The 70,664-nt window shown below is 52.8% G+C and overlaps 1 protein-coding gene and 1 long non-coding RNA gene across 5 annotated transcripts; both read left to right on the top strand.

The window, feature by feature from the left end:
- The first annotated feature begins 8,628 nt into the window (after positions 1-8,628).
- On the top strand, positions 8,629-11,129 carry LOC136316736 (uncharacterized). Of its 4 annotated transcripts, none has more exons than XR_010727802.1 (4): positions 8,629-9,229; positions 9,903-10,037; positions 10,193-10,289; positions 10,905-11,129. It is a non-coding gene; the product is annotated as an uncharacterized lncRNA (long non-coding RNA). The 4 variants fall into 4 exon arrangements; XR_010727800.1 differs by having other exon boundaries at positions 9,720-10,037; XR_010727801.1 differs by having other exon boundaries at positions 9,700-10,037; positions 10,198-10,289.
- Positions 11,130-20,242: 9,113 nt separating this feature from the next.
- Positions 20,243-64,188, top strand: CD99 (CD99 molecule (Xg blood group)). The gene is made up of 11 exons (XM_066250581.1): positions 20,243-20,270; positions 21,095-21,421; positions 37,880-37,912; positions 39,541-39,582; positions 41,145-41,189; positions 41,813-41,872; positions 46,352-46,396; positions 47,946-48,008; positions 48,510-48,623; positions 59,301-59,357; positions 60,906-64,188. The coding sequence occupies exons 1-11, from the start codon at positions 20,243-20,245 to the stop codon at positions 60,929-60,931; spliced, it is 840 nt and encodes a 279-aa protein (XP_066106678.1). The 3' UTR covers positions 60,932-64,188.
- Positions 64,189-70,664: the final 6,476 nt, after the last annotated feature.

The following is a 70,664-nucleotide window of genomic DNA, read 5'->3' as shown; positions in this document are numbered from 1 at the left end:
ACTTATTGGATAGGAAGAGATTTCAATACAACAAAGCTCATCTTATCACTGAAAGTGTTTGTAACATGAGGACAGCTGGCTGGGACCTAAGAGAACAGCATTGAAAACTAACGGTTAATACAGTTACATTAGCAAAAAAAAAATCTTGCCAATTAAGAAACTCCAAAATTTTCATCCCCATTAAAGCAAGAAAGAAATAGGAAAATTGGCTATATCAACTTTTCCAGGATGTCACAGAAGTGTTGATGAGTTATATATTCAAGAAAAAAAAAAAAAAAAAAAGGACTAATCTCAGTATGAACAATGAAGTCTGGCATTTTATTTTAACTTTCTGTGCTTCTACAACACTTTCTCCAGCTCTGTGTTAGACTTGGAAATCAGTAGCCTGTAAACCTGGTGAAATCCACCATCCTGTCAGCAGGTTTCATCTCCAGAGAATTGATAATCGTTGTCTGATGGTTCTTGGGAAAGTTTGGAACATTCTTCTTGCAAGGATGTCTTTATTTGACAGTAGCTGAATTTACGGTTCGGACTCGCCCGGAATCGAAAGACACATCAGATGAATGTAGTACGAACAGAGGGCTGAAACTCTTAGGCGGGATAGGCCCCCGAGAAACTGCGCCTCTGTGTATTTATTGAGCTCCCAAAGCCACAGCTCAGCAGATAAAGCTAGAACGTGACAGAAGGCTTCCCCCCCCCCATACGTACCATCCGCAACCCTGCACGGCTACTGTTTCCCTCACGATCAAGGACACGAGGGGACTCAGAGTCCCAGAACTTATCAATCACAAAAGGACATCTGGTTCCTTGAAGGCGTTCTTTCCAAGAATGCTGCCTACTTGCATTCCAGCGACCTCAGGCCAGTGTCTCCTGTTGTGGTGACCACACTCCAAGTAACCCCTGCTCTGAAGTTACCTACCTGTTCATTTCCCCTTTCAGTCCCCAAGGGTCCCTGCACCACGAATGGAGAAAGAAAAGGACACAGACCCAGACTGTTCAGGTTTTCCGGGATGTGGGCGTGTGGGGGGGCGTGTCACCCCCCCCAGAGGTGACAGGGGCCAGAATGAGCCCAGTGGGACCCCAACGCTGGAAGAGTCGTCCCCCCCTCCCCGGAGGAGGAGGAGGCAGAAACCACCTCACCGTGGAGGCGTGAGAATGCGGCGTGAGTTGCTGACCACCCAGTCCGACAATCTCCAAGTTTCCACCTCGTGGTCTGGGTTTCGGGGTTACCCCCCAAAATATGACAGGAGCAAGAAAAAAGCAGCTTGGCCGTCGGTGCGCCGCGGAATGCGTTCGCTCCTCATGTAATAACCCAAAGAACGCCTGACCTGCGGTGGCGCAGCGGATAAAGCGTCGACCTGGAAATGCTGAGGTCGCCGGTTCGAAACCCTGGGCTTGCCTGGTCAAGGCACATATGGGAGTTGATGCTTCCAGCTCCTCCCCCCTGTGTCTCTCTCTCCCTCTCTCTTTGTCTCTCTCTCTTTCCCTCTCTCTCTCCTCTCTAAAGTGAATAAATAAAATTTAAAAAAATTAGTAAAAAAAACCCCAAAGAAACAGCAATAAAAACTTAGATTTTTGTCTTCCTCACCCTCAGAGACGCAGAACCACAGTTGAGCGGAACTTTTAAGACTCCAGTGCGTCAGTAGGGTAGTTAGACTTTGATTTTCTTTGTTTTTCTGGGGGTTTTTTTTGTTGTTGTTGTTTGTTTTTTTAAAAAGGAAGGAATGTAAGAATTGTTAATGGGGAGGTAGAGAAATCCCGCCCCTCCCTCATGGCCGGTGGGACAGAAAAATGGTGAAGCCACCGAGGGAAAGGGTGAGTCCTCAGAGCGGTTCACAGAAACCGTGACTCCGAGATCCAGAAATTCCTCGCCTAGGAATACAGCCCCGAAGGGATTGGAAAGGGTTTTCAAACAAAAACTCGCACATGCATGTTCAGAGAAACGCTATCCAGAATAGCCAGAAGGTGGGCTATTGATTCCAGAGAGAGAGAGAGAGACAGAGAGAGAGAGAGAAACATCGAGTTTTCTTTCCTTTTTTTTTTTTTTTTTTTGTATTTTTCTGAAGTTGGAAACGGGGAGGCAGTCAGACAGACTCCCGCATGCGCCCGACTGGGATCCACCCGGCACGCCCACCAGGGGGCGATGCTCTGCCCATCTGGGGCGTCGCTCTGTTGCAACCAGAGCCACTCTAGCGCCTGAGGCTGAGGCCATAGAGCCATCCTCAGTGCCCAGGCCAACTCTGCTCCAATGGAGCCTTGGCTGCGGGAGGGGAAGAGAGAGACAGAGAGGAAGGAGAGGGGGAGGGGTGGAGAAGCAGATGGGAGCTTCTCCTGTGTGCCCTGGCCGGGAATCGAACCCAGGACTTCTGCACGCCAGGCCGACGCTCTACCACTGAGCCAACCGGCCAGGGTGAGTTGTTCTTTTATGTGTCTTGACCGGGGATCGAACCGGAAACCTCTGAGTATCCGGACGATGCTCCCATCCACTGAGCCAAGCAGCCAGGGCAAAATCTCTTTGACGTGTGAACAGAGAAACAGCACGGGGCCCGTGTGTGCACACAGCAGAATAGTACGCAGCCATGAACAGGAGGGAGGCTCGGACTCAGTTTACAATGTGGGCGGAGCTTGACCACACAATGTTCAGGGGAAAGGATCCAGACCCACACCAAGCCACACCCAGCGTGTGATTCATTCACGTAAAACCCGTGCAGAATGCGGAAGTCCGCAGAGACAGAAAGGGGGTTTGTGGTGGTCAGGGGGCCGGGGGGAGGGAGGACTGAGTCCTCAGGGGGTCGGGTCTCCATTCTAGGGAGACGAGAATATTTTGGGAGCTGATAGACGTTGCACAGCATGCTGAATGTGCTCCACGTCTCCAAACAGAACACCTGAAATGGTGGAATTTTGTGCCCTGTGCGCCTTAGCGTAGTAAAGGGACAGATTATGATGCGTAGAAATGTCCACTTATGAGTACAGCGCTTGGGGGACCCAGCCTTTTCAACCACCCTTGCGTGGACATGTAGATAGATATATAGATAGATATAAATGTGATATATATATATATATATATATATATATATATATATATATATATATATAAAAGGGGTCTACCGGAAAGTTCTGTCCCTTTTTGGAATAAAACAAAATACAAATTTTTCTTACCGTCAATAAGCTTGATTGAATAATATAATTGCCATTATTATTCATGATTTCTTGCCAGCGTGAGGACAATTTGTAGATCCCATTTTTGAAAAATGTTTTCTCTTTGGATGCGAAAAACTGAACCAGTGCTTGTTTGATATCTTCTTCATTTTTGGAATTTTTTGCCCTTCAAAAAATTTTGTGAGGACAAAAAACAAGTGATACGTCGGTATTATTCCTTCACCAAACACTTTTCAAGAAGTTTCTACATGCTTCTGTAGCATTTCTTCCCTGTTGAAATTCGTAAAAATGACAGTGGCGTCGATGAACTTTATCAGTAGCCGTGGGTACACTGTCGCTTCACACATAAGACTAACGTGAATTAACTTTGTTTTAGTTAATTTGCTACATCAGTATGTATCCATTAAGTGATACAAATAGAGAGGCACACATGCGCCAAATAAACATGTGTTCAGGTGTCGAAACTTGTGATAGAAACGGAGAGAACTTTCCAGTAGAGTTTCTCTCTCTCTCTCTCTCTCTCGCTCTCTCTCTCTCTCTCTATATATATATATATATATATATAAAATTATATATGTCTGTGTTTTATTCTTCCGTCAGTTTCTGGGAGGCACGAATGGGCTATTTCACCCGAGAGGGACAGTCACCAAGAACATTTCCAGACCCTACATCCAAAGCCGACCTGGGAACCATCCCGCAGGGGACGGACCCGGTTCAGCCGGAGTTGAAGCACCGATGAAAACACGTAGAAAACGGAATTGCTTTCTGAGGGAATTTTTATTTCATCCTGAAAACGGGTCGGGTTCTGTCTGCCTGTGGGGCTCAGAGTTCTTCACAAAGGCTGCCTGAAGCATCTGTGGAGATTTCTCCTCTCTTGTTTGTTTTGAATTTTGTTTATTTGGGTCTTTTGTATTTTTTTTTTCCCTCCCTGCATCTAGTCAGGAAGGGGTTTGTCCTTTGCAGGAATCTTTTCAAAGACCTGGCTCTTTGCTGTGTTAATTTTTTCCGTAGTACAGTTTTCTTATCTTTTTTTTTTTTTTTGTCATCTGTCATTCAATCCCAGGTCTCATTTTTATAGTTTCCTTTTGTTCTGTTGTTTTTGTACTGTGACTTGTGGTCACAGACAGAGTGCAAGGTAGTTTACTTGGCATTTTTGTTGTCCTGTTTCGCTTTATTTCCCCCCCCCCTTTTTCAGATCCGACGGTGTTTATTCAATAAGGTAGTGAAGATCTTTTTCAATAAAAGCGTGGTGCGATATTGGTGTGCAAATTCTAGCCCATCTTCCTAGTTTGTGTTAAAACAGGGGTCGGGAACCTATGGCTTGCGAGCCAGATGTGGCTCTTTGGATGGCTGCCTCTGGCTCGCAGACAAATCTCTAATAAAGAAAATAATAACGTTAAAAATAGAAAACATTCTCATGGATTACAATCCATTCATTTCCTACCGCTCATGTTCATGGTTGCGGGTGGCTGGAGCCAATCCCAGCTGTCCTCCGGGACAACACCAGATTTTTTTTTTTTTTTTTTTTTTTTGTATTTTTCTGAAGCTGGAAACGGGGAGAGACAGTCAGACAGACTCTCGCATGTGCCCGACCGGGATCCACCTGGCACGCCCACCAGGGGGCGGCACTCTGCCTACCAGGGGGCGATGCTCTGCCCCTCCGGGGAGTCGCTCTGTCGCGACCAGAGCCACTCTAGCGCCTGGGGCAGAGGCCAAGGAGCCATCCCCAGTGCCCGGGCCATCTTTGCTCCAATGGAGCCTTGGCTGCGGGAGGGGAAGAGAGAGACAGAGAGGAAGGAGAGGGGGAGGGATGGAGAAGCAGATGGGCGCCTCTCCTGTGTGCCCTGGCCGGGAATCGAACCCGGGACTTCTGCACGCCAGGCTGACGCTCTACCACTGAGCCAACCGGCCAGGGCCGACAATACCAGATTTTTATCGGATAATGCATCACGTCCACGGGTCGTTGTATGGCTCTCACGGAATTACATTTTAAAATCTGTGGCATTCATGGCTCTCTCAGCCCAAAAGCTTCCCGACCCCTGGGTTAAAAGATAGCCTTTATTTTCCAGCTGTGGCCGGTGGCTCAGCTGGTTACAGTGTCATCCCAAAGCACAGAGGTGGCCGGTTCGATCCCCGTCAGGGCACCTACAGGAGCAGATATTCCTGTCTCTTTTCTCTCTCCTTTCTTCTCTCTCTAAAATCAATAAGATGAACATTAAAAAAAAATAACAACAAGGGGAGATGTAACTTGGGTGGTGAACACACAGCACATTATACAGATGATGTGTTATAGAATTGCATGCCTGACATTGTAACTAACCAGTGTCACCTCGATAAAATCTAATGAAAGAAATGAATGATACTGTGGGTCAAATAAGTTTGTAAAATACGATACATGTTTGCTCGCTTATAGTTTGCATTGGGTGTGGGGGACAGGCTGTAAGCAGGCAGGGTCCTTATAGCCTGAGAGGGTTAGTTTTAAGACTAAGCTTTTCCCCACACCCTTGACTGATTGCATGATGTGGGGTGGTGCACTCTCATGAGGAATCCCCTTATGCCTCAGATCAGTGACTTTGTATCACAGACTTCCTTGTTTGTATATGGGATTCTTTAATAGAATCTTTTGTAGAATCTTTTTGATTTCTACACTATAAAGTGGGGCAGACCAGGATCTTGCTCTCTCTCGGTTCCTGAGATTAGCATTAGAGGAGAGAGCAGAAAAAGGCCACGTGGAGGAGAAGAGAAGCAGCCAAGATGGTGGAGTGCTGAGTGACAAGCCAGTTTGTGCAGAATTTGTGCAGAGAGAAGGAAGGAGATGGGGAACAGAGGTGAATAAGGCTGGTGAGGTTAGAAACCTTTGATTCTAAGAAACTCGGATAAGTCAGTGGCTTTGGGAGCCCTGAATGGAAAGGGAAGTGTTTTCCCACTGTGTGTATTTCTCCCCAACGGGTGCGAGCTAGGATTAAAGATGATGGCCCACCAGCTCTTGGCTCCATTGTTTCATTGCCCTCTGTCCGAATCCAATGCAAACCTGCATGTGAATGGCCACGATGGCGGCTCCCGGCCTTACAGATAATGATTGTGCAAAAAACAAACTATTGCTACCTGAGCTAAATAAAACTTTCAGTTCTTCATTTTTTTATGTATTTTTTTTTTTTTGTTCTGTTTGTTTCTAGAAGCCTGCAAGGGCGGCAGCTCATTGTTCCCGGCAAGTAGTTAGGCAGCTGTGCCCGCCCACGCAGCGCCCCCCCCCCAGAAGGTCATCGCCCAGCAACAGGCTGCAGGGGGTAGTGACCACCAGTGTGTAGAGAGCTAGGGTGGCCATAGGGGGAGGCAGACAGCAGGGAGCAGCATCCTGGGGTGCTTTGTACCCTCCTCCGCAGAGGGGGGTGAAGCCCACAAGCCAAGCCCCCTGCCCCAGAGCAGAGGGGGCCACCTTTCAGCCTTCCCTACCCATCAAGGCATTATAATTGAACACCGTGTGTGCAGAAAAAACAAACAAACCAAAAACCAAAACACATGTTGAGAGCTGGGAGCGTCTCCCCCTCCCCCGGCCACCCTCCCCCCCCAATCACTGACTGATTTTACGATTCGAGAAAAGGAAGTGAGAATCGAAACTGGGAAGGGCGGGGCTGCGGAGCATGCGGGCGGGGTCCACCCTCTGATTCATCTCTTCCGCCCTGGGGGGTGGGGAGCGGAGCGGGGGGGGGGGGTACATGGGTGGCTTTCCTGAGTTTGGAAGCAAGAGGGGTTTGTCTGGAGCGGTGGGGGGGTGACCCGCCCCACACGCACATGCACACACACGTGCTCATGCACACACACGTGCACACGCACACACACGTGCTCACGCACACACCACAGCTCCCCGCCATGCAGAGGGGGGGTGTCTAAAGCAGGTGCTGACATGCTGAGGTCTGGCCTGCAGAGAGGGGGCCCTGTGGGCTCAGGATGAGCCCTTAGGGGGTTCTGATGAGTCACAGGTCCCCCTGCGAGTTCTCCGAAAGGCCTGCAGCTGCCCCGGCTGGTACGGGCCACACCCCCAGAGTACCAGTTCGTCTCACGGCCCCTCCGGAAGGCCACCCTTGGGAGAGACTGGAAGGTGTCCCGTCCTGGGTGGTCTCTGACTCCTACACACATACACACACACACCCAGGGATCTCTGCTAGGCCTCCTCTGCGTGGTGTCCAGGCCCAGAAAGGGGACAGATGGAATCACACCCTCCCTGCCCACTGGGGTGGGTCCCTTCTCTTCCCAAAGCCTTTTCTCGTTCACTCCCAGATGTGGGATGGTTTCTGAGGGACCCGTCGTGGGCCTGTGGTATGGTCTCATTCCTCCCCCACCCCCCACCCCCTGTCCCTCTTATTGGGTGACCCTGGTGCTAATGTCACCAGCCAGAAGGGGTTCAGACTCAGGCGAGCCCCGCTCCCCACTCAGGAATGCCCAGCCCTTGCGGGTGGAGACCTTTAGCACAAACCCCCCGAGAGGATTCTGAGGAATGACGGGCAGAAGGCCCCGGGCTGCGGACCTGTGAGGTCTTTGATGGGGTTTCCCCCAGAACTTAGCTGAGGGCTGGGTTTCCATCCACATTTCCTGGTGGCCCGATAAGTGATAAACCCTCTGCAACACTGTGCATGTAGGTTAGGGTTAGGGTTAGGGGTTAGGGGTTAGGGTTAGGGGTTAGGGGTTAGGGTTAGGGGTTAGGGGTTAGGGTTAGGGTTAGGGGTTAGGGTTAGGGTTAGGGTTAGGGTTAGGGGTTAGGGTTAGGGGTTAGGGGTTAGGGGTTAGGGTTAGGGGTTAGGGGTTAGGGGTTAGGGGTTAGGGTTAGGGTTAGGGTTAGGGTTAGGGTTAGGGTTCGATTCTTGGTCAAGGTTAGAGCTTAGGTGTTTTGGTGTGGTTTAGAATTACCTTATGGTTAGCTTCCGGGTCTTGGTTAGGGTTAGAGCTTAGGGTTTAGGGTAAGGTTTTGGGTTTGTGGTGGAGTTATGGTTGGCTTAGGTTTAGGGTTGTTATTAGGGTTCGGGATTGTTTTAGGGTTAGGGTTATATTAGAGTTAGGGTCTAGGTCTGGGGCAAGTTTAGAGCTTAGGGGTTAGGGTCAGCATCAGGGTGAGGGGAATTTTGTTGAAATAAAATTGATTGAATCAGTAGAAGCTTTATTTGAGATGAAGTCTACAGTGTCAAAATAGGTTTGTCTCAGGGCCACCATCCTGATTTTGATATCGTCTTGCAACAATGATGGTTAAGTGTTCCCGGGAAGGGACTCTGTGTGCAGAGGTTTTGGGACCCGAGCCCCGTAGAACTTTGACTGGTCTTGTATTTTCTGTGACTCTCTAATTATCATATTTTTCATTCTGCAATACGCACCCAACCATAAGACGCACCTAGGGTTTTAAGGAGGAAAATAAGAAAAAAAAATATTCTGAACCAAATGGTGTGTTAAAATATTTAATAAAATACCATCTTTTTTGCTTTATAAAATGCTCGGGCATTTCTCCCTGCACTTTTTTTTGGGGTGGGGGCGTGGGGGTGCGTCTTATGGAGCATAAGATACAGTATCTCAAAACTTAAAAAGCAAAAAGAATCCATCAACGGTCACCATTGGTAACTCTTTCTGGTTGACTGCAGATCTAAATTCTCTTTGGAATCTTGAAGTTCAATGTTTACGAGCTCAGAGTGTGCCCCGTGTCCACCCTGGGGGGTGGACTTAACAAGATTCTCTGTGGGGCGGGCACTTTTATCACGCCGGGTCCTGGTCTTTGAAGTCAGGGCTGATCATTTACTGGAGTCCTTGGTGAGGCTGTTAAAAAGTTAAGGGTGTGTAAACACAGATACACACACACACACACACACACACACACACTCACTCAGACACAGGGACAGAATAGCCAATTACTGAATTACCGGCAGAGAGAACGCAGCAGTGGAATGTCCAGGTGTTGGTCCCTGACCCCGGAAGGGGAGGTCTTTCTTCCCCAAAGCGCTTCTCCCGGAATTAAACGTTTCCTTATTTTGACAATAGGAAACTGAATAATCTTCCCCAGGGCCCGGAGAGAGCGTGACACACATCGTAGGTAGGTGCTGTGTGGTTCAACGCCCTCCACGCTGACCGGGCACTGAGCCTGGCAGGGGACGACGGCCAGTCCCATGAGTTGTCTCACGTGTAACTGGAAGCCCGTGAACGCAACAATGTAACTAACGAGCAAAAGAGAGACGGACTCTGAGCAGAGACGGGTGTTGGGAGGGACAGTTGGGGGCGGGGTGGGGGTGGGGGTGGAAGGACTGACCAAAAAAGTAAATTAGGGAAAGGAAAGAGAAAAAAAAATGCTGGTGGGGAGAGAGAGGGAGGTGGAGGAAGGTCAAGGGGTCAGGGTCATCCCAGTGAATTCAGTTAAAAGGAAACATAGTAATAAAAGAGTCTTAAAGGGTTTGAGCATCTCAGGAGGACATTGGGCTGATATTCCAAGCAGCTGGGTATTGGGTGCTGGTCTGTTGGGACCAGCTGGAGGCCGCTGGTGTTTTTTTTTTTTACACCCATCGTGAGGTTGGGACGCTGTTTGTGAGAGAAAGCAACCCCAACGTGATCCGAAGTCGTGGAAGAATTCCCGGAACTGTGGCTCGGGGGCGCCCACCTCCCCGTGCGGGGTGACGTCAGAAGTTTTTTGGCTCCCACGTGGCCAGCTAGGGGAATTCAAGTCCAATCCGGGGCAGAAACCACAGACCAATCTGCTTGACCTTGACCTCCAGCCGGTTGGACTGGGATTCTCGGACGCTTCCCCTTCTGTCAAACCCGAAGGCACGGCGGAGTCCGTAAGGGCTTGACCTCGAGTCCCAGTCCCAAGGTGCCTTAGGACAAGGTGGAGGACGCTGTACATTTCCCAGGTAGGTCACCCGTGGGGGTCCGGGCGGGACACACATGACGTCTGACCTGCTTAGATTCGTGCGACGCTGTCTGCCTGCTCTCTCTCTCGGTGGGGGGGGGGGGGGCAGGGACGACTCCACAACTTGGTGTCTTAATAAAAATGCCAATCGAGAAGCACAGGTGGGCAGTCGGAGGTCAGTCACGCGATGTCCCAGCAACGGAGAATAGAGTCCGTCCAGCAACGGAGAATGGAGTCAGTCGTATGGTCATCGGTACGGGTGGGGCCAGGTGGACACTAGAGCTCTCAGCGGGGGGTGGACACCGCTTTGTTAAGCATGTGATTCTTTGGCCACTCTGTTGCACGTCTGAAACTAATACAAAATAATATTCAACGTAAATAAATAGTAATTAATTTGTTTAATTAAAAAAAAGCGTCATATGTCAACAGAAAATACAGTTATGGAAAGTAAATTTTGTTTTTTAGCGAGAGGAGGGGAGATAGAGAGACAGACTCCCGCATGTGGTCCAACCAGGATCCACTCGGCAAGCCCACTAGGGGGCGATGCTCTGCCTACCTGGGGCCAATGCTTGGACCAACCAAACTATTCTCAGAGCCTGAGGCTGATGCTAGAACCAATCGAACCACTGGCTGTGAGAGGGGAAGAGAGAGACAGAGAGGAAGGAGAGGGGGAGGGGTGGAGAAGCAGATGGGTGCTTCTCTTGTGTGCTCTGGCCGGGAATTGAACCCGGGACATCTGCACATAAGGTCGACACTTTATCCACTGAGCCAACCAGCCAGGGCCTAAAGTACATTTTTAATAGTACGATTGGAACTAATAAACAATTCAAGACACAAACAGGACTGTTTTTTACCTTCTTTTTTCCAGAATTGTCCTCTGAAATGTTCTGGTGGCTGTTCATGGTCTCTGTCCTGAGTGATGTCTGGCTAGATTTTGTCCCCCCTTTTCCTTACCTTCATAAAATGAATGAAAGAGAAAAAAAAATACAAACAGGCACTATCAGCAGTGAGTTGGCTCACGGTTCTGCAGTCTGGCCATTTGGGTTGGGTCAGCAGAGCAGGGAGGTTCTTTTGATGGCTGCCTCTGGCTCGCAGACAAATCTTTAATAAAAAAAATAATAATAACGTTAAGGACATAAAACATTCTCATGGGTTACAATCCATTCACTTCCTACCGCTCATGTTCATGGTTGCGGGCGGCGGGAGCCCATCACAGCTGTCCTCCGGGACAACACCAGATTTTTATTGGTTAATGTGTCACGTCCACGGGTCGTTGTATGGCTCTCACGGAATGACGTTTTAAAATATGTGGCGTTCCTGGCTCTCTCAGCCAGAAAGCTTCCCGACCCCTGCGCCAAGCGGATAAAAGCACTTAGCCACGGCGGGAAGTTACAGGACCCACGTGGGCTGACCCCCCCAAGCACCCCAAGCTTGAGATCCCCTGGGTGGGGTTGGAAACAGCCCAGGACGCAGCAGCCCCGAGGGTCCCCTGTGCTCGCAAAACTAATTCCGCTTTCCCTTTCTTAGGAGTTTGCTCCCCGTGGGCACCAAAGGTTGACCAGGCACCGTAATCTTGGTCCGAGTAGACGAGGGTCATTCAGACCCCTCACTGAATCTTCCTGTTATGGACTGAAGCCGTGTGTGTCTCCCTCTGTCCCCCTAAAAATTCATAAATCGAGACCCCCCCAACACTCGGCAAGCCCACTAGGGGGCGATGCTCTGCCCATCTGGGGCCAATGCTTGGACCAACCAAGCTATTCTCATAGCCTGAGGCTGATGCTAGAACCAGTCGAGCCACTGGCTGTGGGAGGGGAAGAGAGAGACAGAGAGGAAGGAGAGGGGGAAGGGTGGAGAAGCAGATGGGTGCTTCTCCTGTGTGCTCTGGCCGGGAATCGAACCCGGGACATCCGCACATAAGGTCGACACTTTATCCACTGAGCCAACCAGCCAGGGCCTAATGTACATCGGGAGGTAAGGCGTTCCACGGGGGGTCAGGTCATGAGGCGGGAATGCCCAGTAAGGTGTGGGTGCCCTTACACAGAGGACAACAGGGGACACCCTGGCCGGTCCCACCCGGCAAGGATGCACTAAAGGACACACGGCCGGCCGCCATGACCCAGGACGGGGGTCCTCCCTAGACACCGAATCTGCCGGCCCCTCGACTTTGGACGTCCACCCTCCACACGCCGCAAGAAGTAGCCGTCTGTTGTTGACGAGACGCCCGACCGGGGACGGGGGGTGGTGGTGACACGACGTGGTTGAGTCGGGGACCCCCGGGTGAGCAGGGGACGGCTCTCGAAGGGAAGGTCCGGCGATTCCGAGCCCTGGGTTCCGGTCTGGTGGCTGTGGCCGCAGAGCGTGGTGAGGTCCAGCTTCTGTCCATCGGGCAGGAAGATGGCAGAGGAAACGGTGATGCTGAAGAGGGACTGGCCGTGTTTCCTGTGGACGCGTCTCAAACCCTCTCTGCCCACCGGACGTGTCACAGGAAGCCACTAGCTCTCGGGGAGTGATTTGTGGGCAATCTAAGAGCATCTTGAATGGGCGATGTTTTTCCTGGTGCTAACCAGCCAGTGTCCCTACCAGGAGGTGTGTTGAATGAACAAACAAACAAAAAAACGGGTACAGGCCTGACCAGGCGGTGGCACAGTAGATAGAGCATTAGACTGGGATGCTGAGGACCCAGGTTCAAGACCCCGAGGTCGCCAGCTTGAGCGCGGGCTCATCTGGTTTGAGCAAGGATCACCAGCTTGGACCCAAGGTCGCTGGCTCGAGCAAGGGGTCACTCGGTCTGCTGTAACCCCACGGTCAAGGCACATATGAGAAAGCAATCAATGAACAACTAAGGTGTCGCTACAAAAAACTAATGATTGATGCTTCTCATCTCTCTCCGTTCCTGTCTGTCTGTCCCTATCTATCCCTCTCTCTGATGCTCTGTAAAAAACAAAAAACAAAACAAAACAAAAACAACGGGTGAGGGGAAATGTTATTCTCTGGTTCCCTAAATCAGTGGTCCCCAACCCCTGGACTGTAGACCGGTACCGGTCCGTGGGCCATTTGGTACTGGTCCGCAGAGAAAGAATAAATAACTTACATTATTTCTGTTTTATTTCTATTTAAGTCTGAACGATGTTTTATTATTATTATTATTATTTTTTGTATTTTTCTGAAGCTGGAAACGGGGAGGCAGTCAGACAGACTCCCGCATGTGCCCGACCGGGATCCACCCGGCACACCCACCAGGGGGCAATACTCTGCCCATCTGGGGCGTTGCTCTGTTGCGACCAGAGCCACTCTAGCGCCTGGGGCAGAGGCCAAGGAGCCATCCTCAGCGCCTGGGCCAACTTTGCTCTAATGGAGCCTCGGCTGGGCTGCGGGAGGGGAAGAGAGAGACAGAGAGGAAGGAGAGGAGGAGGGGTGGAGAAGCAGATGGGCGCTTCTCCTGTGTGCTCTGGCCGGGAATCGAACCTGGGACTCCTGCACGCCAGGCCGACGCTCTACCACTGAGCCAACCGGCCAGGGCCTAATGTTTTATTTTTAAAAAATGACCAGATTCCCTCTGTTACATTCATCTAAGACTCACTCTTGACGCTTGTCTCGGTCATGTGATCCATTTATCTGTCTCACCCTAAAGACCGGTCCGTGAAAATATTTTCTGACATTAAACCGGTCCGTGGCCCCAAAAAAAGGTTGGGGACCACTGCCCTAAATGATGTGTTTTTTGCCCTCATCTGAGCCGACACTTTGCCTCTAAAGCGTCAGGCATAGAAACGCACAGGTCTGTCTCTCTCTAACCGGGAAGGGTTGGGGGTCGTCACTTACACACACAGCAACCGGAGCCCCTCAGATTATTTCAGAGGTGACAGGTGTGGTCTCTCTGGCCCAGGCCAGGCGCACACACAGGCAGGTACAAGCGGACCTTGAACGTCAGTGGATTGAACTACCCGGGTCTCTTTCTACGTGGTTTTTCCCCCTAATAAATATATTGGAAACTTTCTTGCAGATTTAAGACCTTTGGGAAAAACTCACAGATGAACCAAGTACTCGAGAGAGAGAGAGAGAGAGAGAGAGAGATACGAAAAAAAGAAACTTAAGAAAAATTTAGGTATGTCACAAATGCATAAAGTATTTGTGATTTTTTTGAATGATACTTTTTTTTGAGAGGGAGAAAGAGAGAGAGGGAGAGAGAGAGAGAGACAGGGACAGACAGACAAGGGAGAGATGAGAAGCATCAATTCTTTGTTGCGGCTCCTTACTTGTTCATTAATTGCTTTCTCATATGTGCCCTGACCAGAGGCTACAGCAGAGCTAGTGACCCCTTGCTCGAGCCAGCGACCTTGGGCTCAAGCCAGCAACCTTGGGCTCAAGCCAGCAACCTTGGGCTCAAGCCAGTGACCATGGGGTCATGTCTAGGATCTCATGCTCAAGCTAGTGACCTTGGGCTTCAAGCCAGTGGCCTTTGGGCTCAAGCCAACAACCTCAGGGTCTTGAACCTGGGTCCTCAGCATCCCAGGCCGACGCTTTTTTTTTTCCCCCTGTGGTTTCCTGTGTGTGGTAAACTTACCGTTATATGATACATTTCACACAGAAAACAAGTGTGTATCGACTATCTTTTTCGGTAAGGCACCGATCAAGGGCTCACTTCTCCTCGTGAAGGCCTGGGGGTCCTCAAAATTTACACGCCAATCTCCGACTACATCACGATTCTGGGCCCCTGATCCCCGCACGGCCTCAGGGCTCGGACCCCTACTCCGTGTGGGAATGTGCTTTCGGGGACAGAGTGACGGCTAGGCTGTCGCGAGAAGCCCTCGCGCTCCCTCGGAGCTGTTCCGCGTTGTCACTGCCTGTCTCAAGCAGCCCGAGCCCCTCAGGGGACGGGCTCCCCCCAGCCCAGGCGCTGAAGAGGAAAAGGTTGACAGACAGACTGTCGTGAGTTTTAGCAGGAAGCTCAGAAATAAATGGACGCTCGTTTAAGCAGCTCCACTGTCCCTTCCCGTCCTTTGGGGACAGCCTGGGATGGACGCCTCCAGCTCATTCGCTGTGACTGACCTGTCGTGTCCCGGACACAGTGCCAGCAACGTCCACGCGGTCCCCACCACACACACACACACACACACACACACACACACACACACGGGGCTGTTCACCGACCGGACTTGACTCGGGGACAATCGGGACTCTGGGTTTTTTTTGTTTTTGTTTTTGTTTTTCTGAAGCTGGAAACAGGGAGAGACAGTCAGACAGACTCCCGCATGCGCCCGACCGGGATCCACCCGGCACGCCCACCAGGGGGCGATGCTCTGCCCACCAGGGGGCGATGCTCTACCCCTCCGGGGCGTCGCTCTGCCGTGACCAGAGCCACTCTAGCGCCTGGGGCAGAGGCCAAGGAGCCATCCCCAGCGCCCGGGCCATCTTTGCTTCAATGGAGCCTTGGCTGCGGGAGGGGAAGAGAGAGACAGAGAGGAAGGAGAGGGGGAGGGGTGGAGAAGCAGATGGGCGCTTCTCCTGTGTGCCCTGGCCGGGAATCGAACCCGGGTCCCCTGCAGGCCAGGCCGACGCTCTACCACTGAGCCAACCGGTCAGGGCTCGGGACTCCGGGTTTTAAGTGCAAGAGGATTGTGGGAAGCGGGCTGTTGATTCCGAGCCAGGCTAAGCCCAGGCGCTGGCCGCTTGAGCAGTGCGGAGTAAGCCAGGTAGAGAAGGGTGGGTGTCCCGTGATCTCACTGATGTGTGGAATCTCGCGAACACGGTGAAGTGAGGAACAGAACAGAAACGGAGACAGGGTCAGCGGGAGCCCCCGGACGGCTGTCCGAGGAGAGAAGGGGGGAAGAGAGGACAAAATCAAAGGAGGCGAAACAACAGGGTACCCACAGCCGGAGGGAAAAAAGGGGGTGGAGGTCAGGAGAAGGGGGATGAGGGGGAGAACTGGGCACGAAGACAGACTTTTCTCGGGGCAGAGGGGGCACCGGGCAGTGTGTAGATAGATGTTGTTATATTCAGTCGCACATTTTTAAAAATAAACAAACAAACCACAAACCTCTATGGTTGCATGAACCACATCATCCCAATCAATTAAAAGTAAATTAAAAAAAAACTGAAGTCTGCCCGGGCCGGATAGCTCGGTTGGTTAGAACACCAGCCCGAGCTCAGGAGTTGCTGGTTCAATCCCTGGGCAGGGCACACACAGGAGCAAATCAATGTTTCTGTCTCTCTCTCTTTCTCTCTGTCTGTCTCCCTTTCTCCCCCTCTTTTCCTCTCTCTCTCTCTCTCTCTCTCTCTCTCTATCTATCTCTCTCTCTCTAAAACCAATCAATAGCCTGACCAGGTGGTGGCACAGTGGATAGAGCATCGGACTGGGACACGGAGGACCCAGGTTCAAGACCCCAAGGTCTCCAGCTTGAGCGTGGGCTCATCTCGTTTAGCCCCACGATCAAGGCACATAATAAGAAAGCAATCAATGAACAACTAAGGTGTTGCAATGCGCAACGAAAAACTAATGATTGATGCTTCTCATCTCTCTGTTCCTGTCTGTCTGTCCCTGTCTATCCCTCTCTCTGACTCTCTCTCTGTCTCTGTAAAAAAAAATTAGTAAAAATTTTTTTTAAAAAATTGAAGTAATATATTTAAAAAAACCAGAAGTTCATATATTAAGCAGATATCCTACGTCTCTTGATTTCTGTAGGAGACCCAACCTATGTTATGTTGAACAGGATAAACACACACACACATAGAGGTTTACATCAAGCTTTTGCTACATTAATTAAGTTATTGTTTTTCGCATGGGTTGGACCACAGATGGGCAGAAACCACGATGCTTCCGATGTATAAAGTCCAGGTGACAACACGCTTTTTATCTGTGGTCGCTGTGAATGGTCTGAGGAAAAGGCCCGTGGTCAGAGGCAGGTACGAGGCGGAAGGTAACGCACAGTTTAGCTTCAATTTGGCAGCAAAGAGCTCTTCTTGGCTGTAATCCGGGCCCAGCACTGGAGGGACCTCTGACCACACCCAGTGCTCTTATCAGAAGAAGTAGGCTAATGAGTTCAGTATGCCTACGCCATAGCTGTTTCCCAGCGTGGGAACACTGGTGAGTGAGAAACTAGTACACAGGTGGCCGGCAAATAATTTACCTGTTTGTTCATCCATCCATCCCTCCACCCATCCATCCAGTTGTCCTTCCTTCCTTCCTTCCTTCCTTCCTTCCTTCCTTCCTTCCTTCCTTCCTTCCTTCCTTCTCTCCTTCCTTTCCTCCTTCCTTCCACTGGATGAGTGGATGAATGGATGGATGGATGGAGGAATGGATAGATGGGAGGGTGGATGGATGGATGGATGGATGATGGATGGATGGTGGGTAGATGAATGGATGGATGGTGGATGATGATGGATGGATGGATGGATGGATGGATGGATGGTGGATGGGTGGATGAATGGATGGGTGGGTGGATGGATGGATGGATGGTGGACGGGTGGATGGGTGGGTGGATGGATGGGTGGATGGATGGATGGATGGATTGATGGATGAGTGGATGGATGGATGAATTAATGGATGGGTGGGTGGATGGATGGATGGATGGATGGTGGATGGGTGGATGAATGGATGGGTGGGTGGATGGATGGATGATAATGGATGGATGGGTGGGTGGATGGATGGGTGGATGAGTGGATGGATGGGTGGATGAGTGGATGGGTGGGTGGATGGATGGATGGGTGGATGAGTGGATGAGCAAATGGGTTGATAGGTGGATGGATGGATGGATAAATAGATCAATGGAAGATGGATGGATGGGTGGATGGTGGACGAGTGGATGGGTGGATGGGTGGATGGTAGGACAGATAAAAGGGAGGGCAAATGATAAATGAACAGATTGATAAATGGGTGGATGAAGAGAAAACGATATGTACATAAATGTAGGTGTGGACATTGATATACACGAATATTGTGTGTTCTAGAGAGAACATGTCCATATACACATCATAACTGTGGCTTGGAGAACAGCACATACATCAGACCCAAGTCAGGTCAGTGAACCGCTAAACACCGAGGAGCTGAGCCAGGGTCCCTCAGCGCCCCAGAGCCACTGCAGGTCCCCTTGAAACCAATGCACAGAACAGCCATTTGGGTCTGTCAGAAACGGTCAGTTCTTGGCTGTGTGTTCCCAGTATAACACCGGGAAGCCTGGCGTGTCCGGGAACCGTCTCTCTGTCTGGCTTACGGCCTTCCCCGGGCCGGCTGGCTACCACCCAAGAGTCTTCTCAAGCTAATTTAATTTTCATTCTGCAAAAGGCGAAGGCCTCTTGTCACCAAAGTGCCTGCACAAGATGACGGACGGACGGTATTCATTCTGAGCCAAGGGGGGATGGCGGTGCTTTGAAATAATCGCCCGAGGAGCCTCTTAATGAATTAGAAAGAGCCGTCTTCCAAATGCATCTCTGTAGGGAGACAGACAAGAGGAGGCGACTCGGAGTCTGGCAATCGGAAGGCGACAATGTGTCTTTATTACAGAGGGTGCCGGGGACCTGACCCCTGGGCGTAAGGTGCTCCAAGACTCCAGAACCTTCCGTAGGACCTGAAGGGTGCTGCAAAAAGGGGGGCGGGGGGGGGCGGGGAGAGCTTCCACCATCGTCAGAGGTTCGAGATCATGCAAGCTAAAGTCTCTTCTTTCTTTCTTTTTTTTTTTTTTTTTTTTTTATTTTTCCGAAGCTGGAAACGGGGAGAGACAGTCAGACTCCCGCATGCGCCCCACCGGGATCCACCCGGCACGCCCACCAGGGGGCGACGCTCTGTCCACCAGGGGGTGATGCTCTGCCCCTCCGGGGCGTCGCTCTGTTGCAACCAGAGCCACTCTAGCGCCTGGGGCAGAGGCCAAGGAGCCATCCCCAGCGCCCGGGCCATCTTTGCTCCAATGGAGCCTCGGCTGCGGTGGGGGGGAAGAGAGAGACAGAGAGAAAGGAGAAGGGGAGGGGTGGAGAAGCAGATGGGCGCTTCTCCTGTGTGCCCTGGCTGGGAATCGAACCCGGGACCCCTTGCACGCCAGGCCGACGCTCTACCACTGAGCCAACCAGCCAGGGCTAAAGTCTCTTCTGAAGGTCATAGGGGTGAAGTGAAAATTTCTCAGGCAGGAAGAGCTGGGATTCCGAAGGAAGCATGACCTTTTTTTGGTTTGTTCGTTTGTTTGTTTTTGTCTTAGCAATGTTTCATTCCGAGGCTGACTCACCTCGGGTTGCCAAAGAGGCTGCAGCAGCCCCAGCATCATCCCCTCGCTCCACAAGGAGAAGAGCCCCTGAGGTCATCCCATGGGGTCTCCTGTGCTGGGGTCTCCCTATTCACCATCATGGGCCAAGGAAAGGGGAAAATGTCACCTGACACTTTCAAGGCTCCATGGGGGGGAGAGGACAGAAGAAGACTGCAACAATATTGCCGGAGTGCACCCTGAGGCTGGGCCGTCAGCCCCAGGTTTTGCTACAAGAAGTAACACTTCCAAGGCAGGGTTGCTTTATGTGTTTTGTTTTCCCCTTGAAAATGATACACTGTCGCCCTGGCCGGTTGGCTCAGCGGTAGAGCATCCGCCTGGCGAGCAGGGGACCCGGGTTCGATTCCCGGCCAGGGCATACAGGAGAAGCGCCCATTTGCTTCTCCACCCCCCCCCTCCTTACTCTCTGTCTCTCTCTTCCCCTCCCGCAGCCAAGGCTCCATTGGAGTAAAGATGGCCCGGGCGCTGGGGATGGCTCCTTGGCCTCTGCCCCAGGCGCTAGAGTGGCTCTGGTTGAGGCAGAGCGACACCCAAGATGGGCAGAGCCTCGCCCCTGGTGGGCGTGCCAGGTGGATCCCTGTCGGGCGCATGCGGGAGTCTGTCTGACTGTCTCTCCCCGTTTCCAGCTTCAGAAAAATACGAAAACGATACTCTCTGTCTTCCTGTCTTTGGGATTCTGTTGCAGAAAAATGGTTCAACCTCCCTGCCGATTCCTTCTGCAGGTGAGAGGGGCTGTGTCCCTGCGGTGAGCTGTCACGTAGATACTCTGGGGCACTGGGGCCATGAACGACAGGTCCAACCACCTCTGGCCAAGGCTGTGTCTGAGCCAGGGGAGCTGGTGTCTACCGTGAGAGACAGCAGGACACTAGAGTCCAGAGGGCCAGGTCAGGAGGGCCCTGACTCATGCTGGGAGGATGGGAGGAGCGGACTAGCAGGACCTGGTGTGGGTTGGGACGGAGGAATGCCGGAATGTGACTCAGGGACGGACGGTCTGAGACGCTGTCTCTCACCGCCTTGCAGAAACATGGACAGAATTTTAAGCTAAGACCTTCATTTAAAAAAAAAAAAACAAAACCCAAAACGTGTGTGTGTGTGTGTGTGTGTGTGTGTGTGTGTGTGTGTGTATATGTTATGGGAAGCCGGAGACAGGAAAAACCACAGTTCAGCGGCGGCTTTTGAATGTCACCAAAAATTCTGACCAGCTTGCTTGGGGGTCTCAGCCGGGAGAGGAGACACAGGTCTTGCCCTTCACACCCTACCGTGCACCGTGGCCTGGGGAGATTTTTTTGGGGACCTGGAGGCCCCTCAGAGGGCAGTCCTGGGTCAGGCTGGGGACTAAGGGGTCTGCACTGTGGACCCCAAAGTCCCCACCCCTGCTGCGGGCTCTGTGACTGCACTCTGGATCTTTGGGAAGGGGCCGCGCCCCGGGGGTAGCAGTGCGCCCCCACGTTCTCCAAACGGTAGAGACATTTCACCTCGTTGTTGTTCCTAAGCCGTCTCCCTGGGGTGGGTGGGGGTCCCGCTGGGGTCTGGAAGGGGCTGTGGAGACAAGGAGGGCCCCCTCCTCACCCAGTTTCCTCTGAAGGGACGGGTTTTCGGTGTGTTACAGAGCCTGTGCTGGTACAGGACCGGGCACGGGGACCCGGACCCACACTTGGCGAACAAAGGAAGATTTTATCTGCACTTTCTGCTGCAGCCCTGGGGTTCCCGTCGGGGGGGGGGGTAGGGCGCTCCCACACTTTCCCCAGAAAGGAGAAAGGGTCTTTTCTTCCCCGTTTAGGCCGCCCAGGGGGACCGGGCCAAACCCTTCCAGCCCCCCGCGCGCGCGCGCGCGCGGGACCCCTGGGTTCTCCGCGGAGGCGGCGGCGGCGGCGGCGGCGGCGGCGTGGGGGTGGCCACAGGCGGGGCGAACGCGGGCCGGGGCGGGGTGACAACGCCGCGCCCCTTCTCCCACTCGCCGCCGCGGGCTCCGCCCTGGGGTGGAAGGGAGTGTTGGTCCCGGTCCCGCCGCCGCCGCCGCCTCCTGCGCGCCTCAGTCAGCGGATCGTACCTGCGCGCGGCACCGGGCTCACCATGGCGCGCAGCGCGGTCTTCGCGCTGCTGCTGGTCGGCCTGCTGGGCAGTCTGGTGTCCGGCGATGGTGAGCTCGCGGCGGGACGGCTGGGGGGCCCAGGGCGCGGACAGGTCTCCGTGGATGGAGGGGACGCATGGAGGGGGCGCAGCGCCGTACCCACGCGTGGCCAACGCCCCAAGCTGGCGGCTACGCTACGGTTTCCCCAACTTGCTTCCTCCTTCGCCGCCGCTCTGAGACTCGCTCCGGAGGCGAACCGTCAAGTTGGGTTTGCAAAGTCCCCAACTCTGAAAAGCCGCCGCGGCCTGCGGGGGTGGGTGGGCAGCGGTGCGATCCGACTTCCGCGCACGCTGGGGAGGGATCATCTCCGTTCCCGGGGCCTCCTCGCCTTGGCGCCTCTGCACCTGGGGGCCGGGTTCCCAGCAAACTTCTTTGTTCTGGGGCGCGGCCCACGGCGTCTGCTCCGAGCCACGCCCTGCGTCCTGGGCCTAAATTTGGAGGCGACTCTCCGGAGCCTCCCCACCCGGGGCGAGAAGGGGAGGAGGAGCGGGAAAGCTTAGGAGCTCAGAGCCTTGGAAAGGTTCAAAAATCACGCCTGGCTTGTCCAGGCCGTAAGGCACGTTTGCGCTCTCGCGGGGCTCCCAGCCCTGGGGTTTAGGCGGAGCAGGAATGTTCTCTCCGGGACGAGCCCAGGTGTTCCGGGCAGTAATTTAGGGGACGCAGGGCGGGGTTCAAAAGTAGGGACACCCTCTAGAACACCCCCCCACACACATACACACACCGCCGGCCAGGCCGGGTCTATTCCTGGCCTGCCCTGTGTCCTTTCTGCTCCCAAAATGGAAGTTGGGGTTTTGGCCAGCGTCTCCCTCCCTGCTTTGCGGAGCGAGAGTTGGTGAGTGTACCGGGCGTGGCAGTTTGTAGCTTTCTCCAGTTAACGGTGAGTTTATTGCGCCCCCCCCCACCCCCGTTTATACAACCATGTTTTGTAAGTTGCCCTCCCCTATGAGGGGTGGGGGGGCGAGAGGCAGGCAGTCAAGTTTCAGGGCTTGGTGTGAGAGGGGAGGGGGGCGCGCTGGGGTCTGTATTTGTTTTTTGGAACCAGAAACAGGACACAGGACATTCATTGGCAAAGGCCTGGGTGGTGACTTTGTAGAACGTGAGGCCTGAGCCATGGGGGGTCGGACAGGGTCCCGTTTCTCCGTTGCTTTCCCAGATGTCCGATGTCATCCCACGTGGCTTCCCCACAACAGAGACGATTTCTGCATCTTGTCGTTGTTGTTTTTGTTCAGTGGACACCAGCTCCACCCCGCAACCCCCCCCCCCCACACACACACAATTCTGATGTATCTCTCTGGTGACACGTTTAAAAAAAAATATTTTTTTTTTTTTGAACGCCTATTGGGTGCCACGGCCCAGGGAAATGGATCGGAAGTGATTCAGGTCACTCGTGCATGTACCGTCTCCTGGGAAAAGAGAACTAATCCAAATTGGTGAATGGGGCCCTGGCCGGTTGGCTCAGCGGTAGAGCGTCGGCCTGGCATGCGGGGGACCCGGGTTCGATTCCCGGCCAGGGCACACAGGAGAAGCGCTCATTTGCTTCTCCACCTCTTCCCCCTCTCCTTCCTCTCTGTCTCTCTCTTCCCCTCCTGCAGCCAAGGCTCCATTGGAGCAAAGATGGCCCCGGGCGCTGGGGATGGCTCCTTGGCCTCTGCCCCAGGCGCTAGAGTGGCTCTGATCGTGGCAGAGCGACGCCCCGGAGGGGCAGAGCATCGCCCCCTGGTGGGCAGAGCGTCGCCCCTGGTGGGCGTGCTGGGTGGATCCCGGTCGGGCGCATGCGGGAGTCTGTCTGACTGTCTCTCCCCGTTTCCAGCTTCAGAAAAATACAAACTGGTGAATGGGACACAGTCCCCCCCTTCTCCCCCCAAATAGTATCAGCAGCAGAATTGAGAAGGTCAGGGGACACTCAGGTGACCACTACTCGGTACAAATGGGTTAAGAAGGTGACTCTGTTCAGACACGGTTTTCCAAATTCTTAATTTTTTATTTTTTATTTTTTTTATTTATTCATTTTAGAGAGGAGAGAGAGAGGGAGAGCGAGAGACAGAGAGAGAGAGAGGAGAGAAAGAGTCAGGGGGGAGGAGCTGGAAGCATCAACTCCCATATGTACCTTGACCAGCCAAGCCTAGGGTTTTGAACCGGCGACCTCAGCGTTTCCAGGTCGACGCTTTATCCACTGCGCCACCACAGGTCAGGCGGTTTTCCAGATTCTTGATGGGGTTGCACAGGCGGGTGGTACCTAGCTGTGTATGCTTTGGGCCCCCAAACAAGTCATTTAGAAACTTCTAGGGCAGAATAAATAAAAAAAATAAAATAAAACCCACAGCCCGGGGAGCCTGTGACTGCCTGGTTTCTATGTTTGTTGCGCCTAGCAACACCAGTCAACATGGTCAATACATTTAGGAAGCCGGTGTTGATTTGGGTGGGTGTGTGGGGGTTAGGGAGCTAAGCTCAGTCCGGAAGGAGCAGATAAACCCCAAGGTTTCTCAGCTGTTGATCTTGCAAAGGGCCCCTCCCTGCCTCCCCACCCCCCACCTCCCTCACCCGGTCGGTCGCCCTGGGGCTGGGGACAGGAACAGGTGGTTCTGAAAGGTGTCTAACAGATGGGGTTTTCTGCCTCTGGCAACCTTACTTTCTGGCTAGTGGTGCTCATGGCACGCTTCCATCTAGAAATATATACATTTACTATGGTTTCCACTCAGGTTTCGAAAGTCCTTTGAGGCAGACCCGGGTGGGGAGTAGGGGGATGGGGGAGACAGGTGTCCACTTTGGAGTTAGGGTTAGGGGTTAGGGCAGTGGTTCTCCACCTTTCTAATGCCGTGACCCCGCAATCCAGTTCCTCATGTGGCGGTGACCCCCAAACCAAAAATATAATTTTGGTGGCTACTTCATAACTGTAATTTTGCTACAGTTACGATTCGGAATGTAAATACCTGATATGCATTATGTATTTTCCGATGGCTTTCGGCGACCCCGCCGGGGTCGCGACCCACAGGTTGAGAACCGCTGGGTTAGGGTCAGGGCTTAGAGTTAGGGGTTAGGGTTAGGGTCAGGGTCAGGGTCAGGGTAAAGGTCAGGGCTTAGAGTTAGGGGTTAGGGGTTAGGGTTAGGCGTCCTCGGGGTGGGGGGGGGGAGGAAGGACCCTGGGCCCTGTGTTTCCAAGCTGCTTCAGAAATTTCTGGGGGGACAGAGCCGCGAGGGGGCGGAGGCAGAAAGAGAGGCCAGAGAAAGAGACGGGGCGACTTTAACTTTTAGGTGGGACACTTGAAAATGTCCCCAGACAGTGTTGGTCGTCTTCATAGGGGAGGGGTTGGCGCTGGCCTCTGGTGGGGGTGGGGGTGGTGGGGGTGGGGAGACCAGGGAGGCTGCTCCACGCCCTACAGGGCACAGGACGCCCCACGTCGGGAGAGCCACCAGCCCTGAATGTCAGCCGTCCCGAGGGTGACAGGCTGTGCTTTGACCTGTGACAGGTTGCTGGTGTTTTTGCTCCTTTGTCTCATTCTAGTTAGAATCCTCTGCCCGCTGATGTTCACCTAGCTCAGGGGTCCCCAAACTACGGCCTGCAGGCCACATGCGGCCCCCTGAGGCCATTTATCCGGCCCCCGCCGCACTTCTGGAAGGGGCACCTCTTTCATTGGTGGTCAGTGAGAGGAGCGCATTGACCATCTCATTAGCCAAAAGCAGGCCCATAGTTCCCATTGAAATACTGGTCAGTTTGTTGATTTAAATTTACTTGTTTTTTATTTTAAATATTGTATTTGTTCCCGTTTTGTTTTTTTTACTTTAAAATAAGATATGTGCAGTGTGCATAGGGATTTGTTCATAGCTTTTTTTTTATAGTCCGGCCCTCCAACGGTCTGAGGGACAGTGAACTGGCCCCCTGTGTAAAAAGTTTGGGGATCCCTGGCCTAGCTGGTCATCACGGTGACCTCTCTGGGGACGGGGTGGGGGGGTGGGGGAGTGAGAGAGATAGGTCCAGACGTCTCTGGATCGGGGCACCGCACGCCGTCGTCACAAGGACAGTTAGCTGTGTTCCGTGTCTCGGGCTTTGAAAGGCTCGCACGGCTACCTGAGCCGAGGTCTCCCGGCCGCCGCCACGGGGGGGGGGGGGTCACCGTGGGTTCCCGCGCCGCCCTACACGGCACACCCGAGCTTACGCGGCCTGGAGTGTTCCACCCTTGGACGCCTGTCTCTGCCTCCCTGGCACAGAAAAAGCCACCCACTGTACCCACCTGTGTGATCGGCCCCGATAAAATTCAGTTGCATTTTCTGTATAGCTCCTTTCCTGTACGCCTGCTTCTGCATGGTCTGTTGGCCTCTGGAGATGTTAAAACCCTTAATTTTAAAGGGACGGGGGGCTTATCTTCATCTGGGTGAGGTGCTGCTGGCCCTGAGCTCATTTGGGAAGGAAGAGAGAAGGTCTAAGAGTGACTTGGACCATCTCAGGAGAAAGCGGTCGTGGCAGGATTTTATGGGTGACCATCTGGCTATTTTTTGTAACCAATGTTTCCCTCGAAGGAGACAGACGAACCCCCACGTGAGGACCGTTCCCGCTATTTCTTCCTGCTCAGACTTTCCAATCACGATGGTCTCTGTCAGGGGGAACGGGGTCCCCATGTCGCCATGGGTGGGGCTGCAGATAAGACGGGCGTGTCCGTGGAGGCTGCAACTCACTCGGCATTCTGGGTCCACACTGAACCGCCCCGACGCCCAGATTATATTTGGGGGAACGCCCGCCTGGCGGGGGGTGTGCCCAGCCCGCGTGGAGGTCGGGGATGTGACATCGGGTGAGCGTAAGCGATCTCCCTCGGTACTCGGGGGGGTGGCTTGTCCTAACATCGGGGTGTCTTGTCCCACGAGAATCCACGCACAGTGTCCTGCGACCTCCTTCCCTGAGCCTTGTCCTTGGTCATGGAGTGTGTGTCCACAAAGAGATCTCCCTCCAAAAGTCCTTTTGTGTGTGTGTGTGTGTGTGTGTGTGTGTGTGAGTGTGTGTGTGTGTGCCTTGTTGTTGTTGAGGAGGTTATAACAGTTTGGGAAGTATTTTCTGCAGACACAGGGGAACGGAAGGAATTTCCCCAGCCTTGCAGGAGGGGCACGTATTGGGGAATACCAGAATGCCACGGTCATCATAGGCAAACCACCAAGATGTCCACGGTACGGCTCCCACAGACACACCGCTGGACACAGCCTCGTTTGGTAAAGAAATGTTCTAAGACAGTGGTTCTCAACCTTTCTAATGCCGTGACCCCGCAATCCAGTTCCTCATGTTGCGGTGACCCCCCCAAACCAAAAAATAATTTTGGTGGCTACTTCATCACTGTAATTTTGCTACAGTTATGATTCAGAATGTAAATACCTGATATGCATTATGTATTTTCCGATGGCTTTAGGTGACCCCTGTGTTTTGGTCGTTCAACCCCCCCCCCCCCGCCGAGGTCACGACCCACAGGTTGAGAACTGCTGTTTTAAGAGAAAGGCTCCCTGTAGCCACTGAAAAAAAGAGTTACATCCTTTGGAAACAGAGAAAAGTTCTGAAAAAAAAGGGGGGAGGGGCGAGGGGGGAGAAAGGAAGAATTCCTTTCTCTTATTTTCTACAAGAATTTGTGATTTATTACCTCCATCTGCCCTTCCAAGGACCCCTCCCTACACTTTCACCAACACACAGATTTCCACCACAGTGAGGGAACCGGAATGATTTCTTTGTGTGTGTGTGTATGTGTGTGTGTGTGTGTGTGTGTGTGTGTGTGTGTTGTTTTCTGGGACAATCTCCAGGTTGTGCAAGATTACCACATGGTGGGTCCCAGTGGGCGCCGTCATTTTGATTCTGAATGTTGTTGGGCCGATTGATCGATGGTCGTCAAGATGACCGGTCCACCCAGCCAGGCCAAAGACGTCTCTGCCTGCGTCCATCTCTTGCGTAAAAAAAAAAAAAAAAGGTGGCAACAGACCCAAATTTGTCTTGGCATTTATCCGATTGATAGTATCTGTCACACTTCTAGATAATTCTGCACAGGACTTCCTTGTCTTGAAATTCCCGTTTTTTATTCTTTGCCTACTTGGCTTTTTTTTTTTTTTTTTTTTTTGTCTCCGGTTTTGGGAGAGTGTAACACCATGGCTGTGTTTCAGCTTTGTGTTAGAATGACTCAATGTTGCCATTCCTTGTCTCGCTTGTCACATTATAACTTTTCTTTTCTTTTTTCTAAGTCCCTTAAACAGGAAGCAAACCATTTCCTTTTCTGCTCTCAGCCCAGAGCTAGATGCAAGCGCTCAAACCGGTGTTTTTCAAACGGTCTCGTTGGGACCTGCTGATGGGTTGTGACTTTTAGTGTGCAGAAAAAAACCCAGCAAAAACAGCAACAAAGAAACCCCCACGCATCAGCACATTTCAAACAAACCCTGCTCAGCAGAGCGTTGGTGAGGCCATTGTTACCATGACACAGACATATTTGTTACCGTGGTCGGAGTCCGAGGGCGACGGCCAAAGTTAAAGCCCTGGGGGACCCCGTGGCTTTCTGGAGGTGGACATTTTTGGGGGGTATCTTCCTTTTTGTTTCAGGGAAGCGCCTCTGTTGGCAACTTTGCAAAGAGCAAAGTCCCTGCTCCACGCGGGGCTTTCGGGGAAGAAAAAAGGAAAAAAAAGATTCATTGTAATTTGTTGAGTGATATTCTTTTGGGGCAGGCCAGGGAGCTGCATCTCTCCGCTGTGGGTTGTGGCGCTGGGAAACCGTTACTCATCCTGAGACAATGTAGCCAGAATTCGGGCTGCTCCTGTCTGTTTCTGCAACAAGTAGGGCCTCCCCGGGGTGAGGAGACCAGGGGGAGGATGCAGACCAGAAGACGCCTCCGTGCCTTTGCACAGGAACGTAGCGGACTCGAGTTCTCTGTGGACAAAGATGAAATAGATTGTGTTCTCTGTGGATGATGATGGAATAGATTGTGTTGTGTTGTCTTGGACACAGATGGATTGTGTACGGTTTCTAGATATTGCCAGTCAACTTCTGCTTTTGTGGGTTCGGGGCAAGGCGTGAATTAAAGTGGTGCGGTTTTCCGTGTGTTCAGCAGAACATGGACCCCACCCCGTGGAGGGATACAGGAAGGAGGAGGATTGATAGGTATTTGACGGAGCAATACAGGGTCCCCAGGAAAGGGAAGGGTTTGGCCGGCTGTCAGAGGGACGCGTGCTGCGTGATGATGGGGGAAGGGCCCCTCGCTGTGGACGAACTTACATGGGGACCATGGCCTGGCTGGAGGGAGGTAGCATGTAGTGGGCGTGATGGAGGATGGGTGGATGATGGATGGATGATGGATGGATGGATGGTGGATGGATGGATGGATGATGGATGGATTAGTGGGTGGATGGATGGACGGATTGGTTGATGGATGGATGGTGGATGGATGGATGATGGATGGATGGATGGATGGATGGCTGAAGGATGCATGGTGGGTGGACGGATGGATGGATCAATGGGTGGATGGATGGGTGCATAGACGGATAGATGGATAGTGGATGAATGGATGGATAGATGATGGATGGATGGATGAATGGTGGATGGATGGATGGACAGATGGATGGATTAGTGGATGGATGGATGAATGGATATATGATGGATGGGTGGATGGGTGGATGGATGGTGAATGGATGGATGGATGGATGGATTAGTGGATGGATGGATGGATAGATGATGGATGGGTGGATGATGGATGGCTGAATGTAGGGGTGGGTGGGTAGGTAGACATCATAAATAATTTATTGATGGATGGATGGGTGAACATGATGGATTTATTAGCAGATGAATAAAAGGATGGGTGAATGGATATGATTGGTTATCGATGGGTGAATGGATCAGTGGAAGGCTTGATGGACATGGTAGATAACTGATGTATATTGGTAGGTGGCTGGCTGGATGGGTGGATGGATAGGTCGATGAATGGATAAAGGGACATGTTCTTCTCTGTATCTCCGTCTGCCTCTCTGTGATCTGTCAATGGCACACCTGTCCAGAGAGGCCGCCTGCCCCGAGTGTTCTCAGCTGAGAGTGTATGTGGGTGATCTCACTGCAGAAACTGCCAGCAGAGAGGCCTCTCCTAGTGACTTGTACACATACCTCCAGGCAGTGGGTGGCATTCTCCGCATTCCTCCAAGAGAAGGAGCTGACTTGGAGTCTGGGGGAAGCCACCAGGAAGGTTAGGCTCAGCTGGAGTGTGGGCCGCATTCCGCGCTTTGCTTCACAAGACAGAAGCTCCCTGGAGGGCCCCCACCCCAAATCTCTTTGCACGTGAGGCTCACGCAGGTATCCATCTCCCTGTGTGCCTGTGGTATCTCCAGCCCATTATCACATCTGGCGCTTCTCATTCTTTTCTCAACCTCCTGCATCCCCTCCTTCATCCTTACCTTTTGTGATACAGCCATTTGTCCAGACACGAAGACCGAAGAGTCGCCCATCACTGTCACCGACTCCTTTGGCTCATAGCTGATGTGTTAGCAGATCCAGTTGACGTCGGCTTCTAAAACCTTTCTCAACCCATATTTCTTTCTCTATTTTTTTTCCCTTTCTTTTTTGAGATCTACACCCTCACCTTTGATATCCTTTCTGGACAGCGAGTGCCTTTAGGTATCCTTTCTTCCCTGGACTTTTCCAGCCTGGAGAAGACTCACCCTCAGAATAATATCATATATTATTCTACCCATCCATCCATCCATCCACCCACCCATCCATCCATCCATCCATCCATCCATCCATCCATCCACTAATCCATCCATCCATCTATCTGTCCATCCATCCATTCACCATCCATTCACCCATCCACTCATCCATCATCAATCCATTCATCCATCCATCCACTAATCCATCCATCCGTCCATCGATCCATTCACCATCCATTCACCCATCCACCCATCCATCATTAATCCATTCATCCATCCATCCACTAATCCATCCATTCGTCCATTCATCCATTCACCATCCATTCACCCATCCACCCATCCATCATCCATCCATTCATCCATCCATCCACTAATCCATCCATCCGTCCATCCATCCATTCACCATCCATTCACCCATCCACCCATCCATCATCAATCCATTCATCCATCCATCCACTAATCCATCCATTCGTCCATTCATCCATTCACCATCCATTCACCAATCCACCCATCCATCATCCATCCATTCATCCATCCATCCACTAATCCATCCATCCGTCCATCCATCCATCCACCATCCATCCACCCATCATCTATCCATCCACTCATCCACTATCCACTAATATATATATTATATATATGTATATTAATGCATACGATAAAATGCACAGTTTACTGAGGGAACCGATTATGATAAAGCAAGCATCCACTTCCCAAGTGAGGAAGATGCTGATCTCAGCATGGCTGCTTGCCCCGAGTTAACTCCACCGTTCAATTTCTTCCCCTGACGCCTGAGTGATGGTGCAAGATGCAGCCCTGCTCAGCAGCCCTGCAGTGGCCTCTGCTCACCCAGCTCCGAGGTTCTCAGCCCGGGTCTCACAGCAGGGAGCCCCCCGTCCTCTGGGATTGCTCCTGTCCAAGCCTTACTACACCTGCTGTCATCTGACTGTTGTTGGTACAGGGGGCTGGGTCTCCATCTGGGTTTTTGCAAAAGCCCATGAGAGACGCAGTTTCCACCAACAGTGCAGGAGGGTCCCCTTTTCCCCACATCTTTGCCGACACCGGTTGCTTGTGGGTTCATTGATAGCAGCCAGTTGGACGGGGTGCGTAGGGGGTGGACGGATTGAGCACAAAAGGAAAAACAGAAAAACCTTACAGAGAACAGGTGTGAGGATGACTCAGGAGGCGGGGGGCAGGGAGGTTGAGGAGGTCATACGCTGAGTGCACACTGACGGAAGCAGATGGGACTTGGGTTGCTGGACACACAATACAGCGTGCAGGTGATGTGTTGTAGGCATTGTGCACCGGAAACTTACATAATCTTACTAACCGAAGTCACCCCAATAAATTCAAGTGAAAAAGAAAACAAAAGCTCATGAGGGGGGTTGTCTTGTCTGTGAGGGGGTCCCGGAAGGTATAACTGGACCTGTGTTTTACGAGACTTTCCGTTGGCTTGGTATAGCTGCTGACTGCTAGAATGTTTTATCTTTTTTTTTGAGGGGGGAGGGACAATCACAGCTGTGGGGCACATTAAATTATTCAAGAGGTGTTCATTCTGTTATTTTATCTTCCAGCGAGCCCTTAAGGTGTCTATTTACTGTGCCCCTTGAAGTTTCTGAGGTTAGAGCATCCAGGCAGCTTGCTGAAGGTCACGGGGCCCGCATAGGGGCAGAGGATAGTGGCAATAAGTTGTGACAATGGCAAGAGCTGGCGGTTTGGGACCCGTGAGCTTGGGCGTTGATGGCTGCCTGTGTGGGCAGCACCGAGCTTGCCCGGTGTGGATCACAGAGGGGCAGCGGCCTCTACCAGTAGTGTGGTTGACAGGGGAGGAAACGGGCCATTAATTTAGGGAAACACAACTCAGTGGAGAAGACAGCTTTCTGAATCCTGGCAGCAAAATTACTTAAGAACCGTCACCAATGTCTCTCCAACTTCTTGTGGTTTCCACCATCCATCCATCAACCTGTGAGTTCATCTACTCAGTTATCTATCCATTGACCCATTCACTCATCCATCCATCCATCCATCCATCCATCCATCCATCCATCCATCATCAATCAATCCTTCAATTCATCCGTCATCCATCATCCATCTCTCATCCATCCATCCATCCATCCACCCACCCACTCACTCACCCTCCCATCCATCCATCCATCCATCCATTCATCATCCATCCAACCATTCATCATCCATCCATCCATTTATCCATCTACCATCCATCATCCATCCAACCACCCACTCACCCATCCACCCTCCCATCCATTCATTCATTCATCCATCCATCCATGCATCCATCATCCATCCATCCATCCATCCATCCAAGCACCCACTCACCCACCCTCCCATCCATTTATTGACCATCCATCCATCCATCCATCATTCATCCATCCATCTATCCATCCACTCACTCACCCATCCACCCTCCCATCCATCCATTCATTCATTCATCCATCCATCCATCATCCACCCATCCATCTATCCATCCATCCAACCACCCACTAACCTATCCTCCCATCCACTCATTTATCATCCATCCATCCATCCATCCATCCATGCATTTAACCACCCACTCATCCACCCTCCCATCCACCCATCCATCCATCCATCCATCCAACCACCCACTCACCCACTCACCTACCGTCCCATCCATCCAGCCATCCATCATTCATGCACCCATCACCCATTTATCCATCATGAATGATGGAAGCTTCCCAGGGGAGGAGTCATTTTCTCAGGGCTTTGAGGCATAAATAGGAGTTGTCCCGGCAGGGGACTCAGGGGTTCAACACTTATGGCCCACTGGAGGGTCTGAGTGAAGATCCAAGGAGGATGGAAGGGCCTCACCAATCATTGCCAAGGTGCTGGTGACGATGATCATTTTCCCAGAGACGCACAGTGCCCTCTGTTGGACAGCGCCAGAACTATTACGATTAAGTTGCCTGCAGGAGACTGAGTTTCCCGGGATTCTGCAACCTGCCATCTGCAGTGGGGCTGAGGGAGCACTGGGTTCTGGGCAGGGGAGGGGGGTCCGTGTCCCCCGGGAGCTTGCTGGAAAGGCAAGCTTCCTTCTTATACTCAGAGATATTGCACAATCACATGGAGGAACCTGGCTCGTCCACTGCGCACCCTGGTGCTCACCTCCCACAGAGGATGGAACAGGGTCTGTTCTTTTTTACCCAAAGTCCTCCTACCTCAGACCCGGGTCAGGTTTGCAACCATCGTGTGACATTCAGAGCGAGCGTGCGGGATTGAGACTCAGATAGACTCCCGCATGCGCCTGACCGGGATCCACCCGGCACGCCCACCAGGGGGCGATGCTCTGCCCATCTGGGGCATTGCTCTGTTGCTCAGCAACCACACTATTTTAGCACCTGAGGTGGAGGCCATGGAGCTGTCCTCACTGCCTGAGGTCAACTTGGTCAATGAGCCTTGGCTGCGGGAGGGGAAGGGAGAGACAGAGAGGAAGGAGAGGGGGAGGGGTGGAGAAGCAGATGGGCGCTTCTCCTGTGTGCCTTGGCCGGGAACCGAACCAGGGTCCCCCGCACGCCTGGCCGACGCTCTACCGCTGAGCCAACCGGCCAGGGCTTACCTGGGAATTTTAGGCTTCACCTCCGCCTGTCCAATGTGTGCAAGAAACCAGGCTTTGTCCTAGAATTTTCTATGGCCAGGGGACCCCGCCCCAAGCCTCCCTGGCCGCCACACCTGAACCCCAGCTTTTCAGGGGTTTGCGCGTACGACTGGTGCTGCGTTCTAGAAAAACGTCTACCTGGCGTCGGTAGACGCGGGGCGTGGCGTGCGCACACCTGGCCCCGGAGTCTTGTTGCTACCGCTTCGGGGGGCGCGTTCTGCAAGATAAGTTTTTAGCGGAGCTCGGACAATGTAAGGATTGAGTGCCCCGGACAGTGGGTGGACAGGAACAGGTGTGACCGTCCCGACGCCTCCGCTGGGAGGGAGGACCCCACCAAGGACAGTGGGGTGAAGGGTGGGGTCCCCCTCTCTGCCCCAAGCCACCCAACTCCCCAGGGTCTGGAAGACCCACGCGGGTCCCCTGTGTGCATCGCCGGACGGCTGACCCCCCAGGAAAAACGGCAAAGATCACTCGGATCAGAAAAGGGTCAGCAGGGAGTGAGCTGTCGGGGTGACTCACGCCTGTCACGCTCGTCACCCGGCGAGGAGGGTGGAAGGGGCCACGCCCAGCGTGACTCACTGTCTGTTTTGACAACATCTGTGGCCGGCTGCGGAAGTCCGGCTGGAAACCGCGGGGCCGTCCGGCCGGTGGACGGTCCCCTGGCAGGTGGAGTGAGATCGTCGTGCCTGGGACGTCCTGCTGGGGCGGGCTCCCTCCCTCTCTGTATCCCTCGGTCCTGTCCCGTGTCTGCCCGGTGCCCCCCGGCCCGCCCGTGGCCCTGGCACCTCACAGAGTCCTGGCCGCTGGCTTGGAACTGGCGGACCCGTTGCGTTAGTCAAGGAGGAATAAATAGCGTGGTACCCCTGCGTTTTCCGAGAGCGCCCGTGGGGACTTCCCTTTGCACGCGCGCGCGCGCACACACACACACACACACACGTGTGCACTCTTTCGGGAACAACTACCCCTGGGGGGTCAGCAACACAGAGAAGGATGACACGTTTGTGCCTCATGGACTCACAAGGAGCCTCCCTTGATTGACACCCAGAGCCGGACGCCACCCCTGACCCCTAATTTCTGGGGGGCTGTGTCTGGGGAGTCTTCCTAGGTGACACCTGCCTGGACCTTGGAGTCCCCTCCGAATGGCAAAACTGGTCAGGCTGGGGCCTTGCTGTCCAGGGAGATCCCTGAGAGATGCAACCCCAAGGTGAGGTCACTCAACCTGAAAAATGAGGGTCCGTGGAGTGGACGTTCATGGGTTCACCTGCCTGGAACTCAGGCAGGAAGCCCATCTGTCCCTGCAGGGTGAGGGAAATTCTTCATGGTTTTTCCTGTCCCCTCTCAGACTTGTCCCAGGCCCCTCCCCGCCCCCCGCCCCGCCCTTGGTGACCTCGGGGTCCCGGGGAGCTCTGGGCTGGGGGGATGGTTTGGGGACTGGACGGTGGTGGTCAGCAGGGTCCTGAAGCAGAAAGAGCTGAGGTTACTGGGTTGGGAGAGGGGCATGTGGGGGTCAGTGGAGGGCTGGCAGGGGAGCAGAACTCACAGGCGGGGCTCCGAGGGGCACCCCGTGGGCTGGGAGGGTGAGGAAGCCGTGTTCCGGTGACAATGGCTTTCGGGTCGGCGGCCGTGATGAACTCAAGACGCAAGTGGGGCCCTGGCCGGTTGGCTCAGCGGTAGAGCGTCGGCCTGGCGTGCGGGGGACCCAGGTTCGATTCCCGGCCAGGGCACATAGGAGAAGCGCCCATCTGCTTCTCCACCCCTCAGCCGCGCCTTCCTCTCTGTCTCTCTCTTCCCCTCCCGCAGCCAAGGCTCCATTGGAGCAAAGATGGCCCGGGCGCTGGGGGTGGCTCCTTGGCCTCTGCCCCAGGCGCTAGAGTGGCTCTGGTCGCACAGAGCGACGCCCCGGAGGGGCAGAGCATCGCCCCCTCCCTGGTGGGCAGAGCGTCGCCCCTGGTGGGCGTGCCGGGTGGATCCCGGTCGGGTGCATGCGGGAGTCTGTCTGACTGTCTCTCCCCGTTTCCAGCTTCAGAAAAATAGAAAAAACAAAAAAAGAAGCAAGTGGGCGGAACTGACTGGGAGGGGTGAGCTGGGGCTGTGGGTCCCGGACACAAGCGCGGTCGAGAGCGGACAGGCCCCCCGTGCCGGAGCACGCCCACGTATGCATGCACAGGCACAGCAGACACACGCGTGCCCACAGCAGTCCTCCGTTTGTTTCTGAGGCTCGGGTCACCCGGACCAGGAGAGTTCAACGTGCGAAAGGAATTCACATGGGGGGGGCAGGGGGGGTCATCGCCGTTGGGGTGGCCGACGCTTCTTCCAGAGTCTCTGTCTCCGCCCCGAAACGCTGCCCCGTCGAATCTCTCGGACCCTCTCCTGTTGCCGGTGTGCTCGGGGTTCTGAGTCAGACCCCTCGGATTCCGCTCTGGGGAGGGGGTCCATATGCACGCCCCCCTGCAAGGTGGTCAGGTGGGATAAAGCCCCCCCTCTCCCCTGCCGCCTCGGGGAAATAAGCCCCATTGCAGGAAGAGGGGTGACTGTTGGTCCTGTCTGGCTCCGTGCAGGTGGAGTGGGGAGCCGTCATGGTTCCGGTTCCGAGGTGGTCAATACCTGTTTTCCTGGGTCGCCCATGTGCCTGAGAAATATACGTCAGTTGTACAAATACAGGGAAGCGGCCGGTGAAAGAAAGGCTTCTGCTGTCCGTGTCTCCGGCACCATGGATTGGGAATTGATCCTTGCTTTATTTCAAAGGACCGGTTTATTTTTTTTCTTCTTCTTTTTAGTGAGAGGCTGGGAGGCAGAGAGAGAGACTCTTGCATGTGCCCCAAACGAAACCCACCAGGCAACCCCCACCCCCGGTTTAGGGAAGAAGCTCTGCCCATCTTGGGCTGTTGCTCTGCAATGGAGCTATTTTTAGCACCTGACACGGAGGCTTCATGGAGCCATCCTCAGCACCCGGGGCCGATGTGCTCAAACTCATCTAGCTGTGGCTGTGGGAGGAGAAGAGAGAGACAGAGTGAGAATGAGGAAGGGGAAGGGTGGAAAACCAGATGGCTGCTTGTCCTGTGTGTCCTCACTGGGAATCGAACCCGGGACATCCACACGCCCGGATGAGACTCAACCACTGAGTCAACCGGCCAGGGCAGGACTGTTGTTTTTTTTCAGAATAAGGCCTGTGCAAAATCACCATGTTTCCCCCATTCTCTTCATTTCTGCTGCATTCTGTGTCCAGAAGTTGCTTCCAATATAAACTAGCCCATTACTCGCAAGCATTAGAGCAGGGGTCCCCAAACTACGGCCCGCGGGCCACATGCGGCCCCCTGAAGCCATTTATCCGGCCCCCGCTGCACTTCCGGAAGGGGCACCTCTTTCATTGGTGATCAATGAAAGGAGCACATTGACCATCTCATTAGCCAAAAGTAGGCCCATAGTTCCCATTGAAATACTGGTCAGTTTGTTGATTTATTATCCTTTTTTTTATTTTATTTATTCATTTTTAGAGAGGAGAGGGAGAGGGAGAGAGAGAGGGGGGGGGAGAGACAGAGAGAGAGAAGGGGGGAGGAGCTGGAAGCATCAACTCCCATATGTGCCTTGACCAGGCAAGCCCAGGGTTTCGAACCGGTGACCTCAGCATTTCCAGGTCAACGCTTTATCCACTGCGCCACCACAGGTCAGGCATAGTTTGTTGATTTAAATTTACTTGTTTTTTATTTTAAATATTGTATTTGTTCCCGTTTTGTTTTTTTACTTTAAAATAAGATATGTGCTGTGTGCATAAGGATTTGTTCATAGTTTTTTTTATAGTCCGGCCTTCCAACGGTCTGAGGGACAGTGAACTGGCCCCCTGTGTAAAAAGTTTGGGGACCCCTGCATTAGAGTGAATATTGAGACGGAGACAGGAGGTCACGCATTCTCCCGTTTTCCAAAGCCACAAAATACTCCCCTCCCCACCACAGGTCACACCCTCCCCCCTTTAATTTTCTTTGTAAATGGTTTTCTTTCTGCAGCTATATACACACCGATCTGTTTCATAGAGACTGTAGCGCCCTGACACGCAACATTAAAGGCTATAAAGATCTCGATATGAAAAACACGATACATTGTTCCAAAAATTAAAACGGTTTTCTTTTATTTTCAAGTTGACTTTGGATGGTCCTCATTTCTAACTGGACTCTCTTTTTTTTTTCTTTCTTTCTCCTAGTCAGTGATTTTGATTTATCGGATGCCCTGGACGGTGAGTCATATTAACAGCATCTCGTGTGTGTGTGTGTGTGTGTGTGTGTGTGTGTGTGTTGTGAACCCTCTGTTGGGACACAGGACATTTAATTAGACATCTTGGACTGTGATCCTGAGACCCATGTTTGGTGAGGAGAAGACGCCCTCAGTGGGTTAAATAAATACCACCCCCACCTCTCCATGGAGGGATTTTCACACCCTGTGGCGGTCACCAATGCCCAAGGGACATTGGCAAGAGGCGGGACTGGGAATGTCAAGGTAGGCAGCCCCCCGGGGGGACGGAGCAGAAGCCACAGCCCTTGCCTTGGGTCTGATCTCTGGCCCCCCAAACTCATCCTTCCTACGGGGGCACAACTTTCACAAGGACCAGCGCTAATGGGTTAGACTAGACCCTCCACTTTCTGTCCCGGTCCTATTCAACGTCAGACCCACAGTGGGATGGGACTCCTGGTCTCCGTGAAAGTCACAACCTAGGCGCCTGTGGACGCTGAGGCCCAGTGGCCTCTGGAGTGACCGTTCCAGAGTGCTTGCCCACCCCATGGGCTCTTGGGAAAAGGGATACTCAAACCGTGATTTGATAAGTGATCTGTTTTTTGTTTTTTTTTTAATTTCCGAACCACATTCGGGGGTCTGGCTGCCGCTTACTTGGAATTCTATTTTCAAGTCTTATTTTTATTCAGTTTTAAGAATTCCGACAGAAAAAAAAATGATAGTCCTTAAAATTCATTTCTTAAAAATATTTTCCTGTTGATTTGAGAGAGAGAGAGGAAGAGAGAGAGAGAGAGAGAAACAGAGAGGGAGACAGAGAGAGAGAGGGAGAGAGATGGAGAGACAGAGAGAAAGAGGGAGAGAAAGAGAGAGAGGGAGAGAGATGGAGAGACAGAGAGAAAGAGGGAGAGAAAGAGAGAGACAGAGAGAGTCAGAGAGAGAGAGAAAGGGAGAGGGAGAGAGGTAGAGGGAGAGAAAAATGGAGAGACAGGAAGAGGGAGAGAGAGAGAAAGGGAGAGAGAGAGAGAAAGAGAGTGAGACAGAGAGAGACAGAGAGGGAGAGAGGGAGAGAGAGAGACAGAGGGAGACAGAGAGAGAGAGAGCCAGAGAGAGAGAGAGAGACAGAGAGAGACAGAGAGAGAGAGAGGGAGAGAGACAGAAGGAGACAGAGAGAGACAGAGAGACAGAGAGGAGACAGAGAGAGAGACACAGAGACAGAGAGAAGAGTGAACTCGTTCCACTCAGTTCCATTTAGTTGTGCGCTTCATGGGTTGCTTCTCGTATGTGCCCTGACCGGGAATCGAACCGGCGACCTCAGGCACAAGGGGTGGGTGCTTTATCTACTGAGCTGACTAAACATTGAGGCAGATAAATAAGACGATTACATATCATTCACGATCCCAGGTTTCAATATTTCGGACTCATTCTGTCTTCTGTGTTCTCATTTGTTGGCTTAATAACAGGTAGATGTTAAAATAAAATTTAAAAAAAACCCAGAAAGGAACGAACCTGCTTTGAAGATTCTTTTTGTGTGTGTGTGCTTTTTATTTTTTTTTTAAACCGGGGTACCCTCGAGACTCCAGTCTGTTTCCCGGATGTACGTTTTCCTGACTGAAGGGTCTTTTCTTTTTTTTTCAGACGTGAAGCCAACCCCCAAAAAACCATCGACCCCCAGTGATGGTAAGAAGGCAGACAGAGTGACCAAGTTACGGTCATAAAGCCCCCATGTCCCCAAGAGGTGGACGTGCGATTTAGAGGCTGGGAACAGCGCCCCGTGAATATTTAAGATGGCACTGTGACCCATGGGAGCAGATGGTGATGCTTCTCCGACACCCCTTTGGGGGTCACCTGGAGCGTGTTTCTGGGTCCCTCAACTCTCGGGATCTTTGTTTTCTTGGGAGACATCATTTCAGGGGGCCGGGCCGGGACTCCCTGTAGACCCCGTGAGAAAATTCAGATTTCAGCCTGCCTGTGGGACCTGCAGACGTCCCAACATTCATGGTTACTAGTTCCTTAAAATTAAAACTCCGAGATGAATGACCAGTAGTGAGATGACCCAAGGGTCCCATTCCTGGGTCTTAAATGAATCCCCTCGGAGTTCAATCGATGCTGAAAGATATAGAATTACTATGACTTTTTTTTCCCTCCACCACTTTCTAGCAATAATATCGCTATTTAATTATTGAACTCCTCTCTAGAAGGTCAGCTCATGAGAGAGGGGTTATGGTGGCTTTGTCCAAACCCACTTTCTGTGAGGGTTCAGTCCCAGATGGATGGATGGATGGAAGGATGGATGATGGATGGATGGATGGATGGATGGATGGATAGATAAATGAATGGTAGGTAGATGGATGATGGATGGATGGATGGATGGATGATGGATGGATGGATGATGGATGGATGGATGGATGGATGGATGGATGATGGATGGATGGATGATGGATGGATGGATGATGGATGGATAGACCAGTGATCCTCAACCTTTTTTGGGCCACGGACCGGTTCCATGTCAGAAAATATTTTCACGGACCGGCCTTTAGGGTGGGACGGATAAATGTATCACGTGACCGAGACCAGCATCAAGAGTGAGTCTTAGACGGACAGAACAGAGGGAATCTGGTTGTTTTTAAAACAATAAAACATCGTTCAGACTTAAATATAAATAAAGCGGAAATAATGTAAGTTATTCATTCTTTCTCTGCGGACCGGTACCGGTCCGCGGCCCGGGGGTTGGGGACCACTGCCGTAGGTGGTGCTGGATACATCAGGGTCGCAGGAGTGAGTTTGTGCCATCACGAGCTTCACCTTGGGGACCGGGAAGTCCCCCTCGTGCTTGGCGATAGCTCGGGACATTTTCTTGGGTAGACATATAAGCGTTCTCAGACGAGCCTGGACTTTGAACAGAGTCCTTGAAACCCCCCAAAAAGCAGCTGAAGTTGTCACGTCGAACTCGCCAGGGATAGCTGGCTCCGTGAGCACCATCACCGTTCAGCGGACTCCGCGCCTAAACTGGGTGACCGATGTCGGTCCCTATCTCTTCTTGACCACCACCTGGCAGAAGGTGTCGGTCCACCTGTAAGAGGTGGTGTCAGGACCATTTTATCAGAGGGACGAGCGGTGTGGGTGGGGAACTGGGCTTTTCCGTGGAGACGCTGGTCAGCCTGATGCTCGGAAAGGTCTTTAAGGGCGTTGAGCGTGCAGAGAAGGAACTGGGCTGTTCACCACTGTTTCCCCTCCTTCAGACGGTGGCCTCAGTTTGGACGACGCCCTCAATGACCAAGGGCACGGTAAGTCCCCCTCTTAGTCTGACCGGTGGTGCAATCGCCCCAACAGGTATCCTTTCAAAGAGCCTGATTGGTTTTTAAAATAATGCGTGGCACGGTGTCCTTTTTTTGAACACGAACACCTAGGGTGTATATTGTGTGTTATTCTTGAGTTTTTGGATTTTATCTGTGGGCTCATTTTTTTTTTTAAAAAAAAAAACCTGGACGGTCTTTGGGGTGCGTGAGGGAGAGAGAGAAGGCAAACTGACCAGCCTTACCAGCTGTGCGCCCTGCACCATCCCTGACCCCCCCCCCCCAGGGGCCCGTCCGCGGTTGGACGCCGTGCTGCGTGGCTCCTGATAGAAATGAGTAATACCAATTGAATGCACCAGGGACCCAATGCTGTCATTTTGCACGGGGACCCATGGGTTTTGTAGCTGATTTGACCGCCTGTCGGAGACCCGTGAGCTTCAGGGTGAAGCGTCCGGCAGGCGATGTTCAGGCATTGATCGTAGGGGGTGGTCAACTGTGTGGACATCCCCACCGCGACCAGGGGCACGCCTAGTGGACCGCCCACGCGAGGAAGGGATGCTTCGATTTCTCCGCGAACGTGGCTCACGGAAGCGATTCTCGTGTTTCACCAACAGGTGACCCCGGTCCGCCGAAGCCGAAACCAAATCCGGACCCCAGACAGCCCGGATCTTCTGGTAAGACCCCGAAACTCTGGGGGAGGGGAAAGGTCCCATGTGCGTGTCTTTCCGAGAACGGCGGTTTCTGTCCGAAGAGGGTGATTTTTAGACTCCCGTGGCGTGGGGGCTGCCTCTGGACTCTCTATCCAGAGGAGTCCCGGCTTTTCCGTCACAGGGAGCAGTTTCGGAAAACACGCTGCTTTCCGTGTGATGCTTATGGAACGGCCGTCGGTCGGACTCCTGAGGTTTTTGTGGCCCCTTGCGCGGATGGAGGGCGAGGTTTTAAATACATGGAATCTATACGAACAACATCATCCGCTTGTGTTATCAACCTTTCTGGTCCATGGTGGAATGCTCCAAGAGTAACCGGACTAGCCCCACTTCTGTTCTTCATATAGACAGATTTTTATATGTGCCCCGACCAGGATCCACCCGGCAACTCCTGTCTAGGGCTGATGCTCAGACCAACCAACCTATTTTTAGTGCCTGAGGCTAATGCTTGGACCAATCAAGCCAGTGCCTGCGGGAGGAAAAGAGTGAGAGAAGGGGAGGAGGGAGGCAGAGAGAAGCAGATGGGCGCTTCTCCTGTGTGCCCTGAGCAGGAATCGAACCTGGGACTTCTACATGCCAGGCTGATGCTCTATTCACTGAGCCAGCCAGCCAGCCAGCGCCCTCTTCAGTGCCTGATATGTGAACTTAAATGAAACAAATGCAGTAAAAAATGTCCATCTTTTCTTTATACTGGGTCATAACATTATTGTTTTGTTTATTCATACTGTATCCATACTCTTATCAACATTTTCTCTCGTATCTTTTAACAATGTTTATCCTATTACTATTAATGTCAGTGACCATGTTTTTCACTTCATAAGACACACCTGACCATAAGACACAGCTAGGGTTTTAAGGAGGAAAATAGGAAAAAAAATATTCTGAACCAAATGGTGTGTTAAATAAAATACCGTGTTTTTCGCTCCATAAGACGCACGGGCATTTTCCCCTTCTCTTTTGGGGGGAAAAAGTGCATCTTATGGAGCGAAAAAGACAATATATACTTTTGTAACTAATCTCCATATCTGCACGTCTGTTTGCTTCCTACAACATGTAAGAGTTCGGAATCACCGGGCACATTCAAACCGCGGTCAAGCACTTTTTTAAAACAATATCTATATTCTCAGAAAAGATTCTACAAGTCAAATCGTTTGGGTCAGAGTGTGTGTGAGCTGTGCTTATCGTTTTTGACATTTTTTTTTCTTTCTTTTTTACAACACGACTCTGAGAATCGTACCTGTCTACCCTGCCTCCGACTGTGTGTGCGAATCTTTCTTTCTTCGCGTCTCCGAGATGGGTTATTATCTCCAGAAAATGTTCCTCAGAGAGGTCGCTTAAAATAGTACGCCACTGTGCCCTGGTGGGTTAGCTCAGTCAGTTAAGAGCATCGTCCCAAAACAGCAAGGTTGAGGGTTCGATCCCTGGTCACGGCACATATAGAAGCAGCTCCATGTTCCTCTCTCTCTCTTTCTTTTTTTTATACAGAGACTGAGAGAGGGACAGATAGGGACGGACAGACAGGAACAGAGAGACATGAGAAGCATCAATCATCAGTTTTTCGTTGTGACACCTTAGTTGTTCATTGATTGCTTTCTCATATGTGCCTTGACCATGGGGCTGCAGCAGACCGAGTGACCCCTTGCTCAAGCCAGCGACCTTGGGTCCAAGCTGGTGAGCTTTTGCTCAAACCAGATGAGCCCGCGCTCAAGCTGGCAGCCTTGGGGTCTCAAACCTGGGTCCTCCGCGTCCCAGTCCGACACTCTATCCACTGTGCCACCGCCTGGTCAGGCTCTCTCTCTCTCTCTCTCTCTCTCTCTCTCTTTCAGTCTCTCAGAAAAAAAATGCATATTATTATATATACTACTCGCGACCCAGTGCCAAGTTTTGGTTTCTGAAATTAAAAATAAATTGAGCGTGTCAGTGGGCCAGATCAGCTTTGTCCTTGGTTATCGGTTCATGGAGCCCTCTCTCCTTTTTTTTTTTTATATTTTATGATGTTCAGTCTCCTTTCCGGTTCATAAACCTTTCTTCATTTATTTACAGGTTATCGGCTCTTTCCAGTCTTTTATCATGAAAATGTCTGTGTGCTCAATTTTGCCTTTGAATACCCTCCACAGTATTATTATTATTATTTTTTTGACAAGTACTTTAGAAATATTTTTCTGATGGAATCTTTTAGCTTGTGTGGGTTTTCTGCTTTTGTGTGTGTGTGTGTGTGTGTGTGTGTGGCTGTTTTATTCTTTTCACTGGAGAATCCTTTTGCCACGGTTTCTCTCTCCTCCTGGGAAAGATAACCAACCCCCTCCCATTCCACCCCACACACACACCCCCACTTTGAATTAATTGTTCACCAACACAAACTCGTTTACGGGGCGCTGACCCAGTCGTGAAACGGAACTTGTCCCTTCGGATTCCGTGACGGTGACGGCTTTCTCGTTATTTCCTGACCTGCGCTTCTCAATTGATTTACCTCCTTTTCTCTCATTTATTTCTGGGGGATTCATCTCACGTCTGTTACCGTCCTGTTTATAACTTGAGTCACGTTAAAACGAGTTTTGATGTCTTTCCTTCCTTCCTTCCTTCCTTCCTTCCTTCCTTCCTTCCTTCCTTCCTTCCTTCCCTCCCTCCCTCCCTCCTTCCTTCCTTCTTTCCTTCCCTCCCTCCCTCCCTCCTTCCATTCCTTCCTTCCTTTCTCCCTCCCTCCTCCCCTTCTTCCTTCCTTCCTCCCTCCTTCACTCCCTTCTTCCTTTCTTCCTTCCCTTCCCTTCCCTTCCTCCCTCCCTCCCTCATTTCCTTCCTTCTTTCCTTCTTTCCTTCTCTCCTTCCTTCCCTTCCTTCCCTCCCTCCTTCCCTCCCTCCTTCTCTCCCTCCTTCCCTCCCTTTCTTCCTTCCTTTCCCTCTCTCCCTCCCTCCTTCCTTTCTTTCTCCTTCCTCCCTTCCTCCCTCCCTCCCTTCCTTCCTTCCTCCCTCCCTCCCTCCCTCCCTCCCTCCCTTCCTTCCTTCTTCCTCCCTCCCTTCCTTCCTTCCTCCCTTCCTTCCTCCCTTCCTTCCTTCCTTCCTTCCTTCCTTCCCTCCCTCCCTCCCTCTCTCCCTCCCTCCTTCCGTTCCCTTCCTTCCTTCCTTCCTTCCTTCCTTCCTTCCTTCCTTCCTTCCTTCTTTTTTTAACTAGACAGGGACAGACAGCCTTGTAGCATCTGACAGTCTCTGTCCACGGCATGCCTTTCCTGAGAAGACCATCACGTTCTTGTCCAATGCATGTCCGGAGCAACGTCACCCTTTCTTGGGCTCGATGCTCTTTGCAATTCCATTGTGGTTGTAGCATTCATTGCACTTTGGCTAGAAAGCCCTGAGTGAATTCTAATACACGAGAACAGGAGAGCCCACATGGGTCACGCCTGCCTTTGGATACAAGCACTTTTTTTTTTTTGACAGAGACAGAGAGAGGGACAGAAAGGGACAGACAGACAGGAACAAAGAGAGATGAGAAGCATCAATTCTTCATTGCAGCTCCTTAGTTGTTCATTGATTGCTTTCTCATATGTGCCTTGACCGGGGGGCTACAGCAGACCGAGTGACCCCTTGCTCAAGCCAGGGACCTTGAGCTTCAAGCCAGTGACCTTGGGCTCAAGCTGGTGACCGCTCTTACGAAAGACAGGCGCTCATTTTAGGAAGGAGGTTCCCAAGGCTAATTCGCTTTCCCTTCCTGAGCGCAAATAAGCGTGACCTTAAAGCTCGTGCGTGTGGTCTGCCACGCCGATGGCCACATGCCTCTTCTTCTCCCACGCCGTGAGGACGGCGAGTTAAATTGAAGGGTGTTATCTTTTTATACATCAAATACATCTTTGCGTGTTCACGGAGTAAATTCTTTGTTAGCCCCCGCGGGTTTTATGAAGCTGATGGGTTAAGTTGGATGTGCGTCATCTCGTGAGACGCCTACGGAAGCTTAAGGTTTGTTTGTTTGTTTTGTTACAGAGACAGAGAGAGAGTCAGAGAGAGGGACAGCAGAGACAGACAGACAGGAACGGAGAGAGATGAGAAGCACCAATCATCAGTTTTTCGTTGCAACACCTTAGTTGTTCATTGATTGCTTTCTCATATGTGCCTTGACTGTGAGGCTACAGCAGACTGAGTGCCCCCTTGCTCGAGCCAGCGACCTTGGGTCCAAGTTGGTGAGCTTTGCTCAAACCAGATGAGCCCGCACTCAAGCTGGCGACCTCGGGGTCTCGAGGAAACTGACAGCCGTCGGTCAAATGACCCCGCACCTGCTCGAGCCCTTGGGGACATCTTGGACGTCGGTGTCACCCTGTCTGTTCCTTTGGTGGCGGGTCAGCTTTGGGCTCTGATACTGTTTCTACCCGTGCGGGAGTTTGTAAGACCCCCCCTCCCTCCCGCCCGGCCCTCGCCGACCCAACGTGACTGACGGGCAACGCTGTTCTTCTCCCCTAGGTGGATTTTCCGACGACGACCTGGCCCACGGGACGTCCGGCGGAGGTATGGTGATGACTCCCTGTCCTGTCTCCTGTCTCTCTGTCCCTTTGATCCGCCCATGGCTGGCTGGTCCTGTGGGGTCACGGCGGGCGTCTGGAGTCCTCGCTCCGGAGCCCTTTTGTTCTCAGCTCTGCCATTGAACGATGCATCAAAGGGTGTGGACATGTCCTTCCTTATAAAGCTGGTGCCTACCTGCCCTGCTGATGGTTTGGGGACCTTGTTGTCCTTGTCCACTGGGGCGGAGCTCGGTGGGGGCTGTCCACACGCCTCCTGATCGACCCACTCGTCTGCGTCTTCCACAATTATCTAGTGCTGCTCGTGCGTTGCTTCACGTCACGAGTGACACGTTGGCACCGTGTCCCCAGGAAACACACTGAGTGGACCTGTCCAAAAAGACGACCCCACTGGCCCATGGGGACGATTAGCAAGGATGTTTCCGCCTCTGTCTGTGAGGCCCTATAGCTCAGAATAGCTTCCCAAACATCTTGAAGATAATTGAGCCAATGGGACTGGACCCAGGGCAGGCGAACAAATCAAGCATGACATTCTGGGGCCGGGCAGGGGGGGACCCTCTGGGAACAGCCCTTTGTATCCAGCTGGAAGCGTGGAGTTTGTGTGTGAGAGCTGGGCATGAAGTCCCCTCTGTGGTCCTCTTAGGACTCACACCCGCAACCTGTTTCCCATCCCCTCCCTTCCCCGGGGGGGGTTAAAAACAGTAGATTAGCAACGATGTTTCCACCTCTGTCTGTGAGGCTGTATAGCTCAGAGTAGCCTCCAAAACAGTCTTGAAGATAATCGAGCCATGGGTTAAAAACAGTAGATTAGCAACGATGTTTCCGCCTCTGTCTGTGAGGCCAGTGTAGCTCAGAGTAGCCTCCAAAACATCTTGAAGATAATCGAGCCTCGGCTTAAAAACAGTAGATTAGCAAAGATGTTTCCGCCTCTGTCTGTGAGGCCGTGTAGCTCAGTAGCCTCCAAAACAGTCTTGAAGACAATCGAGCCACAGGTTAAAAACAATAGATTAGCAACGATGTTTCTGCCTCTGTCTGTGAGACCATATAGGTCAGAGTAGCCTCCAAAACAGTCTTGAAGATAATGGAGCCACTGGTTAAAAACGATATAACGTTGTTGCCATTGTGAGAATGTAGCCGTTTGCTCCACCTACAGGAAGTTTGGTTTCCTGTGTTTTCTGTATTATCCTGGGAGCCGCCAGAAAGAGGCTGTGGGTTCCCTCTCTCCCCCTGCATGACCCTGGCCCGGATTGTCCCCGAGCCCAGAATCAGGGGACAGAATTCCTGAGCCGCCTTCGGGATCCACTGGGCGGTGGTTCCCTCCCACGGAGCCCACCGCGCCAGACTCACTTTGAGTTAGGTCTGCGGTAGAAGCACGCAGGATGGACGGAACCATGGGCAGAGCCCTGTTCGTCCTGCCCGACACGGACAGCGGCTTCCTCCTCCTCGCCGTCCTCGTCGCTTGCGGTTCCTTTGCCACTCGGGGTCCCAGGACCCGGGTTTGCGTCATCGGTCAACGTGTTTGTTGCTGTCTCTTGCAGCAGGGGGTCACGGCGGCGAAGGCGAAGGCGGTGGAAGCCCGAGACACGATGGTGAAGGACAAGGTCCGTGCCCCTGCTTTGCGACGCCTCGCTTTCGCGGTTCTAGAAAGCGTGTGAAGTCCCGGGTGGCCCGTGCTTGATGGTCCCTGAACGGGTGGGGGCATCCCTGTCCCATCCCCCGTGACCCCGGAATGTATCCCCTCGCCCGAGGGCTTCCTTGGGGAGCTCGTGGCACCCTGTGCCCGTCACTGGATGGGGACAAGCGGAGGGAGGCTGTCCCGCTGGGGACAGACCGATGGGACTGGACCCAGGGCGGGCGATCAAACCAAGCGTGACATTCTGGGGCCCGGCAGGAGGGGGGGGACCCCCTGGAAACAGCCCTCTGTATGCAGCTGGAAGCGTGGAGTTTGTGTGTGAGAGCTGGGCGTGAAGTCCCCTCTGTGGTCCTCTTGGGACCCTCCCCTCCCCGGGGAAGAGCCACCACCCTCCCCCTCCACCACCACCCTGCCCTGTGGACCCTCCGTGACCGCTCCCGATTCACGCCACCGTCTCTGCCTCCCGCAGCCGACTCCCCCGGCGTGGTGCCGGGCATCGTGGGCGCCGTGGTGATGGCCGTGGTCGGAGCCATCTCCAGCTTCATCGCCTACCAGAAGAAGAAGCTGTGCTTCAAAGAAAACAGTAGGCTGTGGCCGGCTGGCTCCCTTCTTCTCGTGCCTTGCTAACCCACACGGCGCTTTGTGTCTTTAAAAAAAAAAAGGGGGGGGGAATCTAGTCAGAGAAACAGAATTCAGGGAGCACCAAGCTCATGTAGGTTGGGGGCGGATTGTTGGCGACGTCGTTAGAATGCTGGGGCAGGTCTGTAAAGTGTTGGGGGGGGTGACAGTTCGTCCGCCGAAGCGTTGCCAGGGTGGGGGGATGGATCCTTACGAGTGTGCGTGAGAGGCTGGAGCACTTGCCCGGCGCAGAGCGGGCGTACGGAAGACACGGGACCTCTCGGGATCCGCTCGTCTGTGTCTAAAGCCCCCGCCGTCCCCGGGACTCTTGGGGGGACCCAAGCTGTGTCCCCGTGCTGTGTCTTTGCCCAGTGGGGTTCACGTAGAGCCCCGGGGAAGCGGGTTCTTCTTCTGCGAGAACACCGGGGAAGGCTCTCGGACAGGACACCCACCCGTGTAAGGGAGGGGGGAGAGTGGGAAGAAATCCACATGGACCCGCTCAGGGATCCGAATCCCATCACCAGGCGTTTTCGGACCTCGTGAGCTCAAGTCTCTGTATGATTTGGGATTTGTCCCGAAGTCAGGAAGCTCTACCTGGAGCACAGCTCCTGGACCTGCCCCTGTAGGTTCTGACTTCGGGTCTATGGACTCACAATGGGTGGGTGGGGGGGTCAGGGAGGTGGTTGGCAGGAGGGTGGCCCCCCTGGACGAGACACCCTTCCTCCACGGAGCAGCCTTGGGGGTGTCTGAATGTCCCTGCTCCTGCTGTGACCTCCTTCCATATTCGGGAGTGGCTGTTGACTGCATCTGCCTTCCTGGGGGGACGTCCCCAACAGATCTGAGTTCGGGTGCAGACACAGGCCAGGTTGGGCTGTAGGGACGGAGTTTCTTCTTCTCCATCATTCCACAGGTTGGGTTCACAAATGCTACTTATAGCCTGAAATTGAACTTCAGACACAGGGTTTGGGTTGAGAGAGTTAAAGTGAGCTACTGGTTTTTGTTTTTTTGTTTTAGAGAGAGAGAGAGAGACAGAGACAGAGAGAGGAAGGGAGAGAGATGAGAAGCATCAATCATTAGTTTTTCGTTGCAACACCTTAGTTGTTCATTGGTTAATTTCTCATATGTGCCTTGACTGGGGGGCGACAGCAGACCGAGTGACCCCTTGCTCAAGCCAGCAACCTTGGGCTTCAAGCCAGCAACCTTGGACTCAATCAAGCCAGCGACCTTTGGGCTCAAGCCAGCAACCATGGGGTCATGTCTATGATCTCACACTCAAGCCAGTGACCCCGTGCTCAAGCCAGTGACCTTGGGCTCAAGCCGGCAACCTTTGGATTCAAGCCAGTGGCTATGGGGTCATGTCCGTGATCTCACACTCAAGAAAGCGACCTCGTGCTCAAGCCGGCGACTGTGGGGTTTCGAATCTGGGTCCTCTGCGTCCCAGGTCGACCCTCTATCCACTGCGCCACAGCCTGGTCAGGCCTGAGCTAGTGGTTTCATATCCCTTCTTCTGGCACGGGAGGGGCCGGACTGTGTGGCATTTCTGACATAGGACTGGCTGGTTTCTCTCTGGGCCACCAGTGCTTGGTTGACCAATGGGCGAGAATCTCTCAGCGCCGAGACGGACAGAAATCCAAGTCCAGGAAATGTCTGAGAAAACCCAACGATTATAACCGAGGGTGATGGGCAGAAAGGAGACGAAAGAAAACACCTGTTTCTCTTGCTTCTTCTCCTAGAAAGAGCAGAGAGGTGGAACCAGATGGGGTTCAGGGGACGGGAACCGTTGTTTCTCTAATAGATGTGTCTGTGAGGGAAAGAGGCATGAGAAGGTCTTCCCAAATCATTAGGGGAAACCCAGCCAGGTCCCGCAGTTGCAAAGCACTCCCACGAGCGGACCTGTGGGATGCCGTGGTGCTGAGGGGTTTGTTTGTACCCAAGGCACAGGGGTCTGGGAAGCACCCAAAAGTCCAAATAGACTTTCCGTCATCCAATATTTGGAAGCGGACTCAGAAACGGGTAAAGCCGCCTGTTTGCTGTGCCACCCGGCCCATCCTTGAGTCTTGGGCTTTGGTTGAAGCATTGTATCATTTTAGGGGGGGGGTTGTGGGGAGCAGACTTGTAAACAGACAGCTCCTCAGGCAGAAAAAAGTGGAGCTGGGAAATTTTTCAAAACGAGAAGCATCCTTTCTGAAGGATCAGCTCAGAGAAGTTTAGGCGTCCATCCATCCATCCATCCATCCACCCGTCCATCCATCATCCATCCATCATCCATCCACCCACCCATCCATCCTTCCATCCATCCATCCACCTATCCATCCATCATCCATCCACCCGTCCATCCATCATCCATCCATCATCCATCCATCCATCCATCCACCCACCCATCCATCATCCATCCATCCATCCATCCACCCACCCATCCATCATCCATCCATCATCCATCCACCCACCCATCCATCATCCATCCATCATCCATCCACCCATCCATCCATCCATCCACCCACCCATCCATCATCCATCCATCCATCCACCCACCCATCCACCCATCCATCCATCATCCATCCATCCATCCATCCACCCACTCATCCATCCATCCATCCACCCACCCATCCATCATCCATCCATCCATCCACCCACCCATCCATCCATCCATCCACCCACCCACCCATCCATCCATCCATCCACCCACCCATCCATCCATCCATCCATCCATCCACCCACCCATCCATCCTTCCATCCATCCATCCACCTATCCATCCATCATCCATCCACCCGTCCATCCATCATCCATCCATCATCCATCCACCCATCCATCCATCCATCCACCCACCCATCCATCATCCATCCATCCATCCATCCACCCACCCATCCATCATCCATCCATCATCCATCCACCCACCCATCCATCATCCATCCATCATCCATCCACCCATCCATCCATCCATCCACCCACCCATCCATCATCCATCCATCCATCCACCCACCCATCCATCCATCCATCCACCCACCCACCCATCCATCCATCCATCCACCCACCCATCCATCCTTCCATCCACCCACCCATCCATCCTTCCATCCATCCATCCACCTATCCATCCATCATCCATCCACCCGTCCATCCATCATCCATCCATCATCCATCCACCCACCCACCCATCCATCCATCCACCCACCCATCCATCCTTCCATCCATCCATCCACCTATCCATCCATCATCCATCCACCCGTCCATCCATCATCCATCCATCATCCATCCACCCACCCACCCATCATCCATCCATCATCCATCCACCCATCCATCCATCCATCCACCCACCCATCCATCATCCATCCATCCATCCACCCACCCATCCACCCATCCATCCATCATCCATCCATCCATCCATCCACCCACTCATCCATCCATCCATCCACCCACCCATCCATCATCCATCCATCCATCCACCCACCCACCCATCCATCCATCCATCCACCCACCCACCCATCCATCCATCCATCCACCCACCCATCCATCCACCCATCCATCATCCATCCATCCATCCATCCATCCATCATCCATCCATCCATCCATCATCCATCCACCCATCCAACCATCCATCATCCATCCACGCATCCATCCACGCATCCATCCATCCATCATCCATCCACACATCCATCCATGCATCTATCCATCCACCTATCCATCATCCATCCACGCATCCATCCATGCATCCATCCATCCACCCATCCATCATCCATCCATCCATCCATCCACCCACCCATCCATCATCCATCCATCCATCCACCCATCCATCCATCCATCCTTCCATTCATCCATCCAGTTTAGGTGTCAACGTCTCTTCCCAAGCAGGGAGCGAAGTGTGTTTCCCTAGAAAACGTCCGACAGTTCTTCTCGTCGCGTTAGGCTAACGTGAGGACATTTCCCTGGGTGATGTGCCAGGTTGACTTCCTTCATCATTCCCGTGGGGCCTGTGACCTCAAGCTCCAGGTCCTGTAGGAGGCAGAGAACCAAAATCATTCCGCAGCACAAGGAGAGAGCTTGCTGCTTCCAACATCAGTGACAACTCCTTTTGCTGTGCCCGGGATGATCACAAAGGCAATTGGCTGCTCTTCTCATGAAAACCCCATCACGCAGACGATGAGATCTCGTCCTGGACTGCCTGGGTAGACATCAGGGGTCTTAGAACTGTGCTTAGTGTTTATTGTTGGCGACACGTTCTTACGGACAGACCCGGAATGAAGACGCCAGATCTGGGCATTGGGCATGCGACCTTGCTGCCGGATTCCGGGGACAGTGCTGGACTGTGTGCCGGGCTTTATTTCTGGGATGGTCACATCGTCAGAGGTGCGGGCCCCTGCGTAATCACACCCTTGTACATTTCCTAAGAAGGACATCACCGTCGTGTGCCCCGATTTAAGAAACCGGGGTTTGGGGGAAACCGTTATTCTACGGGGTGACTGTTGGTAGACGGCACGATTTCCCAGAACCTTGCCATGATGCTGCTTTGTGGGGTGCCTGTTGAATGTGCATCAGGAGTCGTCTTGAGGACCTGGACAGATAGATACTGGGGTGTTTTCTCCATCTGGGTCAGACACTATGGGTCAACATAGAAGTCGGTGTAAGAGCCTTTCGGTATTGTGCTTTGAGCTAACGTCTGAAAAAAAATCCACAGCCAGGGACATCCAATGGGCATGGTTTTGGTTCCTAAAGATTTGAATTTCGTAGTGCTGAAAGTTCGGTCCTCTGACCAGGCGGTGGCGCAGTGGATAGAGCGTCGGACTGGGGTGCAGAAAGTTCAGTCTAGTTTTCACGGTGGGCTGTTGAGACTGTTTCAGATGTGGGCTCAGGGTGGCCGTGTGGCTCTGTGTCTTGGTGTGCTGCCTTCAGGTGACGGCTTCACGTAACCACTGATGGGCATGGGCTGAGCCCAGCTTTTGGCTGTTGTCACAAGCGTGGCTGCCGTCCGTGTGCTAACTTAGTGTGGTTGCTGGGGCACACCCTCTAGCTTTGCCCAGTGTCGGCCTGGGAGGACTTTTCTGAGGTGTTGGTTAAATGGGCTACTGATGTGTGCACCCTTCCTCCCTCTTTCCTTTCTTCCTTCCATCTGTCTGTACATCCATCCATCCACCCATCCATCCAGCCTTCCATTCATCCAGCCATCCACCCACCATTCATGATCCAACCATCCATCAATCTATCCATCCATCTATCCTTCCATCCACCCATCCACCTATCCATCTACCCATTCACCCTTCCATCCATCCATCCAACCATCCAACCATCCATCATCCATCCACCCACCCATCCATCCATCCATCCACCCATACATCCATCTATCCATTCATTCATCCACCCATCTATCCATCATCCATCTATCCACCCATCCATCCATCCATCCATTCACCCATCTACCCATCTATCCATTCATCCATCCATCACCCATTCATCTACTCATCCATCCATCCATCCATTCATCATCCATCCACCCACCCCTCCATCCAACCATCCATCCATCCTTCCATTCATCCATCCATCCCTCCATCCATCCATTCACCCATCCACCCATTTATCTATCCATTCATCCATCCACCCACTCATCCATCTACCCATTCATCCTTCCATCTACCCATCCATCATCCATCCACTCACCCATCCATCCATCCAACCATCCATCCATCCATCCAACCATCCATCCATTCATCCAGCCATCCTTCCATTCATTCATCCATCTATCCATCCATCTTTCCATCCATTCATCATCCATCAACCCATCCATCCATGCATCCATTATCCGTCCATCATCCATCCACCCACCCTTTCTTTCTTCCTCCCCTCCTTCCTTCCTTTTATCCATCCTTCTGTCCACCCACCCACCCACCCACCCACCATCCATCCATCCATCTTTTCATTTATACCATCCATTTATTCTCCCTTCCTCCTTCACCTTGCTTTCCACTCCGATTCTAACTTCCTACTGCACTTGGCATTTAAGCGTCCCCCACTGTCCTGAGCCGAGCCCCCGTTTCTCTAACAGCTCCCACGCCTCCCTAACCGCTCACGGCTGCCACCGGGGGGGCACCGGCTCACACGCCAGACCTGCGGGCTCACACCCGGAGCAGACCCACCAGCGGTTTACTTCTGCCTTCCCTCTCTCCCGATCTCCCCTTCCAGATTAACGGAAGACGCAAGGAAGAGCAGGCCACCCCGTGCGGGCTTCCGGATCCTGTGTGACCCGTGTCTCTGTCTCCTAAGACGCACCCGACCCTTCTCCTTACCCCCCTCGCCTCCGTGAACCGTCCCGCTGAAGACGTAACTTCTCTGCCCCCCTCTCCCTCTCGGACCCATGGAGGCGTCTTCCCTTCAGGCACCACCGGCACCTTCCGAAACTGAGGACGGATGTCGATATTTCCTCCCAGACTCATACCCGACGGAAGGAAGCAGGGTGGGGGGCGCCCATGTGGGAGTCGAGCGTGTCCACGTCACGGTCACCTTCGGGAGTGGATTTGGGGCGAGGCTGGGGGGTGGCCACCTCCTTCCTTGCCTGTTCCCGACGTAGGGGTGTCACCTACCGTTTGGACCCTTCGATTTGATGACCTTTCCATGTTTGTGGTGCACTGATGACGACTCCGTTTCCCATAACGCTGTTCCAAAGTCTCCCCCTCTTCCTCCTCCTCCTCCTCCTTCTCCTCCTCCTTTTTCTCCTCCTCCTTCTTCTTCTTCTTTCTTCTTCTTTTTCCTCTTCCTCTTCCTCTCCTTCTCCCCCTCCTCCTCCTCCTCCTCCTTCTTCTTTCTTCTTCTTCTTCCTTTTCTTCTTCTTCTTCTTCCTCTTCCTCTTCCTCCTCCTCCTCCTCTTCTTCTTCTCCTTCTTCCTCCTCCTTCTTCTTCTTCTTTCTTCATCTTCTTCCTCCTCCTCCTTCTTCTTCTTCTTTCTCCTTGTCCTCTTCCTCCTCCTCCTGTTCCTCCTTCTTCTTTCTTCTTCTTCTTCTTCCTTCTCTTCCTCCTCCTCCTCCTCCTCCTCCTGTTCCTCCTTCTTCTTCTTCCTCTTCCTCTTCTTCTTCTTCCTCTTCCTCTCCTTATCCTCCTCCTCCTCCTCTTCTTCTTCTTCTTCTTCTTCTTCTTCTTCTTCTTCTTCTTCTTCTTCTCTCTCCCTCTCTCTCTCTCCCTCTCTCTCTGTCATTCTTCCAAATAAGTGAACTTTTCTATCCCGGGGCAGGGTGACAGAGCAGGGGTGAGGGGACCCACGTGTTTAGGAATAGCCTAACATTCTCATGGTTTCAGAATTGGAAGGTGGACTCTTGTTGGCCCCAGAGACTCGGTGCCTCAGTGGGTGGCTCGCTGGGTTTTTCTTCCCTCTCCTCACTTTGCTGTCTTCCTCTCCGGCGTCAAAATGACCTTCCTCTCTTCGAGCCCGTGCTGCGGTTCTGCATGCCATAGAGGGTGGGGCGGTGACTCAGGGCTGCGTTGATGGTCTTTGTGTTATGATGGGGACTCGTGGGGGGTGGGGAGGACCCTGAAGGCCTCCACGGGGGCACGGTCACCTCCACCGGCCACCTTCCTAGCCTTTGATGGTGGTCAGCTGGACAGCCGTCAGTTCTTTGGCAAAATGTGTCTCTTGGTTTCTCAGTTCTGATCAAAGGGAGCCCGTGCCCTGGTCAGAGCAGGGTGTGTGTGGGGGGTTCATCGCTGTCCATGTCATTCCAGGAAGTCATGTGCAATATACATACTTGCTCCCTCGAGTGGAGAGACCCTCTAAATCCACACTCGCCGGTGTCCCTCTAACACAGGGGTCGGGAACCTCTGGCTCACAAGCCAGATGTGGCTCTTTGGATGGCTGCATCTGACTCGCAGACAGATCTTTAATAAAAAAATAATAATAACGTGAAAAATAGAAAACATTCTCCTGGATTACAATCCATTCATTTCCTACCGCTCATGTTCATGGTGGCGGGTGGCTGGAGCCAATCCCAGCTGTCCTCCGGGACAACACCAGATTTTTATTGGTTAATGTGTCACGTCCACGGGTCGTTGTATGGCTCTCATGGAATGACATTTTAAAATCTGTGGCGTTCATGGCTCTCTCAGCCAAAAAGGTTCCCGACCCCTGTTCTAACAGCTGTCTGTGGTCCCTGAGACCTCCCTTCCCTCCACCCCCACCCCACCCCCAAAAAGGCAGAAGAATGGCTTGAACTAATTTACAAATGTGTGTTTGTCCTTTTTAGCTTTGAGGGCTGAAGCAAGGGGTCTGGATCGTGTCTTTCTGGGAACCCTGCTCTTTCCTTTGGGGCTCAGGATGTTGGGGACAGCAGCTTGGTCTATCTGGGGTTCACAAGGGTCTCCGGGAGAGAAAACCTCCCAGCGCCAGGCTCGCGTCCGCTGCCTGCCTCTCAGAACGTCCTCAGCTAAATGCCGCCCCGACAGGGCGGAGTCTGGGGGTTTCTCGGAGAACAGCCCAGGTGACAGGGACGCATGGTAACCCCAGCCCGCACAGTGTCACCTTCGTGCTATGTCTGGGGACGGAGGGGTTCAACCTTGCTCCCCGGGAAGTGGAGACCCTCTCGGGAAGCACCCGCCTGGCTCACCTGGACACCGGAGCCTTCAGAAGCGTGCTTGCGAACGCCGGCAGCCGGGTCACATGACAGTCTCCTGACTCCCTGGCTGTCCCCCAAAAACGTCTCTTCAGAGCACATCGCCCTGGGGGGCGTCTTTCCAGTCTTGGAACAAACTTTTGCCCCTGAGTGGATTTTCGTCTTGCTATGCTGCATTCGTTCACACGGGCTTTTCGATTTCTGTTTCTGCTTCTCCTAACCTTCACCGTGTCCGGATTTGACGGAGCCTCTGAATGCCCTGTTAGATCATCTTCGCCCTGCGGAGGCGGTGGCTGCCATCTTTCCGTAGAGAGAAATTGTCTGTCTGTCCTCTGCAGTGACAGCCCATCGGTGCAGGAGCGGGTAGAAAGTAAAGCTGTGGTCTATTTGCATCATGGAATACTACACAGCCATGAAAAAGGAGGGAATCTGGCCCTGGCCGGTTGGCTCAGCGGTAGAGCGTCGGCCTGGCGTGCGGGGGACCCGGGTTCGATTTCCAGCCAGGGCACACAGGAGAAGCACCCATTTGCTTCTCCATCCTTCCCCCTCTCCTTCCTCTCTGTCTCTCTCTTCCCCTCCCGCAGGCCAGGCTCCATTGGAGCAAAGATGGCCCGGGCGCTGGGGATGGCTCTATGGCCTCTGCCTCAGGCGCTAGAATGGCTCTGGTCTCGGCAGAGCGACACCCCGGAGGGGCAGAGCATCGCCCCCTGGTGGGCAGAGCGTCGCCCCTGGTGGGCGTGCCGGGTGGATCCCAGTCGGGCGCATGCGGGAGTCTGTCTGACCGTCTCTCCCCGTTTCCAGCTTCAGAAAAATACAAAAAAAAAAAAAAAAAAAAAAAGGAGGGAATCTCGCCTTCTGTGACAGCGTGGGCGGACCTGGAGATGATTATGCCCGGTGACATCAGGCACACAGAGAAAGACAAATCTCATATGCTCTCACTTCTGTGTGGAGCCTAATGAGCAAAGTAAACTGAGAAATCAGATAGGACAGATTCGTGGATACAGGGAGCCGGCTGACCGCTCTCAGAGGGGAGGGAGTTTGGAGGAACAAAGGAGATGAGATTAAGCAAAAAAAAAAACCAAACAAACAGACCCTCATGGGCACAGAGGACAGTGTGGGGTCTCTAGGGGCGACAGGGGGTGAAGGAGGAAGGACACATTAAAGGTCGGATAACGGTGACAGAGGGAGACGTGAGTTTGGGTCGCAAACGCACGCAACGGTGACAGATGATGTATTCATGGAACGCTGCACCTGAAACCGAGATCGTTGTATTAACCAAATGTCACCCCAATAAAGTCAATCAAAGAAATTTTTTTTTCTTTTTTTTCCCCCGAAAAGAACAATTTCGGATTCCCGGCCACGGCCGGCCGGTTGGCTCTGCACTGTGCCTGGCGTGGCTGATGCCCACGTCCTGCCCCTCCAGGCGAGGACGTGACAGGATGAATGTTCATTCGTGGTCGCTCTTCTAAGCGTCCCCTCTGTTCTTGCGTTCATCTGAGACGTCTCGTCTGCTGCAGGGTGGGGGCGGGGGGCGGTCTCCTGGTGTGATTGGGGGCGGGGAGTCGCTGTCACAGCGTTTGCCCTCTCCAGACCAGGGTGACAAGTTGCGTGGCGCGTCTGTGGGCGGAGGCATCCTGACCGCAGACGTCGGACGCCCTTTCAGGGAGGTGAAGGTTTTATGTCCCGGGAATGGATTGTCGGGGGGACCCGATGCTTTAGTCCAGGTCCAGGTCCCCTTTTCGGAAGTGACTCCGTTGTGTCTTCCCGTGCGGACGCGGCCCCCGAGTGTGAGTCTCCCATGCACGCGCTGGGGGTCTTATCGGCTCATGCCGCACACCTTGGGGGACACTGGGGGACCCGTGTGCGTGTTGAAGCGTGTCTGTGGAATGTTGGAAATAAATGGAAGAAAGTAGGCTGAGGGAGGAAAGTCAGGAGCGAGCGTACAGGCGAGCAGAAGGTGTGCCCCTCTGAGCTCTGATTCCCGGGCTGGGCTGGGTGGGGAGGCAGGGACATGGGCGCGGATCACCCTGAGAATATTTCCTCTCTGTCTTGCTTACAGCGGACCAAGCAGAAATCAACATGGAGAACCACCGGAACACGAACGCCGAACCCCCAGGTAAGAAGGTGGCTCCGCTGAGCGGGCGGCCGCTGGTGGCTCCGTCCTGCCCCACCTGGATACTGGGAGTGCGGTTGGGTTGAGTCTTTTAAAACGTCTCCTTTGGGAGATGATGTTTAAACCGTCCTGGGCTCGAGGCTTCCGGTGAGACTCCGATTTAGGTGGAAAATTCTCTTTAAAATACCGATGACGCCCGCTTGTTTTCCAAGCGGCGCTGGGGGCCAGCACCCAACGGTCAGGTCAAAGCACATCTTCTGAGACGCAGCGTCCTGTCCTGCTCCGGTGGACGCACTGACCCAATCCTCTCCCCTTTTCCCCGGGGAGGGGGCAGAGTTGGGGTCAGGAGGAAATTGTTTACATGATGGAAACTTCTCCCGGGGGGCGGGGGCGGGGGGGGGGGGCAAAGACACGTGGTTTTCCGATTTGGACCCCCTCTGAACACGGCACAGGATAAACAAAGTATGACCATGTGTTTATGATGCCTGTTCCATGGAAATTGTCACGACGTTTTAAAGTATTTTGAAACCGTAGCACGAGAGACTTTTTGTGAGTTTTATCTACTGCACGGCTATTCTAAACGGGGCAAAATGTGTAAGAAGGGGATAATTGTCTTTAAGCGCCAAAAACGCAAAACAGAGGTCTCGAAGGTAAACAAAGCGATCAGAACAGAATAGCCACGAATTATTGTAAAATATTAAACACGGGTGACCTCTATTGGACGATTATTTTTTGTTTGTTTTTTTGTATTTTTCTGAAGCTAGAAATGGGGAGAGACAGTCAGACAGACTCTCGCATGCGCCCGACCAGGATCCACCGGGCACGCCCACCAGGGGCGAAGCTCTGCCCACCAGGGGTTGATGCTCTGCCCCTCCGGGGGGTCGCTCTGTCGCGACCAGAGCCACTCTAGCGCCTGGGGCAGAGGCCAAGGAGCCATCCCCAGCGCCCGGGGCATCTTTGGTCCAATGGAGCCTAGGCTGCGGGAGGGGAAGAGAGAGGCAGAGAGGAAGGAGAGGGGGAGGGGTGGAGAAGCAGATGGGCGCTTCTCCTGTGTGCCCTGGCCGGGAATCGAACCTGGGACTTCTGCACGCCAGGCCGATGCTTTACCACTGAGCCAACCGGCCAGGGCTATTGGACGGTTATTTATTCTGAAATTGGGTCAATTATAAAGGATTCTTTCTTTTTCTTTTTTTCCTGTCTCTGGTGACGCTGGTAGAAATATACCTTCTCTCACATTTCTCCTGCTTGTCTTGAAGTTGCTTTTTTTTTTTTTTCTTCCGGCGATGATTGGATCACACGACACAGTTTATTGATTGGTTGTTTTTGTTTTTTTTTTATTCCCCTAAAGCCGATGAGATCTCTAGTTCTGGCTCGCTCTGTCGGCGAGGAGTTTCGAGCCAATTTATCTTGTAGGAGATAGAGTCAGCGCCTCTGAGGGTTCCCAGATGGAGATACTCACCTGCTTGTGTGTGTGTGGGGGGGGAGGGGGCCGTGTCTGGGGACACTCGCTGATGGCAGTTGTCTTGTCTTGTCCTGTTTTGTCCCTGGCAGTTCAACAGACTCTTATCGAGAAGTAGGGGCGGCCGGCAGAAGCAGCCCAACGTGCCCGGCAGGGTTTTTGCAACACTTGCTGACAGAACTGTGGCTGTGGGTGGGCGGGGCCCGCCAAGCCTGGACCTGCCCATCCCGGCTGGACCGGTGGGAGCCTCCCCACCCACGCACGCCAGCCCCACCCAGACCGGCCCGTCGGGGAACCGGACCCACCACCGGGACCAGCCCGGTCATGCCCTTGCCTTTCGACTCCGACACGCGGTTGGCTGTCCCGGTCCCTGAGTGGATGATGTCGACTGACAGTGGGTTTTACACCCGCAGGAAAATTGATGGCCCCTGACTGTCTTCAAGCCCCTCGGAGGAGGAGGAGGAGGCGGGGAGGGGGCGGGGTTCCTCTGCGATGCAAAACCGTGTCCCTTGCAAAGTCTCCATTGCTCATAAGGGTTAGGGACCTTGAGCCGCTGACCAGACTCCATACCAATTGGACACGTCTGAAGCTTTCCCGAGCCCCGGGGTGGGGGTGGGGGTGTCACCGAGGGACGGGGGAGCCTTCAGGCTGTGTCCTCCAAGGGGGCTTTTTCATTTCTAAGGCTATTTTTACACCAGACGAATAAAAAAAAAATTAGAAATCACACACTTTTTTTTTTTTTTAACTGAAGTTATGTTGCTATGGGGTGGCTTCTGCAGGAAGGTCCCTGGAGACGCGTCGGGTGGATCCCAGGGTCGCTTTGCTGGGGCCGTAAGACACACGGTCAGCCTGAGTGCTGGCTCGTAGTCCTGAATTCCCCCCCGCCCTTTGCTCTGTTTCTTTCACTTGTGTTGTCACATCTGGGACACTTCCCCGCATTCAGATACTCCTCCTGCATTCAGATCCTCCCCTGCATTCAGATACTTGTCCTGCATTTAGATACTCTCCTGTGTTAAGATACTCCCTCATGCATTCAGATACTTTTCTGCATTCAGATACTCCTCTGCACTCAGATACTCCCTTTGCAGTCAAATGCTCCTGTGCATTCAGATATTCCTGTGTTCAAATATTCCTCTGCATTCAGATACTCCTCCTACATTCAGATACTCTCTTGCAGTCAGATACTCCCCTGCAGTCAGATACTCCCCTGCGTTGAGATGATATTTTTGCATTCAGATCCTCCCCTGCCTTCAGATACTCCCCTACGTTGAGATGATACTCCTGCGTTCAGATCCTCCCCTGCATTCAGATACTTCTCCTGCATTTAGATACTCTCCTGTGTTAAGATACTCCCTCATGCATTCAGATACTTTTCTGCATTCAGATACTCCTCTGCCTCAGATACTCCCTTTGCAGTCAAATACTCCTGTGCATTCAGATATTCCTCTGAGTTCAAATATTCCTCTGCATTCAGATACTCCCCCTACATTCAGATACTCTCCTGCAGTCAGATACTCCCCTGCATTCAGATACTCCCCTGCATTGAGATGATACTCCTGCGTTCAGATACTCCCCTGCATTCAGATACTTCTCCTGCATTTAGATCCTCCCCTGTGTTAAGATAGTCCCTCATGCATTCAGATACTCCCTCATGCATTCAGATACTTTTCTGCATTCAGATACTCCCCCTGCATTCAGATACTCCTCTGCACTCAGATACTCCCTTTGCAGTCGAATACTCCTGTGCATTCAGATATTCCTCTGTGTTCAAATATTCCTCTGCATTCAGATACTCCCCCTACATTCAGATACTCCCCTGCAGTCAGATACTCCCCTGCAGTCAGATACTCCCCTGCAGTCAGATACTCCCCCTGTATTCAGATATGCCCCTGCAGTCAGATATGCCCCTAATTCAGATATTCCCCCCTGCAGTTAGATACTCCCCTCAGTCAGATACTCCCCTGAGTTCACATACTCCCCTTCTTCCTTGCATGCGGGTGAATGTCACCAGTCGGTTCACTGTTTGTGTCATCCTGACAAAACGTTTTAACTGCGTTGCCGTGAGAGCCGGGTGTAACATAAGGGCAGGCCTGCTCTGCAGCACAGAACCCTTTTCTCTGCTTTTGCACAGTTTGGATCGAACTGGAAGGGACACGTGTCCCCTTCGCAGTGAACGGTGAGCCTTCCACCGTTGGAAGCATCACCCCATTTAGGGCAACAGAAAACAAAGCTTGCAAACCGCTTTGCTCGGAGCTGTGAATTCATCGCGTGGAGAGGAGGGGCCCCGACAGGCGAGAGAGGGTGTGCGCCCCACCCCTGGAGAATTAGGATGTCTTCACATGACACCCATTTGGACAGTCACGCTAACGTACACCTGTCAGAAGTGCTGTCAATTTCACGGGACGGCTTAATCTTGTCACGGAGAGTAGTACTGAGCCGGTGCCTGTCACTGCAGCCCTGTTTTATGCAAACCCCCCCTCCTGTTGAGAAGTGTGGTGTTGTTACAGCTGTGTGGACTCCCCCCTACCCATTCCCGGATCCAGGGAAAGGGCTGGAACAGAGCGGCCGCCGTAAAATCCAGGTCTCCCCGCCTTTGCAAGCGTCAAAGCTGCCGGTGGATTTTGGGGTGGAGGGGGGCTCCTGAGACACCCCCTTCTTTTGCTGAGGACATCACAGCTTCTCATCATTGCTTCCCTGGTATCTGCCTCTCTCCTTTGTCTAAAGAGCTTTTAAAATGTCATTCTCAAGATGGACATCTGATTTATTTTTTTTTAAAGACTTTTAGTTACTTTCTGTCTCTGACACCATGATAATATTTGAGTATATGACATAGAGTAAAATAACAATATAATAAAGACCCTGGTTTTCTTTCTTAGCCATTCATGGCTCAGTCTGTACCAACCGGGTGCCCCTGTGGTCCAACTGTGGACAGGAGGGGCCATGACGTCCTGGCTTCTACGGGACATAAGAGATACATCCCACTTACCTTCCCTTGTTCATCGAGTGACGGGATCACCCTCACATCAAGGGGTGAATGGAGCCACAAACCTGGGTCCCCTCGCTCACTATTGGAAAACACCTGGGTCATAAAGACATAGCGTAGAATACCCATCCCCCATCAACCACTGACGATTGATTGCCTTTGAGGTCAGATGTTGCACGCTGACTTGCTTTCTACATGGTTATTAAAAATGCATATTATTTTTGTGACTCTGAGTAACACTGACGTCTTATGTGCTTTATCCACGGAATACTATCAACCTACTTGTCTCATTAAGAAAAAAAGAATACGGCAGTGTAAGAACGGGTGTTTTTTTTTTTTTAAAAAAATGTATGAAATTACATCTCACAAATAAATCAAGACAGTTAAAACTACATCAGCTGTGCTTTGTTTTTTTTTAATAAAAGAGGCATGTCTACATTTTTCTACACTTGTTTTAATGTCACATTGTGTGAAAAGACTTTATTTAAAAGTAGATCTTTTGGGAAGTTGCGTTTGAATTAGGTGGTTTGTTGCCTCCACTAAATATTTGGGCAAAAAAAAAAATTTAAAAAAAAGCTTTGTGGCATCATTTTGAAGTCCTACATAAAAAAAATCATGGAATAGTGGGTTTGGAAATTAGGATGAAACTTTTATTTCAGCACTAACGGGAGAGAGGAACATAGTCAAGGATTTGTAGCAAGCCCAAGTCATGATATACTGAAGCAACCATCTTGAGCTGTGGTCAAGTTTTTTTGCTACTGAAAAAATGCTACAATGACATATGTTATCAGGGAAGTTTGGGGCTCAATGTGTGTGTGTGCCAGAAATGCCCCAAATTGTCATTGTTGTGGGCAAAAGGGCAGGTGAATAGTTAATTTTCACGAACACCACACAATCGTCCTCCATAGGGGTTTTGCAAGATCTAGGACCCCCAGTGGTACAGAGCCCTGTTTCTTCATAATCCTGCTCATTTTCTTATCATCGCCAATCTGTTTGTTGACTAACGGAATCGGATCAATTATCTCACACTGAGTTTCTCCGATCATGAACGAGATTGAGAACCAGTGTGTGGAAGACCCATCTGTGTTGTTTCCCTGGGGGAGCCCTCTGGATATGCCCTTTGCCCATCTGTGTCTGCGCTGTGGGTCCTGTTGTTATTGATCTGCAGGAACTCTTTACATATGAAAGATAGTGCAATATGACCATAAAGTCGGAAGCAAATACGCTTTTGCACTTTATCCTGAGCCTTTTGCTTTCTGAAATAGTGTTTTGCCCGCATTCTGTGTTTAGTATTTTTTTTTCCAGTTTTCTCTTAAGATTTTTATTTATTCATTTTAAAGAGGTGGGGGGGGAGAGAAGGAGAGAATGGGAGAGGAGCAGGAAGCATCAACTCCCATATGTGCCTTGACCGGGCAAGCCCAGGGTTTTGAACCGGCAACCTCAGTGTTTCCAGTTTGACACTTTATCCACTGCGCCACCACAGGTCAGGCTGTTGAGTATTCTTATGTAGTGGAATTAGTTAACAGCTTGTGGTCTTTCTGTCATGCTTAGAAACAAACAAAAAAAAAGCAATGACCATTCTGATGTTGATTCTTATTATTTTACATAAAAATCTGTTTCTTTATTGAGGAATAGGCATTGGAAATGTACATTCTAATTTACAATGTGCCCTTCTTCGAATATATTTTTTCCTTTTTTTTTTTCTGTATTTTTCTGAAGCTGGAAACGGGGAGAGACAGTCAGACAGACTCCCCGCATGCGCCCGACCGGGATCCACCGGGCACGCCCACCAGGGGGCGATGCTCTGCCCACCAGGGGACGATGCTCTGCCTCTCTGGGATGTCGCTCTGTTGCAACCAGAGCCACTCTAGGCCTGAGGCAGAGGTCAAGGAGCCATCCCCAGCGCCCGGTCCATCTTTGCTCCAATGGAGCCTTGGCTGCGGGAGGGGAAGAGAGAGACAGAGAGGAAGGAGAGGGGGAGGGGTGGAGAAGCAGATGGGCGCTTTTCCTGTGTGCCCTGGCCGGGAATCGAACCCGGGACTTCCGCACGCCAGGCCGACGCTCTACCACTGAGCCAACCGGCCAGGGCTCGAATATAATTCTATGTGAAACAGTTAAGCCCTATTTAACTGGACATTTTATTTTATTTTTTTGTAATTCTGCTTTTTCAGTTACTGTTGACATTCAGTATGATTTCGCATTTGGTCTGAGACGTACAGCCCGGATGAGTGGATACAAAACGTGCTGTACAGATAGGCAGTGCAATAGTGTATAGCCACAAAAAAGGATGGAATCTTACCATTTGCAACTGCATGGGTGGAGCCGACGGGTTTTATCCTCGGGGAAACACTTCCGGGAAAGGCAGCCGCCGTGTGATTTCACTTGATGTGTATTCTAAGGAACAAAATAAACTGGCAATTTTTTTTTAAAATTCATACTTTGTTCTAACACCATGGTGTCTACATTAAAACATCAGCTGATGTTTATGTAGGCAACGAGGGAGAGATTTTTATGCAGACCAACCCCACTTTGTGGGGGATAACCCCTTTATTCCCAAATCACCTATTGACGAATCCAATCACACCCCCAATATAACATACGAGGTAAACTCTCTCTCTCTCTATTTTTTTTTTTTAAATCTGGGGGTTTCAAAACCATTTCTATACCCGGATTCTCCTTCTTTTGTTATCTTCTTGGGCACTTATCCCAACGCAGCACCGGAGGGTTGCAAAGCCTTCAGCGAAGTTCAGCTTTGTAATTTCTTCCACAACTGGTGTTTGTAAGCTGGATCGGAAAGCTGGATGGATGAGTGAGCCAGTATTCGTGGGTGACTCAGGCGCTGTCATGGAAACTTAGGTGCCAAAAAACTAAATAAATTTGGGGCTCAGTCACCAGCCTGAGTTGGGTTTTTTTTTTTTTTTTTTCACTATGGAGAGATGGCAGATAGAAGCCTGTGAACATGCTTCTGACTTAAATAATCGATGGTCATCCCCCTCTGGTTTTGAAGAGAATGGCGTTGAAAGTCAACGAGGGCCCTGGCCGGTTGGCTCAGTGGTAGAACGTCGGCCTGGCGTGCAGAAGTCCCAGGTTTGATTCCCGGCCAGGGCACACAGGAGAAGCGCCCATCTGCTTCTCCACCCCTCCCCCCCCTTCCTCTCTATCTCTCTCTTCCCCTCCCGCAGCCGAGGCTCCATTGGAGCAAAGTTGGCCCGGGCGCTGGGGATGGCTCTGTGGCCTCTGCCTCAGGCCCTAGAATGGCTCTGGATGCAACAGAGCAACGCCCCGGATGGGCAGAGCATCACCTCCTGGTGGGCGTGCCGGGTGGATCCTGGTCGGGTGCATGCGGGAGTCTGTCTGACTGCCTCCCCGTTTCAAACTTCAGAAAAACACACACAAAAAAAAAGAAAAAAGAAAGAAAGTCAATGAGAGAGAGAGAGCAAAATGTTTTCCCCATGTCCAGGGCCAAGCCGGAGTGGTGAATTATTTATTTTCAGTCACACCCTCCGCTGAGTGCCTGCGTTTTTGCGGGTGGGTGGCCAGGAGTCCGGGTCGCGACTTCCATCTTTTGGGGTGGCGCCCCTCTCTGCTTCTTGCCGCCGCCCTCTCTGCTTCTTGCCGCCGGGAAAGCCAGTTTCCGTGCGTGTCCCTCGAACGGCTTTGGCAGGCAGTGCCCCCCTGTTTTCCAGGACGGTCACCGTGTCAGGGAGACGCCGCAGACCCCTCTGGGGGAAGAGTCTGATTCGGCACCCGTCAACCTTTGTCCAAAGCGCGCAGTTTCGTCCACGATCCGCTCCTGCTTGGCAGGAGGAGAAAATATAGAAAAGAAAAGAAAAGAAAAGAAAAGGAAAGGGTGTATGTGTGTGTGAGCGTGCACCAGTGGTGCTGATGAACTCAGGGCAGCATTTGTATCGGGGACACGGGCAGGGTCCCGGGACAGCCAGCATTGTGGGGGCCAGATGGGCGGGGATGGTAATTTCTGGGGTAGAAAGAGAGAGAGAGAGAGAGATGTTTGCTTCCTGCTGTCATTTTTTCCCTGGTTTCAAATAAAAGAAAAGGAGCCGTATTCAAGTCCTGTTGTCAGCGTACAAATGGCCATAAGCAACAAAAGACTTAAAACTTTATAAACCTACCCTCTCTCTGTCTTTGTGACCAGACGTCTTAGATGCAGGGGTCCCGGGCTGTGCTCCCTCCCTCTGGGGGCTCCAGGGAGGGTCCCCCTGCCTCTCCCTCCAGCTCCTGGGGCTCCAGGCATCCCCAGGCTGGTGGCCACCTCCCTCCTATCTCCGCCTCCGTCCCCACGTGACTTCTCCTCTGTGTCTGTGTCTCCTCCTCCGTCTCTTCTAAGGTCCCTGTCACTGGGTGCCTGCAGGGCTCCCCCCTGACCCAGGGGTGACTCCTCTCAGACCCCTCCCTTCATCCCATCTGCACAGACCCTGTTTCCTAATTAAGTGACACTCTGAGGTCCTGCAAGTCAGGATTTCAGCGAATGTTGGAGAGGGGGGCTCACCCTCCCACGCACTTCCTGTGGTGACAGTGTCACCTGCGTTAGCTAAACGCCATGCGCTCCTCTCTGGGTCCCGGGCAATGTCAGTCACTGCACACGGGGTGTGTAGCTCTCCAGAGCTGCGGAGTCAACGAACTGGACCACAGACACAACGGGTCACCCCATCTGTTCGCGCTCCACCACCCCCAGTCTGGACAAAGGCAGAAGAGCCCTCGGTCACCTGCGTTTCCTCCACCAGATTCCTTTGTCCCATCTTTGTCACATTCAACGTGGCAGCTGACAGCCAGAGCCGGCTGTGGGCTTCCCACCAGCAGGTTGACGGCGTGAGTGAGCGTGGAGCACGCTCCCAGCTGTTTCACACGCCGTGTGCTGATGCGGCGTGAGTGAGTGTGGAGCAGGCTCCCAGCTGTTTCACACGCCGTGTGCTGATGCGGCGTGAGTGACTGTGGAGCACGTTCCCAGCTGTTTCACACGCCGTGTGCTGATGCGGCCAGAGTGACTGTGGAGCACGCTCCCGGCTGTTTCACACACCGTGTGCTGGTGCGGCGTGAGCGTGGAGCAGGCTCCCAGCTGTTTCACACGCCGTGTGCTGGTGCGGCGTGAGCGTGGAGCAGGCTCCCAGCTGTTTCACACGCCGTGTGCTGGTGCAGAGTGAGTGAGTGTGGAGCACGCTCCCAGCTGTTTCACACGCCGTGTGCTGGTGCGGCGTGAGCGTGGAGCAGGCTCCCAGCTGTTTCACACGCCGTGTGCTGATGTGGCGTGAGTGTGGAGCACGCTCCCAGCTGTTTCACACGCCGTGTGCTGATGTGGCGTGAGTGAGCGAGGAGCACGCTCCCAGCTGTTTCACACGCCGTGTGCTGGTGCGGCGTGAGCGTGGAGCACGCTCCCGGCTGTTTCACACGCCGTGTGCTCATGTGGCGTGAGTGTGGAGCACGCTCCCGGCTGTTTCACATGCCGTGTGCTGATGCGGCATGAGTGAGCGTGGAGCACGCTCCCAGCTGTTTCACACGCCGTGTGCTGGTGCGGCGTGAGCGTGGAGCAGGCCCCCAGCTGTTTCACACGCCGTGTGCTGATGTGGCGTGAGTGAGTGTGGAGCACGCTCCCAGCTGTTTCACACGCCGTGTGCTGATGTGGCGTGAGTGAGTGTGGAGCACGCTCCCGGCTGTTTCACACACCGTGTGCTGGTGCGGCGTGAGTGTGGAGCAGGCTCACAGCTGTTTCACACGCCGTGTGCTGATGTGGCGTGAGTGAGCGTGGAGCACGCTCCCAGCTGTTTCACACGCCATGTGCTGGTGCGGCGTGAGCGTGGAGCACGCTCCCAGCTGTTTCACATGCCGTGTGCTGATGTGGCGTGAGTGTGGAGCATGCTCCCAGCCGTTTCACACGCCGTGTGCTCATGTGGCATGAGTGAGCGAGGAGCACGCTCCCAGCTGTTTCACACGCCGTGTGCTGGTGTGGCGTGAGCGTGGAGCATGCTCCCAGCTGTTTCACATGCCGTGTGCTGATGTGGCGTGAGAGAGTGTGGAGCCCGCTCCCAGCCGTTTCACACGCCGTGTGCTGATGCGGCGTGAGTGAGTGTGGAGCACGCTCCCAGCTGTTTCACACGCCGTGTGCTGGTGCGGCGTGAGCGTGGAGCACGCTCCCGGCTGTTTCACATGCCGTGTGCTGATGCGGCATGAGTGAGCATGGAGCACGCTCCCGGCTGTTTCACACGCCGTGTGCTGATGTGGTGTGAGTATGGAGCACGCTCCCAGCTGTTTCACACGCCGTGTGCTCATGTGGCCAGAGTGACTGTGGAGCACGCTCCCAGCTGTTTCACACGCCGTGTGCTCATGTGGCCAGAGTGACTGTGGAGCATGCTCCCAGCTGTTTCACATGCCGTGTGCTGATGCGGCGTGAGAGAGTGTGGAGCCCGCTCCCAGCCGTTTCACACGCCGTGTGCTGATGCGGCGTGAGTGAGTGTGGAGCACGCTCCCAGCTGTTTCACACGCCGTGTGCTGGTGCGGCGTGAGCGTGGAGCACGCTCCCGGCTGTTTCACATGCCGTGTGCTGATGCGGCATGAGTGAGCGTGGAGCACGCTCCCGGCTGTTTCACACGCTGTGTGCTGATGTGGTGTGAGTGAGTATGGAGCACGCTCCCAGCTGTTTCACACGCCGTGTGCTCATGTGGCGTGAGTGAGTGTGGAGCACGCTCCCAGCTGTTTCACACGCCGTGTGCTGATGCGGCGTGAGTGAGCATGGAGCACGCCCCCGGCTGTTTCACACGCCGTGTGCTGATGCGGCGTGAGTGAGCGTGGAGCACGCTCCCGGCTGTTTCACATGCCGTGTGCTGATGCAGCGTGAGTGAGTATGGAGCACGCTCCC

The sequence above is a fragment of the Saccopteryx bilineata genome, chromosome X (genome assembly GCF_036850765.1).
Source record: "Saccopteryx bilineata isolate mSacBil1 chromosome X, mSacBil1_pri_phased_curated, whole genome shotgun sequence".
Lineage (NCBI taxonomy): Eukaryota > Metazoa > Chordata > Mammalia > Chiroptera > Emballonuridae > Saccopteryx > Saccopteryx bilineata.
This window is presented reverse-complemented; position numbering and strand designations above follow the sequence as displayed.

Excerpts from the sequence above, each read along its gene's own strand:
- CD99 (XM_066250581.1), top strand. The coding sequence starts at position 20,243 with ATGCCGGAATGTGACTCAGGGACGGACG. Across the intron at positions 41,190-41,812 it reads CCTCAATGACCAAGGGCACG|GTGACCCCGGTCCGCCGAAG; the intron begins GTAAGTCCCCCT and ends TTTCACCAACAG. Across the intron at positions 48,009-48,509 it reads ACACGATGGTGAAGGACAAG|CCGACTCCCCCGGCGTGGTG; the intron begins GTCCGTGCCCCT and ends TGCCTCCCGCAG.